The following is a 72,089-nucleotide window of genomic DNA, read 5'->3' as shown; positions in this document are numbered from 1 at the left end:
ATCAATCATGAAGGGATTGACAACCCCTTTATAGCGTTGGTGCAAGTTTGTTTGTTTTTGCGCAGGTACTTTGGAGACTTGCCTTGATACTCCTACTGGATTGATACCTTGGTTCTTAATCTGAGGGAAATACTTACTTCTACTGTGCTGCATCACCCTTTCCTCTTCAAGGGAAAAACCAACGCAAGCTCAAGAGGTAGCAAGAAGAATTTGTGGCGCCGTTGCAGGGGAGTATCAAGTCAAGAATAGTCTTCCTTCAACGTGTCAATTTCTGGCACCGGAGACAATTCTAAGTGAAGCTTATCCAAGTAACTGTCGCAAACTCATATCTTGCATTTACTTTTTTTTCCTCTCGTTTTCCTCTCCCCCACTTCTGAAAAACAAAAATTTTAAAAAATATTTTCCTTTTTCATTCGCCCTTTTCTTTTGCTTGCTTTGTGTCCGCTTGTGTGCTTGTCTGCTTGCCGAAGTCACCATGACTGAAAACACCAAACTTTGTGACTTCTCGAATACTAATAATAATGATTCTATTAGTACTTCGATTGCTCCCGCCACTAGTGCGGAATCATATGAAATCAATGCTGCTTTGCTGAATCTTGTGATGAAAGAGCAATTTTCTGGCCTTCCTAGTGAAGATGACGCATCCCATCTTAATACCTTCATTGAGTTATGCGATATGCAAAAGAAGAAAGATGTGGATAATGATGTGATTAAGTTGAAACTATTTTCGTTATCATTGCGAGATCAAGCAAAAACTTGGTTTTCATCTTTACCCAAAAATAGCATTGATTCTTGGAACAAGTGTAAAGATGCTTATATATCCAAGTATATTCCACCGGCTAAGATTATCTCTCTCCGTAATGATATCATGAATTTTAAGCAACTAGATCATGAACATGTTGCACAATCTTGGGAGAGAATGAAATTGATGATTAGAAATTGTCCCGCTCATGGCTTGAGTCTTTGGATGACTATACATATCTTGTATGCTGGTTGGAATTTTGCTTCTAGAAATATCTTGGAAATTACATTAGGAGAAGCCACACAACTCCTAGACAATATCATGACAAACTATTCTCAATGGCACACTGAAAGGTCACCTACTAGTAAAAAAGTGCATGCTATAGGAGAAATTAACTCTTTGAGTACTAAGATGGATGAGTTAATGAAATTGTTTGCTAGTAAAGGTGCTCCTTTAGATCCAAATGATATGCCCTTGTATTCCTTGATTGAGAGTAGCAATGAGAGCTTGGATGTTAATTTTGTTGGTAGGAATAATTTTGGCAACAACAATGCTTATAGAGGGAAGTTTATTCCTAGGCCTTTTCCTAGTAATCCCTCTAATAACTTTGGCAATTCCTACAACAATGCTCATGGGAATTACAATAAATTACCCTATGATCTTGAGAGTAATATTAAAGAGTTTATCAACTCGCAAAAGATTTTCAATGCGTCCATAGAAGAAAAACTCCTCAAAATTGATGACTTGGCTAGGACCGTTGATAGAATGTCTCTTGATATTGATGCTTTGAAATTGAGATGTGCTCCTCCCAAGATTAATATGGATGAAACTTTGAAAGTTATGCATGTTTCCATGAATGAGAGTAAAGAAACAACCGCCCAAATTCGTGCTAGACATGAATGGCTTAAAAAGGCGTGTTCTCGTGATGAGAATCACAAAGATCTTAAAGTGCTTGGTATGACTCCCATTGAATCCATGTTTTCTAATGTCAAACCTAATGATGATGGGGCTGGATATGAATCCACTTTGGTTGAGAAACGCCCCAATGATTCGAAGTCTATCTATCTTGATGCTAAAAGCATTGAAAGTGGAGTAGAGGATTTCAAAACTTTGAGTAGTAATGAAATTACTACTTTGGATTTCAAGGAATTCAATTATGATAGTTGCTCTTTGATTGAATGTATTTCCTTGATGCAATCCATGCTAAACTCTCCACACGCTTATAGCCGACATAAGGCCTTTACCGATCATATCGTCGATGCTATGATGAAATCTCTTGAAGAGAAACTTGAGTTGGAAGTTTCTATTCCTAGAAATTCATGATGTGTGGGAACCTACTATCAAAATCAAGATCAAAAACTACGAATGCAATGCTTTGTGTGATTTTGGTGCTAGTGTTTCCGCTATTCCAAAGTCTTTATGTGATGTTCTAGGCTTCAATGAGATTGATGAGTGCTCTCTTAATTTGCATCTTGCGGATTCTACTATTAAGAAACCTATGGGAAGGATCAATGATGTTCTTATTATTGTGAATAGGAACTATATACCCGTAGATTTCATTGTGCTTGATATTGATTGCAATCCGACATGTCCTATCATTCTTGGTAGAACTTTCCTAAGGACTATTGGTGCTGTCATCGATATGAAGGAAGGGAATATTAGATTTCAATTTCCATTAAAGAAGAGCATGGACCATTTTCGTAGAAATAAAATAAGATTGCCTTATGAATCCATGATGAGGGCTACTTATGGTTTGAGCACCAAAGACGACGATACTTGATTCTATCGCCTTATGCCTAACTAAGGGCGTTAAACAATAGCGCTTGTTGGGAGGCAACCGAATGAATTTATCTTTGCTTTGTGATTTCTGTTTTGTTGTGTCCACACCATCATAATTCTGTAATTATTGTGTTCTTTGTGTTATTTTTGTGTTTGTGCCAAGTAAAACCTTTATGAATAGTTTTGGTGATGGTTGTTTGATCTTGCTGGAAAAGACACAAACTTTACGCTCACGAACTTATTTTTAATTCCTATCCAGAAAGAGCTTTTGAGTTGATTCTTTTTGCTTCTGGTTGATATGCCAATTTCCCTAATTTTCATAATTTTTCAGAATTTTTGAGATACTAGAAGTATACAAAGTATACAGATTGCTACAGACTGGTTTGTTTTTGACAGATTCTGTTTTTGTTGTGTTGATTGCTTATTTCGATGAAACTATGGATAGTATTGGGGGGTAATAGCCATGGAAAAGTGAGAATGCAGTAATATAACACCAATATAAATAGAAATCAAGTTTGCTACAGTACCTAAAGAGGTGGTGGTTTGTTTTCTTATGCTAATGATATCACGAGTTTCTATTTAAGTTTTGTGTTGTGAAGTTTTCAAGTTTTGGATGATGTTCTCATGGACAATGGGATAAAGAGTGGAAAGAGCTCAAGATTGGGGATGCCCAAGGCAGCCCAATCTAAATTCAAGGACACCAGAAAGCCTAAGCTTGGGGATGCCCCGGGAAGGCATCCCCTCTTTCGTCTTCAATCCATCGGTAACGTTACTTGGAGCTATATTTTTATTCACCACATGATATGTGTTTTGCTTGGAGCGTCGTGTATTATAGGAGTATTTTGTTTTTGTTGTGTCACAATCATCGTTGCTGCACACCTTCTGAGAGAGACATGCACTCATCGTGAATTTTCTAGAATACTCATTGAGCTTCGCTTATATCTTTTGAGTTAGGCAATTTAGCTCGCATGTGCTTCACTTATATCTTTTGAGCTAGATAACTTTGCTCTAGTGCTTCACTTAGATCTTTTTAGAGCATGACAGTGTCATATTTTGGAGAAATAAGAACTCTCGATCTTCACTTATATCTTTTTGAGAGTGCTCTCTCTGAGTAACTTGGTAATTGGCGTGTGCTATGAAAGTAGTCCTAAATATGATAGGCATCCAAAGAGGATATAATAAAAACTTCCGTATTCATGTGCATTGATTATAAAGAGAAGTTTGATTCCTCTCAATTAGTTTTGAGACATGGATTTGGTAATATTAGAGTTATGTTAGTAGGGTGTCATTAATCTAGAAATACTTGTGTTGAAGTTAGTGATTCCCGTAGCATGCACGTATGGTGAACCGCTATGTTAGGAACCGCTATGGACATTGATTTATTGATTGTCATCCTTTGTGTGGCGGTCGGGCGCGATGGTTAACACCTACCAACCCTTCCCCTAGGAGTGTGCGTTTAGCACTTTGTTTTGATTACTAATAACACTTTCGCAATAAGTATATGAGTTCTTCTTGACTAATGTGAGTCCATGGTATAGATGCACTTTCACCTGCCACCATTGCTAGCCTCTTGAGTGCCGCGCAACTTTCGCCGGTGCACAAACCCACCATATACCTTCCTCAAAACAACCACCATACCTACCTATTATGGCATTTTCATAGCCATTCCGAGATATATTGCCATGCAACTCCCACCGTTCCGTCTCATAACTTGTGCCGTCACTTTCATATTGCCATTGCATGATCATAAGATAGCTAGCGAGATGTTTCAATGTCATACGCTAAGCTAGATCGTTGCACATCCCGGTACACTCCCGGAGGCATTTCCTATAGAGTCATCATTGCTCTAAGTGTTGAGTTGTGAGTAAATAAAAGTGTGATGATCATCATTATTAGAGCATTGTCCCATGTGAGGAAAAATGGAAAGAGGCCAAAGTTGCCCACCAGAAAAAATGAAAACATGCCAAAGAGCCCAAACAAAAAAATGAGAGAAAAAGAGAGAAGGGACAATGCTACTATCTTTTTCCACACTTGTGCTTCATAATAGCACCATGTTCTTCATGATAGAGAGTCTCTTGTTTTGACACTTCCATATACTAGTGGGAATTTTCATTATATAACTTGGCTTGTATATTCCAATGATGGGCTTCCTCAAAATTGCCCTAGGTCTTCGTGAGCAAGCAAGTTGGGTGCACATCCACTAGTTCTCCTTTTGAGCTTTCACACACTTATAGCTCTAAGTGCATCCATTGCATGGAAATCCTACTCATTCACATTGATATCCATTGATGGGCATCTCCATAGCCCTTTGATACCGTGACGCCCTTGGTTTAATCATACGCTAATCATACACGCAAATGCGTACGATCAAAACCAAGGACTCACGGGAAGATATCACAACACAACTCTAGACACAAATAAAATAATACAAGCTTCATATTACAAGCCAGGGGCCTCGAGGGCTAGAATACAGAAGCTCGATAAGCACACGAGTTAGCGGAAGCAACAATATCTGAGTACATACATAACATGGGGTGCCTCAGAGAAGGCTAGAACAAAAGAAAACACGATCTAACGAGGCGAGGCCTCCTGCCTGGGAACCATCTAAACTACTCCTGGTCTTCAGCGACTGATAACCCACAAGTATAGGGGATCGCAACAGTTTTCGAGGGTAGAGTATTCAACCCAAATTTATTGATTCGACTCAAGGGGAAGCGAAAGAATATTCTCAACTATTAGCAGTTGAGTTGTCAATTCAACCACACCTGAAAGACTTAGTATCTGCAGGCAAGTATCAGTAAGTAACAACAGTAGCAACAGAGTAACAGTAGCAGCAGTGACAACAGTAGCAGCAAAGTAACATAGCAAGGACCAGTAGTAAAATACTCGTAGGCATTGGATCGGTGATGGATGATTATGCCGGATGTGATTCATCATGTAACAGTTATAACATGGAGAGATATGTAACTAGCTCCCGTTCGTCAATCTAATGTAGGCATGTATTCCGTATGTAGTCATACGTGCTTAGGGAAAAGAACTTGCATGACATCTATTGTCCATCCCTCCCGTGGAAGCGGGGTCCTAATGGAAACTACGGGATATTAAGGTTCTCCTTTTAATCAAGAACCGGACCAATGCATTAACACTTGGTGAATACATGAACTCCTCATACTATGGTCATCTCCGGGAGTGGATCCGGCTATTGTCACTCCTTGGTTGCCGGGTCATAACACATAGTAGGTGACTACAACTTGCAAGATATGATCTAAAACACACATATATTAGCGACAACATAATAGGTCTAGATCTGAAATCATGGCACTCGGGCCCTAGTGACAAGCATTAAGCATGGCAAAGAAGTAGCAACATCAATCTCAGAACATAGTGGATACTAGGGATCAATCCCCGTCAAAACTAACTCGATTACATGATAGATCTCATCCAACTCATCACCGTCCAGCAAGCCCACAATGAGATTACTCACGAACGGTGAAGAGCATCATGGAATTGGCGATGAAGGAAGGTTGATGATGATGATGGCGACGATTTCCCCTCTCCGGAGCCCAGAACGGACTCCAGATCTGCCCTCCAGATGAAGAACAAGAGGTGGCGGCACCTCCGTATCGTAAAACGCGATGAATCCTTCTCCTTAATTTTTTTTCGGATGAAACGGACTATATAGAGCTGGATTGAGAGGAGGTGGAGCTTAGTGAGCCCCACAAGCCTGCCAGACGCGGCAAGGCGGGCCCCGCGCATGGTGGGCTTCTGGGCTCACGGCTCCACTCCCTCCGCTGATTCTTGCGCCAGTATTTTTCATAAATCCCAGAAAAATTCTCTGTAAATTTTTAGGTCATTCCGAGAACTTTTATTTCTGTGCAAAAACAACACCATGGCAATTCTGGTGAAAACAACTTTCGTCCGGGTTAGTTACATTCAAATCGTGCATATTAGAGTCCAAAACAAGGGCAAAAGAGTTTGCAAAAGTAGATACGACGGAGACCTATCAGCGGCCTCCACGAAGAAATCACCATCGAGGTGGCATGCATCAGCAGGAAACTCCATCTCCTGGGCTCCATCATCTGGTCGCAGTAACGGATCAAGGGGACAAGGGGGAAGCAAAGCAACGGTGAGTACTCATCCAAAGTACCCGCATGTCTTACATCAGAACTATTCTAAGTATGCATTAGTATCAAAGAAGGGGGTGGTTATATGTGGACTGACTGCAGCAATGCGAGTAAAGAGAGAGAAGGCCTAGTCATATCAAAGACTAGCATCTTCAGGTTCTTGCAGCAATAGACGAGAGTAGAACAGGTGTAACACATTAATAGTCATATTGTTGCAGCAGTATTAAAGTGAGGTCACACCCAGAGATCCTCCCTCGACTGCATGCGAGGAAGCAATCCCGGGGCAACTAATTCCAGTTAAGTAAAAGTTGTAGTTGTATAAGATCAGGGCACAACTCCAAGTCGTCCTGTAACCGTGGACACGGCTATTCGAATAGATAAGTTCTTCCCTGCAGGGGTGCTCAACATATTCCTCGACGCGCTCGATAACACTCTGGCCGGACACACTTTTCTGGGTCCTGCCCGGCCTCGGAATATCGACACGTCGCAGCCCCACCTGAGCTCAGCAGAGAGGCCAACCCACCGGTCTAACTCCTAAGCATAGAGGGTTCATAGGCCCACTTCCCCTCCGTGCTCCTGCATGATGCGAGGGTGGCCGACGTCAGTCCTAGCACCCCTTAATACAAGAGCGATGCATCTCGGGACCACTCGGGTGCGCGCCGCTACATCGTTGACGTCTGAAGAGCTTCTGCTGATACTGCGACGTCGAGTACCCATAATTCTTCCCACGCAGACAGTTAGTGCGTAATAAGGCCTTCCGACCAACCCAGATCAAATACCCAAATCCATTATCATTTTTAATTAGGCCATCGTCACAATCTCGCGGGAATCCACCCGTCTTAACAACAAATCACGAGTGATCCCAGTAACATGGTCGAGTAACTGGGTGGTTGTAACATCGGGGGGAATCCGAGGTATCACGCTCGTTGGGTTCCGAACGATGTATCCGTCAAGGTGGGCTTAGAGGAATCACCCTCTCGGTCCCACACTTGAGGGGTTGCACGACAGAGGCATCGTCGGAAATGGTGAAAGAGAAATCACCCTCGATAACCACGACCGACAAGCTATATTACAAAGATATCATCAGGAGTACTTAGCGAGGTGTCATCCTCGGTACCCGATAGTATCTCTGTAGCGTCGTACAACTAAGGGGGGTGTATGTGTTGTGTCGGGTCTGGCTCATCGATCAGGGATCGAGATTTGAAAACAAAGCGGGGCAACTGGACTATGGGGTCAGAAGGGATGACTGTTCCACCTATACTAAGCAGATTAAAGGTACAGTGCTGAAAGTAGCAGTTCATCAAAAATAGGCTATGCATGAGATATAGCAGCTAACTACAACAGTAGAAAATTCTAATGCAAGCAGGAGGGAGAAAGACATAGGCGATATAGGAATGATCAAGGGGGTTTTCTTGCCTTGCTACTCTGCGGCAAAAGGCTGGTCGGCAGGGTGGTAGATGTACCCGACTAGAGCATCACTCTCGGTGTCTACCGGTAAGAAGAGGGGGAAGAAACAATAAATAATAGCAACACATGCGATCACGATGCATGACATGGCAATATGCAGGCTAGGCATGAGCTAACGCAGATCATCCGTCATAGACGGGTCGGAAGACTATCTGACGATATTTTCCGGGTCTCTCGCTACTACAGGTCAGACAAAAAATGATGGAGAATTTCCATGTTTGCTATGCTAGGTACGCGTGACACACAAATGGACTGTGTATCCGGGTTCGTCTCGTTCTGCTCATCAACTTTCATGTTGAAAATATTTTGATCTGACTTACGGATTAATTAATATTAATTTTTAAAATTATATTAATAATTAGGAATTAAGAAACATATTTAATTAATTTAATTGAATGCTATTATGACATCATCATGATGTCACGCTGACATCAGCAGTTGACTGGTCAATTCACCAGTGGGTCCCATGCATCATAGACTCAATTTTTAATTAAGATTAAATAGTAATTAATCAGATTAATTTAGTGGGGGACCCACGTGTCATACTCTAATTATTCTAATTACCTATTTAATTAATTAACTAATTAGTTAAATAATATATCTATTTATTTATTTAATAAAAACATATTTTTATTTTTTATATTTTCATTTTCATTTTTTTAAACGAGGGTGTGGGGCCTCCCTATCATAGAGAGCGGGGTGGGTGGGCCCCACCGGTAAGTGACATCGGCCACATACAATTTACACACACATAATAAACATAACATATTTTCATTTCTCTTATACATGCATATATACGCAATACATACAAAAATACATACATGCATCTCATACACACATACATACACATATACACCTTTTTATTTTCCTTTTTTTCTTTTCTTTTTCTCACATCTCAGCTCCAACCTCTCTGGCATATCTCTGTTCATCTCTCTTATCTCAACAGAGAGAGAGGGGGCTATCTACACCTACACCTACATGATCTCAACGACGTCGAACGGAGCGCCGATTGCCGGAATGGAACCGGGACGACACAAGGAAGGAAACAGTGGGAGGAGCCCGAAAAGGGGCTCACCGGCGTTGACGAGAGGGCCCGGTGTAGCCGGAGTTCTTAGGAGGTGCGGAGGAGACGGTGTCGGATCTGGTGTGGAGGAGAATGAGGTGGTGGCGGTGGCGGTTCCGGCGAGGTTGTTGACGAAGGGGGCCGGCCGGTTGGTGGAGCGGAGCAACGGGGACGGCGCCTCGGTTGAGGACGGCGGGGAGAGGGGGACCTCCCTGCTCGATCCCTCCTGGACCGAGCGGGGGGCGGGGGGAGGGAGCCCGATGGGGAGGGGCTCGGGCGGTTCGCACAGGGCGTCGACCGATGGGGGAGAGATAGGCGCCGGGGAGGGGTGGAGAGGCAGGGCGAGGTGGATCGGCAGGAGGGCGACGGGCTCCTCGCGACGGGAGTGGGAGCGAGCCGCCAGGAAAGAGAGGAGGGGCCGACCGAGGGATGAGCTGGAGGCAGGTGGCTCGTGGGGAGGGAGGCCGACGTGAGGAGGTACAGGTGGGGCGACGGCTTCGGTCTCGGTGGTGCAGGGCTCGGTCTCCAGGAGGAGACGAGGTGGGGTGGGGCTCTCGCCGTGGGAGAGATCGAGAGAGAGGGAGGGAGATGCGGTAGGTGGGGGTTGGTGGGGCAGCGGGGCTCTCATGGGGGGATGGGTGGCGGCGGACATGGAGTGGGGAGGGCGAGTGGGTCGGGTAGGGTTGGCCTAGTGGGGGGCATTATACCCCCACGTGATGGGCTGACTCGGGGGGTCGCCGGCTGGGCCGATTTTGGCCCAGTTGGGCTAGGGGGTTTTCTGTTTTTTTAATATTATTTTATTATTAGCTTTAGTTACTTTCTTTCCTTCATTTATTTTTCATAAAGCTTCTGTTTTAAATATATAGAGATTACCAATAATTTTAAAAGTGCCCGATTCACTTTTATAATTCGTTAAGGAATTTTCATAACTCCCATGACATTTTTATTTTCACAACCGAAATCTTTTCTCGTTTGACTTTATCTTTAAGCTTCGAATTTTGATTTGGTTTCAAATAACACGAGATCATTGATATAATCCACGGTGTCGTGTCATCATTAGCGCGGGATCACTGTCTCTTAATTACATGCATTATTGTAGCAAAAGCTGAGGATATCACAATTCTCCCCTACTAACAAGAATTATCATCCCGAGAATTAAGAGGTAGAAGGAAAGAGATCGGGGTATTCATCACGAAGATGATCCTCGCATTCCCAACTGGCTTCAGCTTCAGAATGATTTGACCACTGCACTTTAAGGAACTTGGTGACTTTGCGACAAGTCTTACATTGAGCTTGGTCGAGAATGCGGACCGGATGGTCTTCATAAGAGAGGTCTTGTTGCAGCTCAAGCATATCAGGATCCACTGCTCGAATAGGATCCTTGAAGCAGCGGCGGAGCTGAGAAACATGGAAGACATCGTGATCCTGGGAAAGGTTCGCCGGCAGTTCCAATTGGTAAGCCACTCTTCCACGCCTTTCGAGAATAGTAAAAGGACCAATATAGCGAGGAGCTAACTTGCCCTTGATCACAAAACGGTGTGCGCCTCTTATTGGTGTGACACGAAGGCAAGCCTTTCTGCCAGGTTGATAGACCATATCTTGATGATGACAGTCATACTGACTCTTCTGACGAGGATGAGCAACCTTTAGATTCGCATGAATAATGCGGACTTGACCTTTAGTATGTTGGATAATATCCGGACTGAAGAGTGATCGGTACATTAAACGGTGGCCCTGGAATGCCATACGAAGCCATGTGCAAAGGATACTTTGGAGTCAAAAGATGTACAGGAGAGTCAGGTTTCAATCCTATGGAACTTTTGGTTATGGGTCCACCATGTGGGCCGAGAGTAGGAAGAGGGGTGACATATTATACGGTCTTTGTAGAAAGACTTTTCAGAGGATAACTTGTCAGTTATGTTGCAACAACATCGGTACCAAGGGCAGGGGACGAATAGAATCATTTTCCTGCTCGTTGAAACGAGGCGGACCAATAGGCAAAGTTCTTGTCCATCGGCGGCAACCGGAATGTTATCCACAATAGTAACACGGTCTTACTGACAGAGTTGTATACCAAGGTTTCTACCTAAACAGGGAATTAACACTGCTTAGATAAGTTATGCCACAAGAAAGGTCAAACAGGCCAATGGGAAAGAGAACGTGTTCACACACCCAGGTATTAAAGTATACCTTTCCCGAGGAAAACATAGAGTATCGTATACATGATAGGTCATCAAGTACATAACCATTTAGACAAAGAGGCAAGAAGAATCATGTTGTTTACCCATACCATACGGTTTGGGATAATTGATCAGGAACAATTTAGCATTGTGCTTCCAATGTTCCTGTTGAAATTTGAAGTACCACATTCGTGCTTCGGGATAGCATTGACATGGTCATCCGATATAGATCGGACCTTGGGCATACAAAAGGATCCATGAGGAACAACTTATGAAATAAGTCATATAGTTCCCGCATGGAAGATGGCGAATCTTTCATATGGAAGAATTTATAACAATAGGTCCTTCGGCCTGGCGTGCCAGACAAGACATCATCGTACCAGGTTACTTAAGACCAAAGTTATAATTTATCGGAAAATGTTCCAACCATCATATTTGCCCGAGATTCAGATCTGATTGGTGTTAGGATACCTCAGGCTCAAGATACCTGAGAAGAAAAGATGATGATGCAAGAGTCACAGGATATGAACTACACAAGCAATCCTTGAATCATGAGTTCGACTTTAAGACATATGAACACAATGTCAAGACATTCGTGCCCATATGGAATTCTTACGTCAAAAGGCAACTGAGTTCTCATTCGGGAACCATCATCGGGGATAACAAGGTTCCATGTGTAAATCTGGATTAGCTCTTATGAAGGAACTTCTTTTCCCTTGATCAAATCAGTCAGTGGCTTGGCGTGCTAAGAGAAGTTACATGAAGTGAAGATAACAAATCTTCAAAACATATAACACTTCGCATATGCGTGAATGATTTGGTATTTCCCAAGAGGAAGCGAAACAAAACTTTCACATATTCACGGCGGAAAGAGTGCACGTGAACTTTGGGAAATACACTTCTTCTACCCAACATATTCTTCATGAGCTAGACACAAGGATAATTCTTTCAAGAGCTTCATCGTGGAACATGAAGAAGTTGAGGGCGTGACTGATGGGCTCAGCAATAATCCCTCAAGACTTTGACAGGGATGAATTCCCAAAATTTATAATATCAAGGAGATAGCATTTGTCAAGTCAAAGGGTATAATGTCGTATGCTCAAGGGAACAACATCAATTAAATATCGCTCGAAGGGTGCACTCGGAAATACGAACGGAGTAGCACAACCAATGTCAAAAATGATGAGTCAACACCCAACACGCTAAGAATGAAACAATAAGTTGTTAACCTCAAGGCAATAGGGTTGCCAGAAGTATTGGGATCACTCATGAGAGTTCACTTGTTGGTATTCCGGTTTGAAACAACACGGGACCAAGAAATGTATGGTGATGGCGAGAAGTATCACTATATCAATAATTCTTAATAGGTGCAATGATGCTCACCACATTATTGACATAAAAGATGGTAATACTCCAAGGTAGCACATAACATAAGTTGAATTAGCAAGGAACTCAAGGGACAACACAAAACACGAACACGTTTGTGTTGGAGGGAAGACAACAAGGTTGCCGATGAAAACACAAACCATCGAGGGGCAAGGATGGTATTTTCTCATCATGCATTCAATTGATACCCTGCAAGAGCACAGAATGTTGATGATGATCACGACACACTTGTCGAGAAGCTTCACGAAGATGTAATAGTTCAGCGACGACATCAAGCAAGGCAATGATGTAGCAAGAGGTTGTTGGAACCACACATAAGACTACTAGCTTAGAATTGAGATTGCCTTTCAAAACAACCAATATGATGTGGAAAGGTCGATGTGAGCTTAACGCACAGTTGGAAATGTGTTCCAGAGATGAAGGACATAAATAGCATGGTCAAGCTTCAACATGACGATGATGATGTAGCTTAACAGCTTGGAATGACATGATCGAGTATAGACTCGTAAACAAGGAAGATTACTAAAAGTTGTTGAATCGCAATGCGTACTCGATTTAGTTGTGGATGTACTTACATGCCCAATGACTCAAAACACGAGGAAACTGGAATCAGTGAAAAGTCATAGTTGATGAGGAGCCCACATGAACTTATATAGGTCCGTGATATCCTCGAGCTACAAGGGACAATACTCAGAGATAGATCAACATTAAGGCTCGTACCGATGTATTGATCTGAAGAAGACAAGTACTTTAACTCATCTACATATGGGATCAAAGAAGAACAATCATGGTCGGAACCATGATTGCAAAGGACAAGATCATAGATACCAGATTAAACCACAGAAGGAAAGATTACTCATACGAGAAGCTTCTATGGTAAGATCAACGTCATTTCCATGGGCATGAACACAAAGTTCAAGGTCGACTCCCACTTCATCAATGCATCACCTGCCATTTACTCATCGCCTTTGAAGAGGTTGTATCTTGGAAAGATTATCTGGCAAAACACCAGAAGAGCAAGACTCATGAAAACTCTTTGGGGCACATTGATTTACAAAGGCATATGTTCAACCCGTCGGGGCATCTTAGGAACATATACCACAAACTTCAAGAGTAATTAACACATGCTTGAAGAGCATGGCTGACAAAAGATTAGAATAGAACTTATCAAAGGGAGAAGACACAATTTACCAATGGCACCATGTGTGAGGGGAAGCAATCACAAGAAGTTTCAAAAGCAAAGGATGTCGTTGGATAATAACCCAGAATGAGTCTGGTAGTCCACAAAGGACCTGATGTGAGTATCGGTACTCAATCAGAGGAAGGTAGGTGATGACCCACAAGTATAGGGGATCAACCGTAGTCCTTTCGATAAGTAAGAGTGTCGAACCCAACGAGGAGCATAAGGATCTGACAAGTGGTTTTCAGCAAGGAAATATCTGCACGCACTAAAATTGTCGGTAACAAGTGATTGTGTAGTGAGATGATTCGTAGCAAGCAACAAGTAACAAAAGTAGCAACGGTACAGAAAAGCGGCCCAATCCCTTTTGTAGCAAGGGACAAGCCTGGACAAAGTCTTATAGGAGCAAAAACGCTCCCGAGGACACACGGGAATTTCTGTCATGCTAGTTTCATCATGTTCATATGATTCGCGTTCGTTACTTTGATAGTTTGATATGTGGGTGGACCGGCGCTTGGGTACTGCTCTTACTTGGACAAGCATCCCACTTATGATTAACCCCTCTCGCAAGCATCCGCAACTACGAAAGAAGAATTAAGACAAAGTCTAACCATAACATTAAACTAGTGGATCCAAATCAGCCCCTTACGAAGCAACGCATAAACTAGGGTTTAAGCTTCTGTCACTCTAGAAACCCATCATCTACTTACTACTTCCCAATGCCTTCCTCTAGGCCCAAATAATGGTGAAGTGTTATGTAGTCAATGTTCACATAACACACTAGAGGAAAATCAACATACAACATATCAAATTACCGAACGAATACCAAATTCACATGACCACTATTAGCATGACTTATCCCATGTCCCCAGGAATAAAAGTAACTACTCACAAAGCATAATCATATTCATGACCAGAGAGGTAATGAGTAGCATCAAGGATCTGAACATAAACTCTTTGTTACGACCAAGATGCGGTCCTTTCCAATCCGGGGGTCGAGGCCCCCGAATAGGAAAGCAGCGCATCTAAGCGTTTCGCAAGCAGATGACATAGCACAAATAATAATACAAGTAGACAATTCGGGATTCAACTGTCTTCTTATTAATAACTCAGAGTACATCACAGATACAATCAAGGTAGTTCCACTATGGACTACAAAACATGGAAATGCTATGCTACCCTGCCTGCAGGCCCACGATCACGACCACGCCTCAGTCCTCTGGATAGTTCACGTAGAGGCCGTCTGTCTCCTCGTCGTATTGCCACGCCAGCTGGGTGCCGTCGGGATCATCTGTCTCTGGGGTACCTGTACCTGCTGGGAGTTTTCGGAGGAATCCGTGAGCCACGGGGACTCAGCAATCTAAGACCTTGGTGCCAGAACTAGTCATGTTATTGGGTAGGGTAAGGGAGAAGTGTATCAGGCTGCAGCATCCTATGCTTGATTAAGTGGCTAACTTACGCAAAATAGAAGTGAAGGTGGTCTACGCTAACGGTCGGGTTTACTTGATCAGTAAGTGAGCCTGAACACCTACCTACGGCATTCATAACCCCACCGTGTTCCCGAACGAAGAGAGATCTTTGAAGGGACAGTCACGGTTACGCACACAGTTGGCAGTTTTATTAGTTTATGTTTAAGTTCTCTAATACCGGATGTTAACAAAATATTCCAAGTTCCCACATAACCGTGGGCACGGCTTTCCGAAAGATTAAACCCTGCAGGGGTGCTCCAACTAGTCCATCATAAACGAACATAGGCCGCAAAGGCATCCTCTACCACGAATCTCGTGATCTCGTCGGATTCCTTAGAGGAAAACCTCAACTCTGGGGAAAACCAAAGCTTCACTGGGGTTCCTATACGCAAGATATACCGCTAAGGTAAGACAAGGCTAGCAGGACCTCCCGTCGTGTCGACGACCCTGATAAGAGCCGCGTATCTCAGTCTTAGGACATGACAGATGAGCTAGACGTCGGGATGGCTAAACCTCTGGGTGACCAGTGGGGCCCCGGACAGCGCTGAGCTGGGGCCAACACTCATGAGGAGCACTGGCCCGGGTTGTTGATTAAATTCCTCGGGGTAGCTATTCCCTATGCAGATTATTATGTGATTAGCAGATTAAAACCAAAGTTGGGTCCTGCCAGACAAGCCTTAGCACTACGTGATTTATCAAGGGGGTCCCCATGACAACCCCGAACGTGTTAGGAGCGATCATTATGGAATCAAACACCGGTAACCGGTAACTAAGGCGGCAATAACGGAACAAGGCACCCGGGAAAAGGCTAGGCCTCCCGTCATTTACCAAGTATATAGGTGCATTAATTAAATAACAGAATTTAATATAGTGATATCAAGCTCATGTTATCACATGAGTCAAAAACACCTGCAACTAGCAATGCTAACATTAGTAGCTGAGCAAGCCTACTTAGCCACACAAGTTTTGCTAGGAAGGAGAACGGTGTTTGGGCTCATGGCATTTCAAGAGGCAATTTAATTCAGTGGTAGGCAGCGAGAAATATGACATGGAAAGGAAACTAACATAACGAGTCTAGAGATGGAATCAAGGTCATATCATCTTGCGTGTGATATCCTCAGCTTGGAATGGTTCTGGTTCGTCCTGCACGTACTCTCCTGACTCCACGTATTCGTTCTCCGATCCCGTTGCTACCCAACATGAGAATAACAGCCAATGAACAGAAGCACCACAAGATGCAACAATCACATGATGCATGAGATGAAAATTGAGCATGCACCATTATTTCTATCACCAGCACAAGCAAAATAAACTACTGCAAGTTTCTGGACATAACTGTACACTAAGCTATTTTGACATGCATGCGAATGACATGAAGAGATGCGGCTCGTGAAAATGGTGCAAAACCATATAAAGAACATTGCAAACGGAGCTACGGATCAACGGGAATCAACGAAGCAAGATATGAAGCTCTACGTGGAAGAATTAACACCACACACTCAAATGGCAGAAATCTGGTATTCCCAGGTTGCCAAGACATGTAACAACCCAACATGAATGGATTGGAGCAAGGAAGAACACCACAACATGAACTAAGCACACACATTGACCAAAATGACAAATCTATATAATCTGCCATAATCTGCATCTTAGCTCTTTGGGAGCTACATGCAACATAGCTACAGGTCTCCTAACATGACAAATAATATATGTGGCTGTTGCCAACCAAGAAAACTACAAGCACCAGCAAGAATCACAGCAAAAAGAATTAAACTCTAGAAGATACAAGGCCACAAACTTTCTCAAAACCATCAGATCTCAGGGACTTCGTGAAAATTCCTGCACCTGAGTTTCTGTCTTTGTTCTGAAGCGTTTTGACAGCAACCAAAACACAACCTACTGGACTCCAAATGATTTGAAAATTGACAGGGAGCTTCAAAAACATATCAGGTTCAAAATCCTAGCAGTGAACTAAGGCTAGATCTCAACAGAATGACCAGCACATCCTCATCTATAAGAGAAGAAAATGTTTCCAGGATCCCAGACTTAGTGAAATTTCAGATTTCACTAATCTGGGATTTTTCAGCCACATGCCCACTTTGTCTAGGCATAGTTTGCACACACATAACACCAAGTGATAATTGACACCACTATGGTGTAGAGCAAAACCCCTACTACTATCACACAAAAACTCATGTCCTTGGGCTCCACCTATTCCATGGAATCAAAGATCAAACTTGCAACAAAACTGAATATGTCAACTCCATAAAGTATCCTAATGGCAAAACAAACTTCACCACTGGATTCCTTGGGAGATTCTACCCCAAAACCATCTATAATATGTGGACACTTACTTGGAACAAATGACCACAAATTAAGGAAGAGGAAACTACTCCAACTCATGCCTAATGAATAGGGCATCATTTCATGTAGTTCCTACTAAGACCACAACTACAAAGGTTGTGTTCATGTGCACAATGACAAAGTGACATGGGGGTTTGAACCCCATGTTTGTGTCATGCACATCAACATCACAAGCACATCTACCAAACTATCCCCACACACAAACACCATGCCCTCTCACATATAGACATGTGAAGGTGCATAGTTTTGCAAAGGTGGGGAAGTTCCACACACACACACATATAATCTACATCATTCACAACAACATCATTCACAACAACAACAACATCATTCACACAAACATGCAAGGCATCTATATATGAACATGGTCATGGAAGAATATTACCACATACACTCCCATTAGGTGCCACATGAGCCAAGCCCATGTGTGTGGTTCACACATACACACACCACAACTCATGCAACTAAAACTACTAGCACAAGCCACCCAACTTAGATATAACCCATCTAACATACACACCAAGTAGCACATGCTCTTCTAGGATGTGTGCCTACCCCACATACACACAACCTACACTATGCCCATGAATCCACAAGCACACATATCACAAGGTTCAACTCCTTACATGGGCAACTACACACAACCAGCAAGCTAGTGTGCAAAATATGCTGTTGAGAGGGCAGTGTAAATCAGCCTCATGGTCTGTTGCACACCACAGCAACAAAACTGAAAGCAGGATGCACAATACAGGAATTAATTGCACTGCAAGAAGGAAAAAGAATAAAAGGAGGAGGTAGGGGTCGAACCCTGAACCTCTGGTACACAAACTGCACATCTCCCACTCTGCTACCGACCAGTTGCTCGACAGGAACAGAGAGGCTAACGGTATGAGCTGCCTCTGCTACGCAAAAATACTGTGCCGAAAAATCCACACAAAAGGGGGAGGCTTCCACTGGGATCGATCCCTGCACCTCACGCTATCAAACAGAACAACCAACCACTGCGCTACAACACGGCTTCTGACAGAGGAGGGTCGCGATCAAGGTAAACTACTGCTGCAGACAGTCGCGACCACGATAGCTGACAGACGCGCCGGCGACAGAGAGATGGCCGGAGCTGATCCTGCTGCTGTTGCACGCCTGCTACTACCCGACGGCTACGCGGGGAGGGAGCCGTGCTACTCTGCAACGCCGAAACCAACACGACATGCTACTCGATCTGCTGCTGCTGCTGATCGGCAGAGACTCGCGACAGGAAGATCGCCGGCGCAGCTCTGCTGCAGCAACTGCTATCGCGCTACAAGGGAGGAAAAGCCTCAGGCTTCGAGGTGGTAACTCCTACTGCTACTGAAGACAACGAGCACGACACACCTACAACACGAGCACCACACAACATAAACTAGCGCTACCTGATAGACACAGAAACGCAAGAACACAGCCGGACTACCTACTGCGAACCACCCGACGGAGAAGGGGGAAGGGGAGTTTTGCTCACCTTGGGAAGGAAGGAAAAGCGTCGACCCGAAGGAGAAGGAGCCGGATCGAAGGGGAAGTAGAGGTGTTGCAACCCTGATGCGGAACCGAGGAAGAGGCCGAAGATCACCGGGACCTTGCTATTGACGAGGTCGTGCTCGTCGGTGTAGTCGTCCTCCGGAGCTCCTAGAGCCGGGAATGGAGCGCGGGCACCCTACCCGAGCCCCCGGACATGGTCGCGGCGAAGTTCGACGGAGAGGCGGGGTAGAAAGGGTGGAGCTCTCTGCCTCTCTCTACTACTGGACCTCTACAGAGACTTACCGGGGAAGAAAGAAGAGATGGAGATGGGGATGGGGAGAGGTGGCGGCGGCGGCTGAGGGAATGGTGGGAACCCTAGGCGAGGGGCACGGACGCCAACGCGTTTTAAAGGGGGGGTCCTCGATGTTGCTGCTCACGGCGCTATCACGCCCTCTCTGGTGGATGACGGAAAGGTGCAGAGAGGGGGAGAGACGGCGTTAGATGGAAGATAGGAGGGACGCCACGCGTGGGCTTGGCGCAGGGAGAAGAGAGATGGGCCGGCCATTTGGGAGGGAGCCCACAGGGGCGACACATAAGAGAAAAGAAAAACTCTGGTGTCTTCCCTATTTACAGGAAAAGCCTCAGGAGATAAAATACACAGGAGATCCCACTGGGGATAAAAATACAACAAAAATACCACTAGCCAAGGAAAAATACAACCTATTTGAATAAAATAACATAGATGTATTTGGGGCAACTAAATATTTCGAAACAGCATTATGTTTGGCTGTTTTGGGAATATTTGCACCTGTTGGAAACACTTATAAAACATCATTTGCAATGCACAAAAATCACCACAATCAAGATCTTAAACAGGGACATTTTTAAACTACACCTAAGAGGCAAGAAAATATATGGCTTTAGATAATAGGAGGAAGATAGCTCTGAACTCTAAGCAAACCACAATGCACTTCCTACTATCATGTACATCACCTCATCCACACATCCAACACTAACGTGAAATCACAAGTCACATAACCACAAGATTACAAACACCACATGGAATCATATGACCACATTGCAACAACACCTAACACTTGAAATGATATGATATGCATGCAAGCAAGCGAAGAAATAAAAGGACACATGAAATCATACAAGCATAGGACACTCTCATATCAATGACAAGGTGGTCCCACATGAAGTAGGTCCAAATAGGGTAGGTTTTACACTTGGGGCATTACACTCTTCCACCAAATAATCCAACTAGCATCAACTACAAAGAGTAATCAACACTACTAGCAACCTTACAAGTACCAATCGGAGTCACGAGACGGATATTGGTTACAAGTGATGAACTAGGGTTTGGAGAAGAGATGGTGCTGATGAAGATGTTGATGGTGACGAGTCCCCTCCGATGAGAGGAGTGTTGGTGATGACGATGGCAACGATTTCCCCCTCAAGGAGGGAAGTTTCCCCGGCAGGATCGTCCTGCCGGAGCTCTAGATTGGTTCTGCTCAAGTTCCGCCTCGTGGCGGCGGCGAAACCACAAAAAAGCTCCTCTCTGATTTTTTTTCCTAGCGAAACCCTCCATATAGCAAAAGAGGGGGCTAGTGGGCCAGTGGGCTGCCCACAAGCCCCCATGGCGCGGCCTGGGGGGTGGTCGCGTCATGCAGGCTTGTGGGCACCCCCTGGTGCCCCTCTGGCACTTCTTCGACCCAGTATTTTTGATAAATTGGGAAAAAAATCCCCATTGATTTTCACGGCGTTTGGAGTTGCGCAGAATAGGTATCTCAACTTTGCTCCACTTTCAGGTCAGAATTCCAGTTGCCGGTATTCTCCCTCTTCATGTAAACCTTGCAAAATAAGAGAGAAAAGGCATAAGAATAGTGCCTTGAAGTGAAATAACAGCCAAAGAAGCGATAAATATCAACATGAAAACATGATGCAAAATGGACGTATCAACTCCCCCAAGCTTAGACCTCCCTTGTCCTCAAGCGAAAGCCGAGCTCAATAAATATTTCCACATGTTTAGGGAGAGAGGTGTCGACAAAACAAGATACGAACATGCATGCATCATGATCATGCTCAGAACAACAATACCACATATAATCTCTCATGCTAAAGTGAGAATTCCTTCACAAAGTAAAGCATGGATCAAGAACCTTAACGAGAAGTAACAACCGATAGCCTTTAGTCATTGAAGCAATTGCAATTTGTCACAACATCAGAAAGAGTCAATAAGAGCTTGTAAAGCAAATCCACATACTCAATCTTTCTTTCGTTCTCTACAATTGCTACAACTCACATGGTACTCATGAGATCAAAGTTTCAGTTGGACACAGAGAAAGATAGGGGCTTACAGTTTTGCCTCCCAACTGCTTACCTCAAGGGTAATGTCAACAATAATAATTCATGAATGCCTACCTCCAAGTTGACATATGAATATAGATCTTTCCCAAGAATATGACGGTAGCCAAGACAAAGGAAAAATAAGGAATTGGTGAAGATCACCATAACTCTTTTAGGGACAAAAAGTAAAGGTACAAGATAGGCCCTTCGCAGAGGGAAGCAGAGGTTGTCATGCGCTTTTGAGGTTTTGATGCGTGTCCTCTTAGTGCGGAGGAACGTCAGTTTATATTGCCCCCTGTGATAAAGAACTTTATTATGCAGTTTGTCGCTTTTATGTCTTCCTCATCACAGGTTCGTATAAAGCTTATTTTCCACACACTAATAGATCATACATATTAGAGAGAAATCTTTATTGCTTGCACCGATGACAACTTACTTGAGGGATCTTATTCAATCCAAAGGTAGGTATGGTGGACACTCATGGCAAAACAGGGTTGATGGTTTATGGTTGCACAAGTAGTATCTCTACTTAGTGCGGGAGTTTTGGCTAATATGAGGTGGAAGCAATCGTCTCATGCTAAGGGATCTATAATCATATAACGTTGTTCAGAGCCAAGCAAACACAATTCATTATGTTGTCTTCCTTGTCCAACATCTACTTCTAGGCATGCAATAGTTTGGTGAGTGTTCACAATCATATATGGTGTCAGAGATCATATATTTATATGTGAACCTCTCCTTTTTTATCACTTCCTATTAATTGCAACAATGACCAAGGTCTACGTTTTCCTACCCTCAACAAGTTTCAATCCTCATTCTTTTTATATGTGAAGCCATCACTTCCCATAAGATCATTACATGATCTTTCATGCTTTTCTTCTATTCTCACTCTTTTGATCATGGCAAGAGGCAAAGACACTCAACTAAGACACTCTTTATTATATGGCTCACGAGCAAGAATACATCGGGGGTGACACAAAGCAAAACTCAAGACTAAAACATTAAGACTTTTAAACTACTAGAGAAAAAGAAAACTGAAAAGGAAAACTAAAACAAAGGTAAAGGCAAAAGATGTGATGGTGATACGATACCGGGGCAACTCCCCCAAGCTTGGCACTAGCCAAGGGGATTGCCCATACCAATGTTGAGTTGTCTTCCTTTGGTGGTGATGGTGGAGTTGTTGTTGTTGAAGAGGTCTTGAGTTTGTATAATTTCCACTTGAGCATAAAATTATGCTCCCTCAGATCATCGTTTTCGTCTTCAAGCTTCAACACCCTTTGGCATAATTCCTGCTTACTCTCCTGCAAGAAACGAGAAGGGATAAACAAGGTCTTAGGCTTCTTCCTTGAGTCAGGGAGGCTCGACTTCTTGAACTCCACATGAGTGTGTCCAAGTTGAGGTAGAGGAGCCTCCTCTTCATCGGAACTTGTTTGTTCCTTCCCCTTTGTATTATAATCTTCTTCCTCATCAGTTGTCAAGCCATAAGGATCCAAGTCCCCGTAGACCTTGGGTTAGCAAGGTAATCAGCTACATAGCTCTCCCCTCTGAATCCTGAGAAGACATCTTGACCTAGATCTGCGGCAGAAAACAGGCTCGAAACGAAAAACAAAGGAAATCTACGTGATGCAAGCATCAGACCAAACGGGAGTATATATAATGATTTTTTCCAGACCGGAAGGAGTGCCCCGCATGAAAACGGAGTCCAGGAGGCGCACGAGGTGGCCACAAGCCCTCACGACGCGGCCAGGGGGTGGGCCTGCGCCATGCACGCTTGTCGCCTCCCCGCGCACTTTCCGGACTACTTCCAATTTTTGTATTTTTTCAAATATTCCAAAACGGAGAAAATTTCCTACTGGAAAAGTTTTGGACTCTGTTTTCTTACCGAATCACATACCTCTTTGTTTTCGGAGTCTGAAACAGGCTGATAAATATCCCTTAAGTATTCTTCTGGAGTTATGGTATTGATGACATTGCTTTCAACATTTATGGGGGTAGCTGAGATATAATGCTTGATTCTCTGCCCATTTACCACTCTCGGACAATTACCTTCCGTGTTGTTGATCTTGATAGCACCGGAACGATATACTTCCTCAACAACATAGGGACATTCCCATTTAGAGAGAAGCTTGCCTGGAAAGAATCTTAAACGAGAGTTATATAGCAAGACATAATCACCTACATTGAACTCACGCTTTTGTATCCTCTTATCATGCCACCTCTTAACCTTCTCTTTGAACATCTTGACATTCTCATATGCCTGAGTTCTCCACTCATCAAGCGAGCTAATATGAAATAACCTCTTCTCACCGGCAAGTTTGAAATCAAAGTTGAGCTCTTTGATTGCCCAATAATCTTTATGCTCTAGCTCAAGAGGTAAATGACATGCTTTACCGTACACCATTTTGTACGGAGACATGCCCATGGGATTCTTATAGGCAGTTCTATAAGCCCACAGTGCATCATCGAGCTTCGTAGACCAATTCTTTCTAGACCTGTTGACAGTCTTTTGCAGAATCAGTTTAATCTCTCAATTACTTAGCTCTACTTGACCACTGGACTGAGGGTGATAGGGAGACGCAATTCTATGGTTGACATCATACTTAGCAAGCGTTTTACGGAAAGCACCATGAATGAAGTGTGAACCACCGTCGGTCATTAGATATCTAGGGACTCCAAATCTAGGGAAGATAACTTCTTTCAGCATCTTGATAGAGGTGTTGTGATCAACACTACTAGTGGGGATAGCTTCTACCCACTTAGTGACGTAATCAATAGCAACTAAGATGTGAGTATACCCATTGGATTTTGGAAAAGGTCCCATATAATCAAAGCCCCAGACATCAAATGGTTCAATCACAAGTGAATAGTTCATAGGCATTTCCTGACGTTTGCTAATATTACCTATTCTTTGACATTCGTCACAAGACAAGACAAACTTACGAGCATCCTTGAAGAGAGTGGGCCAATAGAAACATGATTGCAATACCTTGTGTGCAGTTCTATCTCCCGCATGGTGTCCTTCGTAGGCCTCAGAGTGACACTTCTGTAGGATTTGTCCCTGCTCATGTTCAGGTACACAACGTCTAATAACACCATCTACTCCTTCCTTATAAAGGTGAGGATCATCCCAAAAGTAGTGTCTCAAGTCAAAGAAGAATTTCTTCTTTTGCTGGTACGTGAAACTGGGTGGTATGTATTTAGCAACGATATTGTTCGCAAAGTCAGCATACCAGGGTGCACTACGTGAAGCATTGATGACATTCAATTTCTCATCGGGAAAGCTATCATCAATAGGTTGTGGGTCACCAAGAACGTTCTCCAACCTAGACAAGTTATCTGCTACTGGGTTATCAGCACCCTTTCTGTCGACAACGTGCAAATCAAATTCTTGTAGCAAGAGAACCAATCTGATAAGTCTAGGTTTAGCGTCCTTCTTCTCCATGAGGTACTTAATAGCAGCATGATCAGTGTGAATAATGAATTTGGAATCAACTATGTAAGACCTAAACTTTTCACATGGAAACAGGACTGCTAAAAATTATTTCTCCGTAGTAGCATAGTTTCTCTGGGCACTGTCTAGTGTTTTACTAGTGTAGTGAACAACATTCAACTTCTTATCGACTCTTTGTCCTAGAACAGCACCAACATCATAATCACTAGCGTCACACATGATCTCAAAAGGTAAGTTCCAATCAGGTGGTTGAACAATAGGTGCAGTTATCAAAGCCCTCTTAAGTATTTCGAAGGCTTCCTCACAATCATCGTCAAAGACAAAAGGAATATCCCTTTGCAAGAGATTGGTAAGAGGCCTAGAAATCTTAGAGAAATCCTTAATGAACCTTCTATAGAAACCAGCATGACCAAGGAAACTTCTTATACCTTTGATATCTGTGGGGTATGGCATTTTCTCGATTGCATCAACCTTAGCCTTATTGACTTCAATACCTCTTTCAGAAATTTTATGTCCTAAGACGATGCCTTCATTAACCAAAAAGTGGCACTTCTCCCAATTCAAGACAAGATTGGTGTCTTTACATCTCTGTAAGACTCGATCAAGGTTGTTGAGGCAATCATCAAAGGAAGACCCGTAAACGGAGAAGTCATCCATGAAAACCTCAACAATCTTTTCACAAAAGTCAGAGAATATAGCCATCATACATCTTTGAAAGGTGGTAGGTGCATTACATAAGCCAAAATGCATACGTCTATAAGCAAAGGTACCGAAAGGACAGGTGAAAGTGGTTTTCTCCTGATCAGATTGTGCAACTGGTATTTGGGAGAAACCAGAATAACCGTCTAGAAAGCAAAAGTGTGTGTGTTTGGACAGCCTTTCTAGCATTTGGTCGATAAAAGGCAGAGGGTAATGATCTTTCCTAGTGGACTTATTCAACTTCCTAAAATAAATCACCATCCTATAGCCAGTAATAATCCTCTCTGGGATCAACTCATCCTTATCATTAGGGACAACGGTAATGCCTCCCTTCTTAGGAACGCAATGCACCGGACTCACCCAATAGCTATGAGAAACAGGATAGATAATACCCGCTTCCAGGAGCTTTAGTATTTCTTTTCTTACTACCTCTTTTCATATTAGGATTTAATCTCCTTTGATGACCAGCAACTGGTTTGAAATCAGGATCAGTTTTAATCTTGTGCTGGCATAGGGTAGGGCTAATGCTCTTAAGATCGTCAAGAGTATATCCAATAGCAACACGGTGCTTTCCCAGAGTTTTTAGTAACTTATTTTCTTCATGCTCTGAGAGGCTAGCACTAATTATAACATGATATATCTCTTTTTCATCAAGATAGGCATACTTAAGAGTATCAGGCAACTATTTAAGCTCGAATACAGGATCACCCTTTGGTGGGGGTGGATCCCCAAGCAGTTCAACACGCAAGTTATTCTTAAGGATAGGATATTGTTCTAAGATAGCTCTATCTATCTCATCCCTTTCATCCATATGCATATCATTTTCATGCTTAAGCAAATATTGCTCTAATGGATCAGTAGGGGGCACGGCAATAGAAGCTAAGGCAATAGTTTCATCCCTTCTAGGCAACTCCTTTTCATGAGGTTGTCTACCAAACTTAGAGAAACTGAACTCATGTGACACACCTTCAAAGCCAATAGTGACAGTTTGCTTCTCACAATCAACATGAGCATTGACGGTATTGAGATAAGGTCTACCAAATATGATGGGACAAAAGTTATCTTGTGCGGTAGCAAGAACGAGGAAATCAGCAGGATACTTCGTTTTACCACACAAGACTTCAACATCCCTAACAATTCCCACAGGGCAGATAGTATCTCTATTGGCAAGCTGAATAGTGACATCAATAGGCTCTCTCTCAATTGGTGCAATCTCATTTTTGATTTCATCATATAAGGATTGAGGTATTGCACTAACACTAGCACGCACGTCACATAAACCATGATAACAATGATCTCCTATCTTAATAGAAACCACAGGCATGCCAACAACACGCCTATGTTTGTGTCTAACGTGAGGTTTAGCAATTCTAGCAGCATCTTCACAGAAGTGAATACTATGTCCCTCAACTTCTTCAGACAGAAGATCTTTGATAATAGCAATACTAGTTCAACTCTAATTTGCCCAGGGGGTGTAGGTGTTCTAATATAGCCTCTACGTATCACAGTTGAAGCTTTAGAATGATCCCTTATCCTAATAGGGAAAGGTGGTTTCTCAATGTAAGCACTTGGAACCACAAGATCATTATAGGCAATGACTTTCTCTTCAACTGGAGTGGGTTTAACTACATTGACTTCTAACGGAGGAAGATATTTAAACCACTTCTCTTTGGGGAGATCAATATGAGGAGAAAAAGATTCACACAATGAAGCTACTATCTCAGAGTCAAGTCCATACTTAGCGCTAAAATCACTAAAGGTATATGTCTCAACAAAGGATTTAACGCAATCAAACGTGAAATTCATACCTGACTCCTTACCTTCTTCAAGATCCCAATCTTCAGAGTTGCGCTTAATTCTCTCCAATAAATTCCATTTGAAGTCAATATCTCTCTTCATAAAAGAACCGGTACAAGAAGTGTCAAGCATGGTGCGATCATCATGAGAAAGCCGAGCATAGAAGTTCTGAATGATAATTTCTCTCGAGAGCTCATGATTGGGGCATGAATATAGCATTGATTTAAGCCTCCCCCAAGCTTGAGCGATGCTTTCTCTGTCACAAGGCAAAAAATTGTAAATATAGTTTCGATCACGATGTACTAAATGCATAGGATAAAACTTTTGATGAAATTCCAATTTCAACCGATTGTAGTCCCATGATCCAGTATCATCACATAGCCTATACCATGTAAACTCCTTATCCTTCAAAGATAAAGGAAAGACCTTCTCCTTGACCTCATTCTCGGGCACACCTACAAGCTTAAATAAACCACAAACCTCATCTACATAGATCAGATGCAAGTTTGGATGTGATGTTCCATCTCCTGTAAAAGGATTAGTCAGCAGTTTCTCAAGCATACCCGAAGGAAATTCAAAGCGAATATTTTCAATAGGTGCAGCAGGTTGAGGGGCAACTCTTTGTGCTTCCGTTCGAGGTGAAGATACCCTGAACAAGCCCCTCAAAGGATTAGTATCCATATTACAAGTGACAATAAATTTCAGCACACTATATGAATGTTTCCTTACCAAGTTCCACTTACCAAAGGCGCTTCACTCCCCGGCAACGGTGCCAGAAAAGAGTCTTGATGACCCACAAGTATAGGGGATCAATCGTAGTCCTTTTGATAAGTAAGAGTGTCGAACCCAACGAGGAGCAGAAGGATCTGACAAGTGGTTTTCAGCAAGGAAATATATGCAAGCACTGAAATTGTCGCTAACAAGTGATTGTGTAGTGAGATGATTCATAGCAAGCAACAAGTAACAAAAGTAGCAATGGTGCAGCAAAGTGGCCCAATCCCTTTTGTAGCAAGGTACAAGCCTGGACAAAGTTTTATAGGAGGAAAAACGCTCCCGAGGACACACGGGAATTTCAGTCATGCTAGTTTCATCATGTTCATATGATTCGCGTTCGTTACTTTGATAGTTTGTGTGTGGGTGGACCGGCGCTTGGGTACTGCCCTTACTTGGACAAGCATCCCACTTATGATTAACCCCTCTCGGAAGCATCCGCAACTACGAAAGAAGAATTAAGACAAAGTCTAACCATAGCATTAAGCTAGTGGATCCAAATCAGCCTCTTACGAAGCAACGTATAAACTAGGGTTTAAGCTTCTGTCACTCTAGCAACCCATCATCTACTTACTACTTGCCAATGCCTTCCTATAGGCCCAAATAATGGTGAAGTGTTATGTAGTCGACGTTCACATAACACCACTAGAGGAAAAACAACATACAACATATCAAATTACCGAACGAATACCAAATTCACATGACTACTATTAGCATGACTTATCCCATGTCCTCAGGAACAAAAGTAACTACTCACAAAGCATAATCATATTCATGACCAGAGAGGTAATGAGCAGCATCAAGGATCTGAACATAAACTCTTCCAACAAATAATCCAACTAGCATCAACTACAAAGAGTAATCAACACTACTAGCAACCTTACAAGTACCAACCGGAGTCGCGAGACTGAGATTGGTTACAAGTGATGGACTAGGGTTTGGAGATGAGATGGTGCTGATGAAGATGTTGATGGTGACGAGTCCCGTCCGATGAGAGGAGTGTTGGTTATGACGATGGCGACGATTTCCCCCTCCGGGAGGGAAGTTTCCCCGGCAGGATCGCCTTGCCGGAGCTCTAGATTGGTTCTGCTCAAGTTCCGCCTCGTGGCGGCGGCGAAACCACGAAAAAGCTTCTCTCTGATTTTTTCCTGGACGAAACCCTCCATATAGCAAAAGAGGGGGGCCAGTGGGCTGCCCACAAGCCCCCACGGAGCGGCCTGGGGGGTGGCCGCGCCGTGCAGGCTTGTGGGCACCTGTCACACCCTGTTTTTCATCACAAGTATTTTATGTTGCAAAAATCAGAGCTTGTTAAAAAAAATTCAAATAATGTTGTGAGTGCAATGTCAGCCCTTGTATGAGTGAATGCTTGCTTGCTTGATGACTCAAACCCATGAAAAACTTATTATTTTGCTCTCTTCAAAAACCCTTTTTCCTTTATATCAAGATCACCTTCATCATGTTGGGATACACTACTAGCTCATGAAGCCAAGTGGCACTTCCAACCAAAGTTGGTGATCTGATCCAGATATTATTTTCATTCATTAAAAACATTAATTGGTGATTTAAAATATTATTTTCCTATTTTATATTTATGTCTGTTTCTAAGGCCAGGGATGATATTCCCACAAGGAAAATTGCTTTCCTGCCTTAGAAAATTCTGAGTAAATTCATGGAAGCTCAGAAGGACATATATTTTCCATATATAAGAATTTCAACCCTATTTTATATTAATATTATTTGACTAATACCCTGAAAACCATTTCTGTCTGTTTTAGCTTTTTGAGATGTTTCCAAAGGAAATGATCTCAATAAATTCCCATAAAATTACAGGAGCCCTCCCAAGCCATATTAGGTGCTCACATAAAATCTCACCTTGATCCAAGGTGGGGAAGTGCACCTAATGAGCCCAAAACCCTCTCTGTCCAGAGAAGAGTTGGAACAACTCTACATTGCAAAGTCTCTCCAATGGAGCTGAAACTTTGCAGAGGTGTTTGACACCCCAAATGAGGACTCCACACCAAAGATGGGATTTGTGAGACTCTGTTTGGCCACACTTCCTTTGTAAAGGACAGTACTGGTCATTTTGAAGCATTTTCAAGTTTACAAAGGTAAACTTGTTCAATGGAGCTCAAATTTGGTGAAACCCCATGTTTTTACCCCAAGACCAAACCTGTTAAGTTTCAGTTCCAGTGTTGGAGTGGAAGCACCCCAAATCACTGTCGAACACCTACTGACAGGAAGGTAAAAACCCTCCTAGCCACTGTTTTACCCAATGGCAAAGCCCCAAACTTGGTGAGTTAGAGCCCCAGAACACCCCGAGCACCCAGTCAACCAGCCCCTCCCCAACCCTAAGCACTAGTGAAAAGATCTTTAGTTTGAGCCGCACGCCAGTACTGGCAACACTGGTGTTCCTTGCCTCCTTTGACCAGCTCGTGCTACCACTAACACACAACGGCTAGGCACACTCCCAGCAACACTCAGGACATGGAGGACACGTCCCAAGTGCCCCAGAGCGCGCCAGCATGCCGTGGCATGCCAAAACTACGCTCTGGGCGCGCTACAGAGAGCCTCCAGCAAGGGGACGTCGCCCTGGCCAGTTCCAACCCCCCAGTAATGTCCAAACGCTCCCCCGACACCCACTCTGTGCAAAGCTACCATCAAGGGGCCCCTCTCCTCGCGCAAGAGCTCAGGTGACGCATGCCCGCGTGCGCCCAATGCGGCCGAGCATGCACGGTCGCTGCGGCTCGACCCCACTCGCTTTCCCTCTACGGCTGATGCACCATGAGGTCCTAAACCACATCCCGAACCCGTGGTTTCGCGGCCAGCACCTCACTGTTCTCGCACGCGCGCCACGGTGAGTCACCGGCGCGCCCGAGTCGGCTCACCACCGCTGGCCTATAAATAGGTCCCCCCGGCACCCCAGCACCCCCAGGCAGCTTCAGCACAACCACTAGACTCCCCCTAGCCGCCCAATCGAGCTCGCAGAGCCCCGGTGCTCGAGATCGACCGAGGCCCCTCCGCCTCGGAGCTCCGGTCGATCTTCGGCTACACGTCGGCTCCTGCGCCGCCCGACCTCCCATTGCACTCCCCTTGACGCCAGGATCATTTCCCCCAACTTCCCCGAGCGAGTCCGTGCCCCTAGCCACTAGCTCGACGCCAACCCGAAACCTTTCCGCCACGACCACCTCGTCGCCGGCGACCCAGACCACCTCCGATGACGTCCCGACCACGAGAAGGTAGGCGAAGGAACGAGGGACCCATTCCCGCTCCTAGATTGGCCTGAGGGCAACGGTAGCCTCGCCGGCGTCCGTTTCCACCTCTCTGGCTGGAGGAAGGAGAAGGACCCGACAGGTGGAGCCCACCTGTCGATGTCCTGGGGCAGCCAGCGCGTGCAACCGCTGACACTGACCCCAGGGGCCCGCAAGTCAGGTTTGAACCTGGCCCGCGCGCGCCTGGTGGCCGGTTTGCTGGCTGGGCCGACTGAGTCTCCCCCCTGGCCTTTTTCTTTTATTTTTTAACCTGCAGCTTAAATGATTTTTATAAAAATATTTAGCCAGTAGAAAAATATGATTCTTCCACCAACAATTTTCGAAAAATGTGTAGTAATTGATTGTGCAGAGTTTGACATTTATCAAAAACAGAACCTGTTTTGGTATAATAAAATGATATAAAAAGCATTTGTTTGCTCCTGTTTGCTTTTAAATAAATATGCTTAGCTAATAAAAACCATAGGAAACATTTTCCAAAATAATAAACTAAATTTATTCAAGCTTTGCAACATTTTTAAAAAGCACCTTGTGATCTGTTTTGGTGTGAGCTATTATTTATTTATTCCTTTCTCGACGGTAGAGTTACCGAGTGACGGAGGATCCGGAGCGGAAGACCTCGAAAACCCCGGATACCTAGCTGACCAAGGCAAGCAGCCCTTTGACCATGACTTGAGCACAAACATTGTTGCATGCTAGTATAGTTGGTATTTTCCCGCTGCATGTGATCACGATATCGGTTCATCATTGTGGTGATGGCACCGGAGGCTTCTTCAAGGCCCTTGCATGTTGATGATGTTATTTATGTGGCTCCTCGGAGCACAAACATGATGAGCTTGACCCTACCACTTATAAGGATCATGCTACTGTCATGTTCACTAGTAGAGTAAGATCATTGCATTGAGCTTGACCCTACCCCTTGAGCGCCATGTTATACTATGTTGACAAGTAAAGATAGAGCATGTTATCATGAGCATGATGATGAGTTAAATAAAGAGTTTATGAAAACCCCGTCGGGTGCCACTAATGCCCGAGGGTGATGATGAGTTGGTGGCCACTTTTGGAGAAGTGGTGCACCGGGTATTTTGCGTGTGTGGTTTCGGAAATGGGATTAGATTTATGATGTGTCGACCGTCCCAACCTTACCAGTACGACCACGATACCCCTTTATGGGACGGGGCTTTGTTGATTACTCTGGTCAGTACTAGCAAAGAGCCACATTACTAGTGGCGGGAGTGATCGATGTCACTCTCGTGATGGGGTCGTGCCAGGTAGGACGACTATGCCATTATTATGAGTTCCAGGTACACCGTTGGTCCCCGCATGGTTGATACTGTCCAGAGTCGGTGCTCGTAAGACGTACAACATGTGGGCTGGGTACCAATCGAGTGGACCTCTTTGTCTAGTATCGTCAGGGGAAAGATGATGATCAGGTACTGACCTCGGGTATATGTGATATACCGTGAGTCGTGGATGACACGGAAGTTTCCCGTTTCTCATGGGTCCCGCGTACTACCTCTGCAGAGTGTCAAACTATTCGAATAGCCGTGTCCACGGTCAAGGACAGTTGGGTGGTGCTGCTTAAACTACGTCCAGCGTTTCCGCATAAACCAAGTGTGTGTGTGTGAGTTCGGTGAATGGTGTTAATAACCAGAGTTACTTGAGGAATTGATATGACCAAGTTCGGTGACTTGGCATATAGGGTGAACCCGGTGTGTTCAACCCTTAGCAGATATGTTAATATTTGTAACCTGTTCTTCAAGAGTAGTTCTTTAACTTGTTGCATATACCTGATCATTCAACCAAATTGCATTTCACCATAGATACATGTTACTATTATTCTTCACTATCAATGTTCATATCATGGGCTGTTTGCGAGTACATTCAAAGTACTCATTGGCTTGCCACTGGTTATATTATTGACCAGACATGGAAGGACCGGAGTTTGGCGACGAGTACGCCGTCGGAGACGAACCTGCGATCTAGGACGCTTGCAAGTCAGAATGCCTGTCGGTGTAGGCTTGATGGCATGGGCACCGCTTAGCCCTTACGAGTTTCCGCTACTCGATGTATCTGTTCAATTTGGCTTTAGGCCTCGTTCTTGAACCTGACCTTCTGGTCGTTTGATGTAATAATTTCGGTACTTGGATGTAAGACTCTATTATTCAGTATCTGTGTTCAGTGAACATTGATCCTTGGGGTCACTGGGCACGGTGAACTCGACTTGCTAGTCGGGGTCCCCACAGCACCCCCTGGTGCCCCTCTGGCACTTCTTAGGCCAAGTATTTTTGATAAATTGGGAAAAAATCCCCGTTGATTTTCATGGCGTTTGGAGTTGCGCAGAATAGGTATCTCAACGTTGCTCCACTTTCACGCCAGAATTCCAGTTGTCGATATTCTCCCTCTTCATGTAAACCATGCAAAATAAGAGAGAAAAGGCATAAGAATAGTACCGTGAAGTGAAATAACAGCCAAAGAAGCGATAAATATCAACATGAAAACATGATGCAAAATGGACGTATGAGTAGGATGCAATGCGTCGGGTTATAGAACATCTGGAAAAAAAATACAGATACTTAATTTCCAAAGGAATTAGGATTTCTAGGTTGGTGTATCATAATCAGATGCTCCGATCAAAATACAAGTAATTACAAAGGACTTAGAAGGACAATCAACCATAGTTGATTTGTCGAGAACCAGCTCTGCCAGGAAGGACGTTTGAGTCGAAAGATAATTTATGAGTCACAACAGATGATTGTGTGAATTCACACCAAGGTAGAATCAATAAGATCATAGGAAAATCGCAAAGAATTTAATGTATGCGGCTAAACATATGGATTTAACCATAACACAAGCAGGTGAGAAAGGTCAAAAGCAATATGCTACTAGGGATTCCGAAAGATCGAATAGCAATTCGAAGAACTCTCGAAACCCATGACAACTGATGACGGACAGATCTCTGACAAGATAATTCATTGCATCTCGTAAAACAAGAGCAATTGGAAAAGAAAGTATGAACAACATTTGTATGTAGTCATCCATAGTGGTAGACGGAGGAAGAGAAGTCGCAAGAGCGATGGGCAAAAGTTCTCGATAGAAACATCGGAAAGTATCATCGGGGTCTTCTGATGGATCAAGCCATCGTCTGGAATGCCGGTACCTCCGGAAGGAAATATTTACGAGAACCTAATGTTAGATTAAGTAAAATATTTATCCCGAAAGAGAAGACGGAGCGGATCCAAGAGTATAGGAAAGGAGTAAAAGATACTAATACCACCCAATTGAGATGTGGGCTCGTAAGCCACAACATTAGTGTCAGTAAAGTTTTTCAAACACTAGACTCAACTTCGGCCAAGGAGTTGGAAAGGGGGCTACCTACAGGCAGTCGGCTCTGATACAACATGTGACGCCCTTGGTTTAATCGTATGCTAATCATACACGCAAATGCGTACGATCAAACCCAAGGACTCACGGGAAGATATCACAACACAACTCTAGACACAAATAAAATAATACAAACTTCATATTACAAGCCAGGGGCCTCGAGGGCTAGAATACAGAAGCTCTATAAGCACACGAGTCAGCGGAAGCAACAATATTTGAGTACAAACATAACATGGGGTGCCTTAGAGAAGGCTAGCACAAAAGAAAACACGATCGAACGAGGCGAGGCCTCCTGCCTGGGAACCTCCTAAACTACTCCTGGTCTTCAGCGGCCTCCACGAAGAAATCACCATCGGGGTGGCAGGCGTCGGCGGGAAACTCCATCTCCTGGGCTCCATCATCTGGTCGCACCAACGGATCAAGGGGACAAGGGGGAAGCAAAGCAACGGTGAGTACTCATCCAAAGTACTCGCAAGTCTTACATCAGATCTATTCTAAGTATGCATCAGTATCAAAGAAGGGGGTGGTTATAAGTGGACTGACTGCGGCAATGCGAGACAGGAGAGAGAAGGGCTAGTCCTATCGAAGACTAGCATCTTCAGGGTCTTGCAACAATAGATGAGAGTAGAACAGGTGTAACACATTAATAGTCATATTGTTGCAGCAGTATTAAAGTGAGGACACGCCAAGAGATCCTCCCTCGACTCCGTGCGAGGAAGCAATCCCGGGGCAACTAATTCCAGTTAAGTAACAGTTGTAGTTGTATAAGATCAGGGCACAACTCCAAGTTGTCGTGTAACCGTGGACACGGCTATTCAAATAGATAAGTTCTTCCCTGGAGGGGTGCACAACATATTCCCCGACGCGCTCGATAACACTCTGGCCGGACACACTTTTCTGGGTCCTGCCCGGCCTCGGAATATCGACACGTCGCAGCCCCACCTAAGCTCGGCACAGGGTTCATGGGCCCACTTCCCCTCCGCGCTCCTCACGATGCGAGGGCGGCCGACGTCAGTCCTAGCACCCCTTAATATAAGAGCGATGCATCTCGGGACCACTCGGGCTCGCGCCGCTACATCGCCGACATCTGAAGAGCTTCGGCTGATACCGCGACGTCGAGTACCCATAATTCTTCCCACGCAGACGGTTAGTGCGTAATAAGGCCTTCCGACCAACCCAGATCAAATACCCAAATCCATTATCATTTTTATTTAGGCCATCGACACAATGTCGCGGGTATCCACCCGCCTTAACAACTAATCACCAATGATCCTAGTAACATGGTCGAGTAACTGTGTGGTTGTAACATCGGGGGGAATCCGAGGTATCACCGTCACTGGGTTCCGAACAATGTATCCGTCAAGGTGGGCTTAGAGGAATCACCCTCGGGGGTACCACACTTGAGGGGTTGCACGACAGAGGCATCGTCGGGAATGGTGAAAGAGGAATCACCCTCGATAACCACGACCGACTAGCTATATTACAGAGATATCATCAGGAGTACTTAGAGAGGTGTCACCCTCGGTACCCGATAGTATCTCTGTAGCGTCGTACAACTAAGGGGGGTGTATGTGTTGTGTCGGGTCTGGCTCATCGATCAGGGATCGAGATTTGAAAACAAAGCAGGGCAACTGGACTATGGGGTCAGAAGGGATGACTGCTCCACCTATACTAAGAAGATTAATAAAGGTATAGTGTTGAAAGTAGTAGTTCATCAAAAATAGGCTATGCATCACATATAGGAGCTAACTACAGCAGTAGCAAAATTCTAATGAAGCAGGAGGGAGAAAGACATAGGCGATATAGGAATGATCAAGGGGGTTTGCTTGCCTTGCTGCTCTGCGGCAAAAGGCTGGTCCGAAGGGTCGTAGATGTACCCAGCAGCAGCATCACTCTCGGGGTCTACCGGTAAGAAGAGGGGGAAGAAGCAATAAATACTATCAACAAATGCGATCACGATGCATGACATGGCAATATGCAGGCTAGGCATCAGCTAACGCAGATCATCCGTCATAGACGGGTCGGAAGAATATCTGACGATATTTTCTCGGTCTCTGGCTACTACCGGTCAGACGGAAAACGATGGAAAAGTTCCATGTTTGCTATGCTAGGGACGCGTGACACACGAATGGACCGTGTATCCGGGTTCGTCTCGTTCTGCTGATCAACTTTCATGTTGAAAATATTTTGATCTGACTTACGGATTAATTAATATTAATTTTTCAAGTTTTATTAATAATTAGGAATTAAGAACCAGATTTAATTAATTTAATTAAATGCTCTTATGACATCAGCATGATGTCATGTTGACATCAGCAGTTGACTGGTGAACTGACCAGTGGGTCCCATGCGTCATAGACTCAGTTTTTAATTAAGATTAAATAGCAATTAATCACATTAATTTAGTGGGGGGCCCACGTGTCATACTCTAATTATTCTAATTACCTATTTAATTAATTAACTAATTAATTAAATAATATATCTATTTATTTATTTCAGAAAAACATATTTTTATTTTAATATTTTAATTTTCATTTTTCTTAAAAGAGGGTGTGGGGCCTCCCTGCCATAGACAGCGGGGTGGGTTGGCCCCACCGGTAAGTGACATAGGCCACATACAATTTACACACACATAATAAACATAACGTATTTTCATTTCTCTTATACATGCATATAACGCAATACATACGAAAATACATACATGCATCTCATACACACATACATACACATATACACCTTTTTATTTTCCTTTTTTTTCTTTTATTTTTCTCACATCTCAGCTCCAACCTCTCTAGCATATCTTTGTTCATCTCTCTCATCTCAAGACAGAGAGAGGGGGGATATCTACACCTACACCTACATGATCTCAACGACGCCGGAACGGAGCGCCGATTGCCGAAATGGAACCGGGACGGCGTAAGGAAGGAGACGGTGAGAGGAGCCCGAAAAGGGGCTCACCGGCGTTGACGAGAGGGTCCGGTGTAGCCGGAGTTCTCGGGAGGTGCGAAGGAGACGGCGTCGAATCTGGCGTGGAGGAGAACGAGGTGGTGGCGGTGGTGCAGGGCTCGGTCTCGAGGGGGGACGAGGTGGGGTGGGGCTCTCGCCGTGGGAGAGATCGAGAGAGAGAGAGAGAGGGAGATGCGGTAGGTGGGTGGTTGGTGGGGCAGCGGGGTTCTCATGGGAGGATGGGTGGTGGCGGAGATGGAGTGGGGAGGGCGAGCGGGCGGCTAGGGTTGGCCCGGTGGGGGGGCTTTATACCCCCACGTTATGGGCTCACTGGGGGTGGCCGGTGGGGCCGATTTTGGCCTAGTTGGGCCACTGGTTTTTCTGTGTTTTTTAATATTATTTTATTATTATCTTTAATTACTTTTTTTCCTTCATTTATTTTTCATAAAGCTTCTGTTTTAAATATATAGAGATTACCAATAATTTTAAAAGTGCCCGATTCACTTTTATAATTCGTTAAGGAATTTTAAGAACTCCCGTGACATTTTTATTTTCACAACCGAATTTTTTTCTCGTTTGACTTTATCTTTAAGCTTCGAATTTTGATTCTGTCTCAACTAACACGAGATCATTGATATAATCCACGATGACATGGCATCATTAGCGCGGGATCACTGTCGCTTAATTACATGCATTACTGTAGCAAAAGCTAAGGATCTCACAGATACGCCGAGTCGATGTGACCATCTCCTCCTTTTTGCCTCACAACCTCCACCACACTCTATTTCAGCTATAGTGCTATATCCATGGCTCACGCTCATATATTGCGTGAGAGTTGAAAAAGTTTTGAGAAAGTAATAGTGCAAAAACAATTACTTGGCCAATACCGGGGTTGTGCATGATTTAAATTCGTTGTATGGGGATGATGGAGCATAGCCAGACTATTTGATTTTGTAGGGATAACTTTCTTTGGCCTTGTTATTTCGAAAGTTCATGATTACCTTGCTAGTTTGCTTGAAGTATTATTGTTTTCATGTCAATAGCAAACTATTGTTTTGAATCTTACGGATCTGAACATTCATGTCACATGAAAGAAGTTGCAAAGGACAAATATGTTAGGTAGCATTCCACATCAAAAATTCAGTCTTTATCACTTCCCTACTCGAGGACGAGCGTGAGTTAAGCTTGGGGATGCTTGATACGTCTCCAACGTATCTATAATTTTTTATGGTTCCATGCTATTATCTTGTCAACTTTGGATGTTTTGTATGCATTTTATATCTTTTTTGGGACTAATCTATTAAATCAGTGACAAGTGCCAGTTCCTGTTTTTTCCGTGTTTTGACCCTTCTGAGTGAAAATATTAAACAGAGTCCAAACGGAATAAAATCTTCGGAATGATTTTTTCCGTAATAGAAGATACACGGGGAACATAAGAACCAAGGCAAAGGACCCCAGGGGAGGTCACAAGCCCCCTAGGCGCGGCCTGGGGGTCGCCTAGCACGCTTGTGGGCCCCCCATGGCTTCTTTGCCCTACTTCTTCCGCCTATAAATTTCCTAAAAATATGAAACCACGGGAGAGAGCCATGAAAATACTTTTCCGCCGCCGCAAGCTTCTGTCTCCGCAAGATCCCATCTGGGGCACGTTCTCGTGCCCTGCCGGAGGGGGGATTCGGACACGGAGGGTTTCTTCATCAACACCATTGCCTCTCCTATGATGCGTGGGTAGTTCACCACAGACCTTCGGGTCCATAGCTAGTAGCTAGATGGCTTCTTCTGTCTCTTGGATCTTCAATACAAAGTTCTCCATGATCTTCATGGAGATCTATCTGATGTAATCTTCTTTTGCAGTGTGTTTGTCGAGATCCGATGAATTGTGGATATATGATCAAATTACCTATGAATATTATTTGAGTCTCCTCTGATCTCTTATATGCATGATTTCGTATCCTTGTAATTATCTTCGAGTTGTGGGTTTGTTTAGCCAACTTGATCTATAATTCTTGCAATGGGAGAAGTGCTTGGTTTTGGTTTCATACCATGCGGTGTCCTCACCCAGTGACAGAAGGGGTAGCGAGGCACGCGTCGTGTTGTTGACATCAAGGGTAAAAAGATGGGGTTTATATCTATTGCATGAAGTCATCCCTCTACATCATGTTATCTTGCTTAAGGCGTTACTCTGTTTGTTATGAACTCAATACACTAGATGCATGCTGGATAGCGATCGATGTGTGGAGTAATAGTAGTAGATGCAGACAATATCGGTCTACTTGTCTCGGACGTGATGCCTATATGTATGATCATTGCCTTAGATATCATCATGACTTTGCATGATTCTATCAATTGCTCGGTGGTAATTCGTTCACCCACCGTAATACTTGCTATCATGAGAGAAGCCTCTAGTGAACACTATGGCCCCCGGGTCTACTTCACATCATATTTTCAGCTCTACACTTTCACTTTGTTGCACTTTCCGCTTTCAGATCTCACCTTGCAATCAATCGTGAAGGGATAGACAACCCCTTTATAGCATTGGGTGCAAGTTTGTTTGTTTTTGCATAGGTACTTCGGAGACTTGCCTTGATACTCCTACTGGATTGATACCTTGGTTCTCAAACTGAGGGAAATACTTATTGCTACTGTGTTGCATCACCCTTTCCTCTTCATGGGAAAAACCAACGCAAGCTCAAGAGGTAGCAGTCCACAAAGAAGCAGCCTTGTCTATCCCACCATGGCTTCCATCCACGAAGGATTAGCCTTACTCATGGTAGATCTTCATGAAGTAGGCGATCTCCTTGCCCTTACAAACATCTTGGTTCAACTCCACAACACGAAGTAGGAGGCTCCAAAGAGACACCTAACCAATCTAGGAGGCACCACCCTCCAAAAGGTAATAGATGGGGCAGATCAATGAACTCCTTGCTCTTGTGCTTCTAAACATAGTCTCCTCAACACAAATCTCTCTCACACAGAATATGCATGGGTAGGAGAGGTTGATATGGTGGAAAGCAGTTTGGGGAAGCTAGAGATCAAGATTGAAATGATACGATTGGAATACCTTGGTCTCAACACATGAGTAGGTGGTTCTCTCTCAGAAAATGGATCTGGAAATGAAGTGTGTGTTCTTAGTGCATCTCCCACGAATGAGAGGTGGGTGAAGGGGTATATATAGGTAGCAGCCAAAATCCAACCATTACACAAAAAAGAGCAAACTCGGTGACACCAAAGTGGACAACTCGGTGGTAACGATTAGCACTAAAGAGGTGAACTTTTGAATCTCGGTGAGACTGATATATAGAACTCGGTGGCACGGAAAAGGTGACTAGCGGTCAGATGGCCAAACTTGGTGGCACCGATACTCAAACTCGGAAATTCCTATTTTGTGTATCTTGGCAATAGAATATTGGTCACACTGAACTCAGTAGGACCGATGTCGTTTCGGTTGCACTGATTTGGTGGGAATGGCTAGGGTTTTGTCTTAGGTTCAAACTCGTTGCGTCCGATGTGGCAATGTTGGTGACACCGAATCTGTGAATGTGTAACTTGACAGAGTTGATATGTGGGAAAAATGTTTGAGTGTTTTGGTTGCTAACTTTGAGCATTTGAGCAATCAGTTCATTTTACTACCTCACCCCCTTTTAATAGTATTGGCTTTCTTATGGACTCAAAATTGATTTCTCGCAAATATAAAATGAAGAGTCTTCTAGCTTGAAGCTTGAGCCAATATTATTCCTTTCTTGCATCTAGGGGCATCTTCACATAAACCATAAGCCATAGCATCTTTTGAACTTTTCTGAAATATGCATGGAAAACACATTAGTCCAATGATGCATATGTTGTGATCAATTATCAAAACTACCCTAGGGAGAAATTGTGCTTTCAATCTCCCCCTTTTTGGTAACTGATGACAAAATATAGATCAAAGCTTCGACAAAAGATATAATCAATGATTAGCATCGACGCTTCGAGAAGTATGTGAAAAGAAAGAGCTCCCCCTAAATTTGTGCATTTTTAAAAATTTACGTTTGAGTTTGAATGCACAATCGATTAGGATCATGGGTTACTCTTCCATGTCACATAAATCTTGGTGGTGCGTAAAAGGATAGCAATGCACATGACACCAACAAGATAAGTGAGTGATCATCACAAGGATAGCTAAAAGATGATATCGTAGCATCACACGGGATAAAGCCTATGATCACACACAAAGAGAGGATAAAGTCATCCAAAAACCAAAGTTTTTAAAACCAAACGAGAGCAAATAATGTCAAAAAGCTCTCTCTCACACACACGAAGTCTATGATCTATACATTTCTCCCCCTTTGGCAACAAGTTACAAAAAAGTTCAAAAGTATAGAACTGCTCGTCTCTCTGGGTAGCTGATGATGGAGTCGATAGAACGACGTCTTCTAAGACGTCTACTGAAGTCCTTGGAGACGGAGGAGTTGATACTGGAGGAGCTTGAGCTGGAGCTGGTGCTAAAGGTGTTGAAGCTTGTGCTGAAGATGTCTGTCTTGTCTCCGGAGCAGGAATAGCAGTCGACCGGGGCCTGGTGTTGTACCTAGTAGTAGTGGGAGGAGGAGACTCATCCTCGTTGTCATCATCTTCATCTTCATCTTCATCCTTTGAGCGTGGAATCTCCACAGAGTCAACTTCATGTTGAAGCTGTCTGACAATGGTGGTCAACTCAGTTACCTTCATATGCATGTTGTGGAACTTTGTCTCCACAACTCTCTCAAGACTCTTTTGATATTGCATAATCTCCTGAATGTTCTTCTCCATGCCTCAGATAGTTCTCACTAGAAATGCCATTTTCTCAGCTTGAGTTCTGAGCTGTGGAACTGGAGGTGGCATGTTTTAAGCAGCTTCAGCCTCTGCTGCCATTCTTGTTGCAGCTGAGTTGGGAATATTGTCATCCATCACAACCTCATTATCTTCAAACTCAGGCTGAAGAGGCAGATGGGGACGATGAAGTTGATATGCATGCTTGCGTAGCTTGGCATTGATGAGCATCTGAATATAGGGTGCATATCCACATGATCTCTTCTGATCTGCAGGAGTCCTTCACATAGTCTCAACTATCAAGTCCATCACTCTAAATCTGGTATGGGTATCAAGTAGGTGCACCAGGTTGATTGAATATCCTCTGATCATCTTCTCATCTCTTGACTTATGCATGAGAGTGTATCATAGTATAGTGTTTGTCGTGGGAATACCAGCTTGCAGAAAATACACTGAACCAAGCTTGTGACTGGCCAAATACTCATGTGGAATGGTCTTGTACATATTGGCCATGGAGTTGTGATTCTGCTTAGCATCTGCATACATAACTACATATGCTTCTTCCTGCTTGGGAACACCAATGATAGCAGCCCATTCAGCAATTGTGGCTTCATATTTGTGTCCATCTGTCATCCAGACCATGGAGTCATCATAGAAATGAATTGTTGCATAGAATTGCATGATTAGCTCGTCATTCCATGGGGTCATCTCCTTCCCAAAAAAAACTTCTATGTTAATTAGCCTAAAGTTCTCTTGAACATGTGGAAAGAAATTCTCATTCTCCTTGATGTATGCCTAGTCGACATACCTCATATCACTGACAGCAGGACTCTTGTCATACAAGATAGTCTCATAAAAATCTTGTTGTTCCTTGGTGTGAAACCTTGGATCAACAACAGTTCTTCTTCTGACAGCATATGAATCAACAGCTCTCCACTTTCTTAAACCGACATCCTTCCTCTTCGTCATGTCTTCTGCTACAGGATGAGCATCATTATGGAGTGGTACGTATGGTCTGAGCTTCCTGAGAATTGGAGCATTCTCATCTTCTTCTTCCTGTGCAGCAGGGGCACTGGATGCAGGGCCTTTGCTCTTAGCAGCTACAGGTATATCTTTGGTCGTCTACCTGGAAGCTACAACCTTATTTGCTTTAACAGCAAGCTTAGGCGAAGACTTCATTGCATCACCCATCAGCTTCTTCTTCTTGGGAGGAATTGGGATCTCCTCAGGAGCTTCTTCCTCAACTTCTTCTAGGTCTTCAAACATAGAAGTCTTTCTTCCAACAAGATGGATAGTTCTCTTCCTGGGCCTCTTCACAGAAGCCTTCTTTGGAGGTGCTTCCTTGGCAATAGCTTTGCCCTTCTTGGCATAATCAGGTGCTCTCAAATCAGCAGCACCGACAGATATCTCCGTGACAACTTTCCATGGACGAGCCTTAGGAGGAGCTGAAGTCTCTTCAAGCACAAAGTCTGAATCCTCCTCATCAGAAATTAGCTTCCTCCTTTGCCTGGTGGTTGCCTTGGGCAAGCAATGGGAACTGGGAGAACTTGGGTCTGAAGCAGTCTTCTCCAGACTAGTGCCAGATTCCAAGTCAACACTCTTCTCTCTGAAGTCACTCTGACTGTCATCTGATCCTGACACACTAACAGACAAAAACAACAACAAACAGCAGAGCCTGTGAAGTGGATGTTGGAAAGATAGAATGGATAAGCATCACAAAATTCAGATATTTTTGAAAATTTGAAGTCTGAAACTCAGGGTATGATCTTCTACAGGATGTAAATCGGTGGCACCGAGTTGGCATTTTCACAGTCACCGAGAAAACAGACTCGCTTAACAGAAACTTGGCAGACATTTTTGGTGGCACCGAAAATAGCTGCTCGGTCTCATCGAGTTGTTTCTGAGGAACCCTAAAACAGGAATCGGTGGAACCGGTTTTACAAACTCGGTCTCACCGAGTTGCATTCTGCGGCAGATTAGATCCGAAATTTCCTACTTCTCCTAATCTACTGATTTTATCTGGAGGACATGAAGTTTGCACAAAGTGGAAAGAAGAATTAAAGATACAATGCGTGTGAGTCAGACGGGGAACGCAAAGGGGATCGAACCGTACCCTAGCTTGGTGGCGGTTCGGCTACGATGACAATGAAGGACCAGATCTCATCGACGACGGCGAGTCCCAGCGGCGGCGGTGCTCGGGGAGTCAAGGTGATGACCTGTGGTCTCGGAGGCAGCGAGGGTTTGAGGAACGAACCGTTTTGAAGATGTGAAATCAAAAGGTCCGGTCCGCATGTATATATACCCGTGCGCTGTCAATGTCACTGAGATGGCGAAATCGGTGTCACCGAGTTCCTCAACTGTGACTGAACAGGGAAACTCGGTGTAACTGAGTTGGCGATTCCGGTGGTTCCGAGATGAGAAAAGTTGATCAAGTTTGGAAAATCGGTGGCTCCGAGTATGTGGAGTTGGTCACACCGAGTTTTTCAAAGAGGTTTTGGAAGGCGGCCTTTGATGATACTGAACTCCGAGTGCACGTTCACATAGAGGGATCGACAAGTGCTTGTTCAAGTTTTGTGATGAAGCATGAATAGAACTTGAGATGAGATAGCCTAGATAGCTAAAGAAGGGTCTTAGGCATTCTTGTCCATCCAATTCGCAAAAGATAAAACAAAAGGCATATAACAACAATTGGATGTCCTCGAATGATTAAATTCATGCAGAGCAACATGCTCACACAATAAGAATGATGATACAAATATGGTGAACATGCACAAACATCCTAGCAGCTATCAAGCACTTGGGTGATGACAAGGTCATCTATATATGAGCATATTGACATTGGAGCCAAGCAAGAATACTTGATCATAGGTCATACTCATCGTTAAGCACAAGTGGGGTTACCACTTCTACATAAGCATTAATGTGTTCATATCCTTAGGAGATGCTTATACTCAAGTATTAGAGCAAAGCTCCCCCTTGATATGATATCCCCACAAAGAGGGATCAACTAACCTTGGGTTTTGTCGTGGAAGACTTCAAGTAGGTGAAGTAGTAGTGGATGCTCAAAGTTGATGAAGATCATCTTGAGTTGGGAGCAATCCTTGTTGTTTTCATACTCTTCTCACCTACATGGGTTAGTCCCAAAGCAAAAAGGAACATATGCAAGTATATCTATGGACATGGAATGAAGCACAAATGGGATGATGTCCAAAGATGCATTGATTACCTAGTCCCTTGCTTACCTTTGAGGGAATGTGTGACTCCTTGAACTAATGCATCAGGTTGAGGTTGATTGCATATATTTCTTTGCCAAAATGAATAAGAGTGAATTTCATTGGCAGAGTCACCCCTCAAGAACTTCTAGTTCTTCCTCTTGGGAATCCACCCCAAATTGATGGGAATCCTTGGAGTTGTTGTAGTACTTGTTGAGGTACAGCTAGTAGTATCCTTGGGAACCCACTTGACCTTGGCTTGGGTTTCTTCTTCAAATAGGTCAATGTCATCTTGAAGCTTTCCCTTTCCTTTGTGGTCTTGTGGTGGAAGGTCATCTTGTGATCTTGTTCCTTTGGAAGGAGTGGACTTCTCCTCTTGGGGAACAAGCTTTGGAGTGGGATATGGACCTTCTTCCCAAACATCTCCGTTGACGTTGAAATAGCCATCACCTTGTTTATTCCGATGTCCTCCTTGCTTGCGCACAACTTCCTCGAATTTCTTACTGCCGGCAAGACTCTTGAATACACCTCTCTCTATAATCCCTTTCAATAAATCATTTTCTTGCTCAATTGTAACTTGGCCAAGAGAATCGTTGGTGGAATCAATAAAGTTACTAGAAACAACATTGTTGGATTTAGCTTTAGCATTGTCGTTACTAGATGAAGAAACCTTCTTGCCTTTGTTACTAGTATTGTTAGGCTTAACTTGTGGAACAAAATTAGACAAGAGTAATTGTTTGGCTAGATAAGAAGAACACTTCTTTCGAAGTTCATCATTGATTGCTTTTAAGAACTCATGCTCTTGCTCCAAGTTGAGCTTCTCAAAGCATAGCTTCTCATGGGTTCTTGCAAGCTCTCTATGATCTTCTAGAGTAGTCTCATGAGCTAACTTAAGAGTTTTTAATTCTTGAGTAAGTCGTTCAATTTCTTTCTTACCATCATCATTCGATTTCTCTTGACTAGCATGATAATTAGCAAGTTCCTTTTTAGTGCAATCACTAGTTTTATCTAGAAGCAAGTCATTTTCTCCTAACAAGTCATCCTCATCACTATTGAAATCAAGATACTCGGGGTGTGATACCTTGGGGCCTTTAGGCATGAAGCAGTTTCCAACTCCCTCATTTGGTGAATCAAATAAGTCGTAGGAGTTGGAGGAAACAAGTGCAATGCCAGCAACACATTCATCTTGACTATAGTCGGAGTGGGAGTGATAGCTTCTCTCGGAGTGGTGATCAGATTCCGAGCCAGAAACCCATTCACCAACATGAGATTGATGTCTTGTTCTTGAACTGCTCTTCGTGTATTTGTCCTTCTCCGATTGCTTGCCTCTCCGTGAGTGTCTTCATTCATAGTGATCTTCTCTACTCCTTCTCTCTCTGCGAGGTCACTCATCTCTTGAGCTTCGTCTTCGAGGTGACTCTTCTCTTCTTTTGTAAGGATCCGAACACTCATTTGAGTAGTGTCTGGGTTTCCCACAATTGTAGCAGTTTTGGTCACGACTGGAAGAACGCTTATCATCATGTCTTGAACTTGAGATTCTATCTTTGCCTCTACTCTTGTAGAACTTGTTGAATTTTTTGACTATGAGGCTTATCTCTTCATCAATGACAAGATTGTATTTTGAAGTAGCGGGAGCATCGCATGAAGCTTTATAAGCACTGCTTGACATGTTGTGCAGCTCATATTTGTCTTTGAGTGACATCTCATGAGCAACAATCCTACCAATGACTTCAGTTGGCTTGATATCTTTGTAATTTGGCATCATTTGGATCAATGTGCACACTGTGTCATACTTGCCATCAAGAGCTCTTAGTATCTTCTTGATGATGAATATGCCGGTCATCTCTTCGCTTCCTAAGCCGGCAATCTCATTGGTGATGAGAGCGAGCCTACAGTACATTTCAGCGACTCCTTCACCATCCTTCATCTTCAACTTGTCAAGTTGACTTTGAAGCACATCCAACTTAGATTCTATGACAGAATCAGTACCTTCGTGCATATCTACCAAAGTATCCCAGATCTCTTTTGCATTCTCAAGACGACTGATTTTGTTGAATTCTTCGGGGCAAAGGCACTTGAAGATGATATCTGTAGCGACTTGCTACTGCAACAAAAGACCTTCCAACGGCGCCGGAAACAAGCGTGTTGAAGGGAGACTATTTACTCCTCAGCAACGGCACCAGGAATCCTTCTGCTACGGCTACGCCTTTAGGGACTTACTTGGAAAATATGCAAAGGATTCCCCCGTGGCCTTGGAGCCTTGCGTAGGTGTTCCCTCAAAGCGGAAAGGGTGATGTAGCACAGCAGTGGTAAGTATTTCCCTCAGTTTTGAGAACCAAGGTATCGATCCAGTGAAGGATTGTCGCAAGTACCTGCATAAACACAAAGTGCTTGCACCCAACGCTATGAAGGGGTTGTCAATCCCTTATAGATTGTTTGCAAAGTGAGAACTGAAAGCAAAAAAGAAACAAAGCAAAGTAAAAGCGAAAGTGGAAACGATAGTTGTGAATAGACCCAAGGGTCGTAGTGTTCACTAGTGGCTTCTCTCATGAAAGCAAGTAGATGATGGGTGAACGAATTACAGTCGAGCAATTGATAGAACCACGCAAAGTTGTGAAGTTATCTAAGGCAATGATTATATCTATAGGCATCACGTCCAAAACAAGTAGACCGATACTTTTTGCATCTACTACTATTACTCCACACATCAATCACTATCCAGCATGCATCTAGTGTATTAAGTCCAAAAGAACAGAGTAACGCCTTAAGCAAGATGACATGAAGTAGATGGACAATCTCATATCTACGATAAAAATCCCATCTTGTTACCCTTGATGGAAACAACATGATGCGTGCCTTGCTGCCCCTTCTCTCACTGGGAAAGGTCACCACACGGTATGAACCCAAAACCAAGCACTTCTCCCATTGCAAGAATCATAGATCTAGTTGGCCAAACAAAACCCAAGACTCGGAGAGAATTACAAGGATATCAAATCATGCATATAAGAAATCAGCAAAGACTCAAATATATATCATACATAATCTGATCACAAATCCACAATTCATCGGATCTTGACAAACACACCGCCAAAGAGGATTACATCGGATAGATCTCCATGACGATCATGGAGAACTTTGTATTGAAGATCCAAGAGAGAGAAGAATCCATCTAGCTACTAACTATGGACCCGTAGGTCTGAAGTGAACTACTCATGAGTCATTGGAGAGGTGATGATGTTGATGTAGAAGCCCTCCAACTCCAAATTCCCCTCCGGCAGGGCACCAGGAAGGGTCTCCAGATGAGATCTCGCGGAAACGGAAGCTTGCGGCGGCGGAAAAGTGTTTTAGTGGATGCCCTCATTTTTTTCTGGATTTTAGGGAATATATAGCCGAAAGAGCTAGGGCAGGGGGGCTCGAGGGAGGCCACAAGCCTGGTATCCGCCGCCCCCCTGATGGCGGCTACAGGGCTTGTGGGCCCACTGTGGCTCTCCTGCCTTGGCCCTCAAGTCCCCTAATCTTCTTCTGTTCTGGAAAATTTTATTTTGGGGATTTTATTCCGTTTGGACTCCGTTCCAAAATCAGATCTGAAAAGAGTCAAAAACACAGAAAAAACAGGATCTGGCACTTGGCACTAAATTAATAAGTTAGTCCCAAAAAAATATAAAAGGTACATAAAACATCCAAACTTGACAAGATAACAATATGAAACCATCAAAAATTATAGATACGTTTGAGACAAATCACGACCCGACTCAAAACGAGTCAAGCCTCTGTGTATCTGTGCCATCCCTGGATCAGTATGCTGACACACACAGTACATCAATGTATATATCAAAGTGCAATCACATGTAAATAACGTTAAATTTATATATACCTCAAAAATCTCAGCGGAAACAGTCAAAGGGAGTGGAGTCCCAATACACACCAACGACAAGTTGAGTGTAGACCGTAACCCTGAATCGTACTCTTACTCGTCGAAGAAAATATATGCAACATAAGACGTTGCAGCCGTGTAGGTCAGCATATTGAATATGCCGACAAGTCACAAAACTGAGAGTTGAAAAAGTATCATCTATACTATATGCATATATGGCAGGTGGGGCTGTAAGTTTTTAGCGGAAAGCAAAGTTTTCTCCTACAACAAGAGAGGGCTAAAAGCAAAAATATTACTACGTGGTTGGTTATTAATGAGATGGTTCCACCAACCAATTCTCATACCCAAGTTATCAATATTACCCACATCAATAATACATGGTGTTGAGAATTCCTGATAACTTGAGTTCCTTCGGCTCAAGTTGTCCATGACCATGGACACGGCTAATCGATTAGGTTTGAGTACTCTGCAGAGTTTTGCACACATTCCCCACAAGATTTGATCGCCTCCGTTGGAGTCCTCGCCCTTCACGGTGTTTGAGAACCGGATGATCAAAACATGGTATTTCAACGGGTTCCTCTGAGCCTCTATCGGTGCCCATCCAATCCTATCGCTCTTCTACATCTCGTAGCAGTGCCTGTCCAGAGTCACCACATTGTCCAACCAAGCCAGAGCCCATAATGACTTGTGGTTGTGCAGGTAATCCTTGGGTCTTGAAATATCCATCCATCTCTTTGAGCCTGGGTGAAGCTTTCGCAAGATGTCATGGCACGTCTCCATGTATCCCGGGTCCTCCGCTGGTTTATCCCAGGGAGCCCATCTGAACTGTCCTTGCATCATGAGGTCTCGAAAGTCTTGGAATATCCGGTCTTGATTATTATATTCTCACAACACTCGTGAATAACGCGCAACCATAACCCCGTCTACTAAAAGCATAGCAATATAAAATTCATCGTCCCGGGCCAAGTAACAAGGGTGATGGGTGCCTACCACATGATACTACATCAAGATCCAAATTTCCAAGTACCTACTTTGCATGCAATTGGGTGAAGAAGGTAGAGCTACAATGCATATAAAACATAGGTAAAACATGATCAACGTGACTTGCCTGGTAAGGTTGATGGAGATAGATATTGTTCACAAGAAATAACTTGATAGAACTATTCATCACTCTTCGATGAAATCTATATAATCAAACATAGCATTCATCTAAGCAATCATACTAGAAATCTTCCTAGCAATCAATATCACCACAACAAATAGAATTTAACCAATAAATCAAATCAATCGAGAATCCAAAATAAACTTTGAAGGGAAATATGGAGTCTTCTACTACAACAATCACAAAATAGTTTTTATTCTAATTAAACTTAACAGAAAATAAAACACTAAAATAGTAAAATAACAGGAAAAACATATATATAATTTACTAAGATAATAGAAAGTATTTCATAAAACTATATTATTTTGAAAGTATTTTCAAATAGGACATCAAACTAGCAACAAAATCAATTTGCAAGTTATTCCCAAACTAGAATTGATTTCATGCTATCAAATAAAATAAAATTTTGTTGTTGTTGAAAACCTACTGTTAACTAACAGAAAAAAATATAACTATTTATAAGTATAAAAGAAAAATAATTAAGACAATTATAGCCAAAGAAATTGTAACAATCCTAGAAAGAACTAAATGAGAAATTGTTTTACATAAAATAACGAGTTAAAGTATTCCTCAAATTCTGAAATTTTATATACTGATAAATACGATCACTACTGATCAGTAGCAAAAAGAATCAATTAAAAATCTATATTTAAACTTCAGATATACGCAAAACAAGATTTAAACCAAATCTTTTTAAATTCAAATTCAAATTTTTTAACATGGTCAAATTTCGTATCTACAGAAACTACATAACATTTGTGATCCAGAGCAAAAAGAATCACGTAATTCGGAGTTATAGACTAATAGATATGAATTTTATAAGTTTGCTCTTTTTTTGAAAAAAATTGTTACGGGATTTTTTTGAAGCTCACCGGATTTAGTCGCCGGAGTTGGAGAACACGACGGGAAGGTGGCTCTGGTGGTGGTGCGAGGTGGCGGGAGGGGTGCGGTCGGCAGAGGGGAGCCACGACAATCTCTTGGTGGCGGCGGAGTGGAGCCTCGGGCGTTGGAGGGCGCTGCAAGAGCTCCTCGAAGCTTCGGTCTGGCCGGTTCTCCGGCGAGGTGTGGGCAGCGGCGAGAGGCGAGGAGAGGCACAGTTCTTGGGGAAAATGGAAAGAGGAGGGTGTGCTGGTTCTTATAGGCTCCTCGGGTGGCAGGGGAGGGAAGGGGTTCGCGGGATCGGGGCAAGGGATCGGCGAGGAACCTTCCTAGAAGGAACCGTGCGTAGGGAAAAGGAAGGTGTCGTGAGGTAGGAGAAGAAGTGTATCGGGCCCGATTGGAATTTCCTAAAGGCCCATGATGCCTTTCAAATAAAAGCGATTTGTTTCCTTTTTATTATAATAGGAAAGTAAAACATAAAAAGGAAAATAAATATAACTCCGAATATAGAAGTATTATATATCAGAATTATTAGGAAAAAATCCCACAACGTGGACACTTTATTTTTCACAAAAGAAAAACTTTATAAAAAATATTTTTAAAAAATTCAACTTTTCTCCTAAAAAAATTTGGCACTCTTTTTCTACTAACTTTTTTTGGGGTGTCATGTCACCTCCTCTCTTTCTTGCTTGTCAAGAATATTGCCAGGAAACATTTGTGGATGAAATCTTGTGCCAAAAATAAATTCGAATCGAATACCGAAAGAAATTCAAATGCCATCATGATTCAAATTCTTTATAGTTGAAGAAGTCATGCTATCTTCTCTCACTTATTTTAAAAGGATGAATTTGAATTCACAGGAAAAGGGGAAAGTCATTTTATTCCCTCTCATTCAAAAGTTTTAAAATGTTTCAAATTTCACTCAAGTTTCAATCACTCAAGCAAACAAACAATCAATCTAATAATTATATTAACATTCCAAAATTTGGGATGTTACAAACCTACCACACTTAAAACGAATCTCGTCCTCGAGATTCGAAGGGGATAGAGAGGAAGGTTAGGGTTTGGGGGTCTTCTAGCAAATCCAATCTCCTACAAAGCGGGATACTACCACACTTAAAATGAGAGTTACTAGTCCCTCAAAATGTTTAACAATCCTCTGGGTCTTGGCATCTGACTCCTCACATTCTTCATACTAACTCCTTTGGTGATGCTCTTCCGTTATATTCGTAACGTTTTCATCAAAAACGAGGGTTCTTCTGTTGATATAAGCTCCTTCCATCACTGGGTCTTCTTAACTGACAAGTCTCATGACCATTCTAAATAACCTATCGATGATTCTCATGGTGGTCTACCATTTGTGGTTATCCTCCAGTGAGAAGGGTCTTGGTTTCATCCTCACCATAAAATTTCCAACGCGTGACAACAAATGCCATGTACATGGGGCTTTCATCGTACCATTCTAAGGCTTAAACAAAAGCTTCAAAGAACGTCGTCTCTCTCTATGGGTAAGTCTCTCAGATTTACCATTCCAAATAGCAAGAGAAATGATAAGAGTAAGTCGTCATGGTGGCCAAGCCAGGTCGCACTGAAATCATTACCTTGTATAAGGTTTAGTGAATCTCGTATTCTAACAATTGGGCGTCCTCAGAAGCATTGTAGAATTTCTCTTGTAAACGAACGAAGTTTGCATGGATCCATTGGTTCTGCAAGCTGAACAAAACATCAATTGTATTCTTCACCACTCTCAGGTTTTTGTATGCTCCTAAGAAAACGTTTGATGATACATCATAGCTTATCCCTTCATGCTTTTAGGATAACCTTCGTGAAAATCCTGAGATGCATCCTTGGTACCGGTTGTATTCCGTGAACTCATTTTCCTTTCAATTTGTCTGTTTACCAATAAAAGTGTTTGTTGCTCATATTAAATCTCTCCTCAAATTTCCAATTCCAACGTACATTATTCAACTGTTGTCACCCCCATAGTTTGATAAGATCCTGCATTTCCTTCAATTGTATTCAGTGGATTTGGCTCCTTGGTATGTATGGTACATTCCTACTCCTTGGATTCTGTGGGTTTACCGATTACTACCACACATAAAATGAAATATACTCATGCCTGCATAGACCATATTATCTCATATCCTCGAGAACGGTCAGAGGTATTCATTCATAGAGAAACAACTCATACAATTGAATATAGGAAATCATGGCACAATAAATTCCATGGATTCATGAAATTATTACAATATCTGAGTCTTCCATTACAAAATTCAACTCCATAATCTCATGAAAACAAGAGTGCTTCATGTTACACTTATTGCCATTGTCAAAACTTAACTACTCCATCTTTAGCTTTCTTCCCCTGTGGACAATTACTAGCATAATGTCCTGCTTCCTTGCAATGAAAAAATGACTTCCGACCTGTCTCGAGGCTTCTTGGTGTTTGTTTTTGCTCCATGGGTTTCCTGCTTCCTTGCTAGGCACATATTTGCATAGTCACCTAAAGTCTTGCATTTAAAACATGGGATATGACTCAGGTCCTTATCTGCAGGGATTTGGCTCTTCCTGGTGTACTTTCTCTTCTTTCTGGACTTCTTCATTCTGGCAAGTTCTTCTATTTCATGTGGATCAAACTCTACTTTTTCTATCGGGAAGTCTCCCAGATATTTATGGCTTTCCTTCGTGCAATCCTCTGAAAAATGTCCTTCTTCTCCACATGAGTAACAGGCATTGGAGAAAAAAATTGGTTAGGACTTGTCCATCGGGGTCTTCAATATTTTGCGTCATCACATGTTCTTCTAAAATCTTCTTGTTGAGTGTTTCCTTAATTGCTTCTTTCTGCTGCTTGACAACTTGTTGCACCTGGGGTTAAATGTAACACTGGGCTGAGTAGTGGGTGGTTCCTTCACACAAGAAACAAGTCACCTGACTAGTTGGGCATTCCTATGATGAGTGATTTCCTTCACAATGAGGGCATCCATCCTTGTGTTCTTCCTGGGTGTGTCCTATTTCTCGACAGATCTTGCATGCACAAGGCTTGTTCATCGGGTTATCATAGCACTTCTGAATGAGACGGGATCTTAACAAAGTCTTCTTGAATTCGTCCCAGGTTTCTGCTCCACTAAATCCTTGTATGGCATGATGCATTTTCCACCAAATAGCAGCACTTTGGATAAAGTACTGAAGAGCGTGCGCCACCTCATATTTCCTTGAAATCAAATTGCTCCTGAAGTGGTTCTCCATGTTCTAAATCCATATTTCAACTTCCAGCTGGGTCATTGGTCCAGAGATTACAAGTCCATCTTCATACGTCATCTATTGGGTCCAAGGTTTTGGGGATGAGATGGATAAGAGAGAGAGGGACAGAGGGAGATACACACAATACAAACAATATTTTTGAGAATAGGTTTTATTTGTGGCTGTCGGAAAACATACACAAATGACGACTCACAAATCATCGTATCTAACATGGGTATATAACATGGGATTGGACTTCTAATGGCCATATAAATATTGGAACACTTCAGGGTCTTCGAATTCTTCGGCTCTTCAGAGTCTTCAATTGGTGCAGCTTAAATTCTTCAAATGCATGGTGAAATCCTCTTTACTTTGAAGTGGGACTCAATTGATCCTTCATGTGGTCCAAGGGGAAAGGGTATTGTCTAACTATTTGAGATGAGAGAGAACATTTGATGAAATCAGAAGAGATGAGAAGTAAAGGATGTTCTTGGAAAATAAAATTTTAGAGAGATCCTTTCCTAAGGGATTTCCAGTTTATAGGGTTACGTCCCACAGTCAACGTGTGCTCTGATACCATATCTTTAGCGGCCCGACTCAAAACGAGTCAAGCCTCTGTGTATCTATGCCATCCCTGGATCAGTATGCTGGCACACACAATACATCAATTTATATATCAAAGTGCAATCACATGTAAATAACATTAAATTGATATATACCTCAAAAATCTCAGCGGAAACAGTCAAAGGGAGTGGAGTCCCCATACACACCAACGGCAAGTTCAGTGCAGACCGTAACCCTGAATAGTACTCTTACTCGTCGAAGAAAATATCTGCAACATAAGATGTTGCAGCCATGTAGGTCAGCATATTGAATATGCCGACAAGTCACAAAAGAGAGAGGTTAAAAAGTATCATCTATACTATATGCATATATGGCAGGTGGGGCTGTAAGTTTTTAGCGGAAAGCAAAGTTTTCTCCTACAACAAGAGAGGGCTAAAAGCAAAAATATTACTACATGGTTGGTTGTTAGTGAGATGGTTCCACCAACCAATTCTCATACCCAAGTTATCAATATTACCCACATTAATAATAAATGGTGTTGAGAATTCCTGATAACTTGAGTTCCTTCGGCTCAAGTTGCCCATGACCATGGACACGGCTATTCGATTAGGTTTGAGTACTCTGCAGAGTTTTGCACACGTTCCCCACAAGATTTGATCGCCTCCGTTGGAGTCCTCGCACTTCAGGGTGTTTGAGAACCGGATGATCAAAACATGGTCTTTCAACAGGTTCCTCAGAGCCTCTGTCGGTGCCCATCCAATCCTACCATTCTTCTACATCTCGTAGCACCGCCTGTCCAGAGTCACCACGTTGTCCAACCAAGCCAGAACCCATAATGACTTGTGGCTGTGCAGGTAAGCCTTGGGTCTTGAAATATCCATCCATCTCTTTGAGCCTGGGTGAAGCTTTCCGCAAGATGTCATGGCGCTTCTCCATGCATCCCGGGTCCTCCGCTGGTTTATCCGAGGGAGCCCATCTGAACCGTCCTTCACACAGAGGTATGTTGCATCATGAGGTCTCGAAAGTCTTGGAATATCCGGTCTTGATTATTATATTCTCACAACACTCGTGAATAACCCTCAACCATAACCCCGTTTACTAAAAGCATAGCAAAATAAAATTCATCGTCCCGGGCCAAGTAACAAGGGTGATGGGTGCCTACCACATGATACTACATCAAGATCCAAATTTCCAAGTACCTACTTTGCATGCAATTGGGTGAAGAAGGTAGAGCTACAATGCATATAAAACATAGGTAAAACATGATCAACGTGACTTGCTTGGTAAGGTTGATGGAGATAGATATCGTTCTCAAGAAATAACTTGATAGAACTATTCGTCACTCTCCGATGAAATCTATATAATCAAACATAGTATTCATATAAGCAATCATACTAGAAATCTTCCTACCAATCAATATCACCACAACAAATAGAATTTAACCAATAAATCAAATCAAACGAGAATCCAAAATAAACTTCGAAGGGAAACTATGGAGTCTTCTACTACAACAATCACAAAATAGTTTTTGTTCTAATTAAACTTAACAGAAAATAAAACACTAAAATAGTAATATAACATAAAAAACATAAATATAATTAACTAAGATATCAGAAAGTATTTCATAAAACTATATTATTTTGAAAGTATTTTCAAATAGGACATCAAACTAGCAATAAAATCAATTTAACAGTTATTACCGAACTAGAATTGATTTCATGGTATCAAATAAAATAAAATTTTGTTGTTGTTGAAAACCTACTGTTAACTAACAGAAAAACAAAATATAACTATTTATAAGTACAAAATAAAATAATTGAAACAATTATAGCCAAAGAAATTGTAACAATCCTAGGAAGAACTAAATGAGAAACTGTTTTACATAAAATAACGAGTTAAGGTATTCCTCAAATTCTGAAATTTTACCTACTGATAAATAAGATCACTACTGATCAGTAGCAAAAAGAATCAATTAAAAATCTATATTTAAACTCGAGATGTAAGCAAAGCAAGATTTAAACCAAATCTGTTTGAATTCAAATTTATATTTTTTTAACATGGTCAAATTTTATATCTACAGAAACTACATAAAAGTTGTGATCCAAAGCAAAAAGAATCACGTAATTTGGAGTTATAGACTAATAGATATGAATTTTATAAGTTTGCTCTTTTCCTGAAAAAAACTGTTATGGGATTTTTTTTGAAGCTCACCGGAGTTGGAGAAGACGACGGGAAGGTGGCTCTGGTGGTGGTCCGAGGTGGCGGAGGGGTGCGGTCGGCAGAGGGGTCCCGCGGTGATCTCTTGGTGGCGTTGGAGGGCGCGGCAAGAGCTCCTGCAAGCTTCGGTCCGGCCGGTTCTCCGGCGAGGTGTGGGCAGCGGCGAGAGGCAAGGAGAGGCACGGTTCTTGGGGAAAATGGAAAGAGGAGGGTGTGCTGGTTCTTATAGGCTCCTCGGGGTGGCAGGGGAGGGAAGGGGATCGCGGGATCGGGGCAAGGGATCGGCGAGGAAACTTCTTGGAAGGAACCGTGCGCAGGGAAAAGGAAGGTGTCGTGAGGTAGGAGAAGAAGTGTATCGGGCCTGATTGGAATTTCCTAATGGCCCATGATGCCTTCCCAAATAAAAGTGATTTTTTTCCTTTTTCTTATAATAGGAAAGTAAAATATAAAAAGGAAAATAAATATAACTCCAAATATATAAGTATTATATATCAAAATTATCAGGAAATAATATCCCACAACGTGGACACTTTCTTTTTCACAAAATAAAAACTTTATAAAAATATATTTTTTAAATCCAATAAAAATCCAACTTTTGTCTTAAAAAAATTTGGCACTCTTTTTCTACTGACTTTTTTTGGGGGGTGTCATGTCACCTCCTCTCTTTCTTGCTTGGCAAGAATATTGTCAGCAAAAATTTGTGGATGGAATCTTGTGCCAAAAATAAATTCGAATCGAATACCGAAAGAAATTCAACTGCCACCATGATTCAAATTCTTTATAGTTGAAGAAGTCATGCTATCTTCTCTTACTGATTTTAAAAGGATGAATTTGAATTCACAGGAAAAAGGGGAAAGTCATTTTATTCCCTCTCATTCAAAAGTTTTAAAATGTTTCAAATTTCACTCAAGTTTCAATCACTCAAACAAACAAACAATCAATCCAATATTTATATTAACATTCCAAAATTTGGGATGTTACAATATCGCATGCTTGAGTATTAAATTGCAACATCTTCAGTTCATCAGGTGTCGCATCACGATCTGGTTCATGCCCTTCTCCAAAGAAGTTACCTTGCACACCAACACGAATAACAGCCCAAACATGAGGATTAAAGCCAAAATGTGCATCTTCATTTTATGCTTCCAACTAGCAAAATTAGTGCCATCAAAGTAAGGACCCTTACGATGATAATTTCCCTCACTAGATGCTATACTCTCCTAGGTTGCTAAAATCATGAAATGGAGACCAAAGCTCTTATACCACCTGTAGGATCGAAAGTATGTCTAGAGGGGGTGATTAGACTACTTGACAAGATACATTTTTTGCATTTTACCAATTTTAGCTGAGAGGCAGCTACAGCAACTATAACAAGTCAAGTACGCCCTACACATGCAGTTCTAATAGTATAGCAGGGAAAGTAAAACATGCAAGTGTAAAGTAGAGGAGTAAGGTAGGGAGATCAAACGCATGAGGTTGACACGGACATTTTTGGCATGGTTCCTCTAGGAGGCGCTATCGTGCGTCCATGTTAGTAGAGACTTCAACCCACGGAGGGAAACGGCTGCGAGAGTCCACGGAGGGCTCCACCCATGGAGGGTCCACAAAGAAGCGGCCTTGTCTATCCCACCATGACTTTCATCCACGGACAACTAGACTTACTCACGGTAGATCTTCGCGAAGTAGGCGATCTCCTTGCCCTTACAAACATCTGGGTTCAACTCCGCAACATGAAGTAGCAGGATCCCAAGCGACACCTAACCAATCTAGGAGGCACCACCCTCCAAAAGGTAATAGATGGGGTAGATCAATGTACTTCTTGCTCTTGTGCTTCTAAAAATAGTCTCCTCAACACAAATCTCTCTGACACAGAATATGCATGGGTAGGAGAGGTTGATTTGGTGGAAAGCAGTTTGGGGAGGCTAGAGATCAAGATTCAAATGATAGTATTGGAATATCTTGGTATCAACACATGAGCAGGTGGTTCTCTCTCAGAAAATGGACCTAGAAATGAAGTGCGTGTTCTCAGTGCTTCTCCCATGAATGAGAGGTATATATAGGCAGCATCCAAAATGCAACCGTTACACACAAAAGAGCAAACTCGGTGACACCGAAGTAGACAACTTGGTGGTACTGATTAGAACTAAAGTGGTGAAATTTTGAATCTCGTTGAAACTGATGTATAGAAGTCACTGGCACCGAAAAGGTGACTAACGGTCAGATGGCCAAACTCGGTGGCACCGATACTCAAACTCGGAAATTTCGATTTTGGGTATCTTGGCAATAGAATGTTGGTCACACTGAACTCGGTAGCACCAATGCAGTTTTGGTTGCACCGATTTGGTGGGAATGGCTAGGGTTTTGTCTTAGGTTCAAACTCGGTGGGTCCGATGTGGCAATGTTGGTGACACCAAATTTGTGAATGTGGAACTTGACAGAGTGGATATGTGGGGGGAAAATGACTGAGTGTTTTGGTGGCTAACTTTGAGCATTTGAGCAATCAGTTCATTTTACTACCTGACCCTGTTTTAATAATATTGGCTTTCCTATGGGCTCAAAAGTGATTTCTCACTAATATAAAATGAAGAGTCTTCTAGCTTGAAGCTTGAGCCAATATTATTCCTTTCTTGCATCCAGGGGCATCTCCACATAAACCTTAAGCCATAGCATCTTTTGAACTTTTCCGAGATATGCTTGGAGAACACATTAGTCCAATGATGCATATGTTGTGATCAATTATCAAAACCACCCTAGGGAGCATTATGGTTTCTTATAGCCATACATGCTTATGGACACGAACTTGCATGACATCTTTTATCCTACCCTCCCGTGGCAGTGGGGTCCTAATGGAAACTAAGGGATATTAAGGCCTCCTTTTAATAGAAAACCGGACGAAAGCATTAGCACTTAGTGAATACATTAACTCCTCAAACTACGGTAATCATCGGAAAGAATCCTTGTTATTGTCACCCTAGGGGATGTGGATCATAACTCCTAATAGGTGTCTACAACTTGCAAGATAGGATCAAGAACACATATATATTCATGAAAACATAATAGGTTCAGATCTGAAATCATGGCACTCGGGCCCTAGTGACAAGCATTAAGCATAGCGAAGTCATAACAACATCAATCTTAGAACATAATGGATACTAGGGATCAAACCCTAACAAAACTAACTCGATTACATGATAGATCTCATCCAACCCATCACCATCACTGGAAAAAATAGCGCACTATACCGCCGCTAATAGCACGCTATAGCGTATACAGAATTGACTCGCTAAATTGATGAGTGTATAATGTCTCGCTAATAGCATGCTATAGTGTGCTATAGCACGCTAATAGCATATTTTCAGGGACGACGCTATTTTATGTAGCGCGCTATTTTTTTCATTGATCACCACCCAGCAAGCCTACGATGGAATTACTCATGAATGGTGGAGAGCATCATGAAATTGGTGATGAAGGATGGTTGGTGATGACGACGGCGTCGATTTCCCCTCTCCGGAGCCTAAATCAGACTCCAGATCTGCCCTCCCGAGGAAGAACAGGAGGTGGCGGCGCCTCCGTATCGTAAAACGCGATGAGCTCTTTTCTTTGATTTTTTTTCTCACCGAATAGGAATATATAGGAGTGAAAACGAGGCCGATGGAGCCACAGGGGCCCCACAAGCCAGGGGCGGGCCCTAGGGGGCGCCCTGCAGGCTTGTGGCCCGGTGGTGGCCCCTCTCCAGTTGATTCTTTCGCCAATAATTTTTATTAATTAGAGAATTATTCTCCGTAAATTTTCAAGTCAATCCAAGAACTTTTATTTCTGTACAAAAATAACACCAAGGCAATTCTGCTGAAAACAGTGTTAGTCCGGGTTAGTTCCATTCAAATCATGCAAATTAGAGTCCAAAACAAGGGCAAAAGAGTTTGGAAAAGTAGATATGTTGGAGACGTATCACGGTGACTTTGGAGAACTATGTCAATCACTATCTTATCTAGAAGATCAACTCCCACTCGATTCAAGCCATTGTAGCACCGAGACAATATGAGCACATGCTCAACGATTGACCTTTTCTCCCTTACTTTGGAGGCAAAGAATCTTGTGGGAAATTTCATACCTCTCAACACAGGCACGAGCCTAAAATCCTAATTTCATCTCTTTGGAACATCTCATATGTTCCATAATGTTCAAAACGTCTTGGGTGCCTCAACTCTAAGTTTCTAAGCATTACTCACTGAACTATCTCTTTGTCATAAAAACGTGTATGTCAGATGTTTGCAATATCCACAAACGACGTTTAGGGGGTAGCACACCGAGCGGTGCATTAAGGACATAAGACTTCTGTGCAGCAATGAGGACAATCCTCAGTTTACGGACTCAGTCCGTATAATTTCTACTATCATCTTTCAACTAAGTTTTCTCTAGGAACATATCAAAAACGGTAGAGCTACAGCGCAAGCTACAACATAATTTGCAAATACATTTTGACTATGTTCATGATAATAAGTTCAGTTAATCATATTACATAAGAAGTCCCACTCAAATTGAAATCCCTCTAGTCATTTGAGTGATACATGATCCAAATTCACCAACTCAAGTCCGATCATCACGTGAGTTGAGTTGGTTTCACTGGTGAACATCTCTATGTTAATCATATCTACTATATGACTCATGTTCGACATTTCGATCTCTTGTGTTCCGAGGCCATGTATGTACATGCTAGGCTCTTCAAGTTTAACCCGAGTGTTCTGCGTGTTCAAAACTGTCTTGCACCCATTGTATGTGAACATAGAGTCTAATACACCCGATCATCATATGGTGTCTCGAAACGACGAACTGTTGCAACAGTTCACACTCGGGGAGAACACTTTTTAACTAGTGAACTGTTGCAACAGTTCCCGATCATCGTATGTGAACTAGTGAAGTTCTCTCAACAGTGATAACATAATTGGATCATATAACTAGCCCTCAACATGCAACAAAGAGTCACTAACAGCGAGAACAAACGAAGATATTATTGTCGGGTTCGAAACCACCACAAAGTTATTCTTTTTGATAGATCTATTCAAGAGTCCGTAGTAAAATAACATGAAGTTATTCTTTCCGTTCGATCCATCATAGAGTTCGTACTAGAATAACACCTTAAAACACATATCAACCAAGACCCTAATGTCACCTAGATACTCCATTGTCACCTCAAGTATCTGTGGGCATGATTATACGATATGCATCGCACAATCTCAGAATCATCTATTCAACCAACACATAGAACTTCAAAGAGGGCCCCGAAGTTTCTACCGAAGAGTCAAAACGTGTGCCAACCCATATGCATAGGTTCCCAATGTCACGAAACCCGCAAGTTGATCACCAAAACATACATCAAGTACTGACATGAATATCCCATTGTGACCACAGATGGACACGTGCATGACATACATCAAGTGTTCTTAAAGACTCAGTCTGATAAGATAACTCCAAAGGGAAAACTCAATTCATTACAAGAAGGGAGAGGGGGAAGAACATCATAAGATCCAACTATAGTAGCAAAGCCCATGGTACATCGAGATCATGACATCTCAAGAATATGAGAGAGAGAGATCAAACACTTAGCTACTGGTACATACCCTCAACCTCGAGGGTGAACTACTCCCTCCTCGTCTTGGAGATCGCCGGGATGATGAAGATGGCCACCGGAGATGGATTCCCCCTCCGGCAAGGTGCCGGAACGGGCTCCAGATTGTTTTTTGGTAGCTACAAAGGCTTGCGATGGCGGAACTCCAAATCTAGGTCTCTTTTTGGGGGTTTCTGAATTTATAGAAATTTATGGCGGTGGAATTACGTCGGTTGAGCCCACGAGGAGGTCACAAGCCAGGTAGGTGCGGCCTAGGGGGTCGCGCCTCCTGGGCTTGTGACTCCCTCGTGGCTCTTCTGGCCTTCTTCCAAAGCTTCGGGGGTCTCTTTTGGTCCAAAAAAAATCATCGCGAAAATTTTATTCCATTTGGACACCGTTTGATATTCTTCTCTGAAAAAGGTCAAGAACTCGGAAAAAACAGAAACTGGCACTTGGCACTGAGTTAATAGGTTAGTCCCCAAAAAGATATAAAATAGCATATTCATGCATATAAAACATCCAAAGTTGACAAGATAATAGCATGGAACCATCAAAAATTATAGATACGTTGGAGACGTATCATGGACTCCCGAAACCCATTCGCCATTCCCGGTACACTACCGGAAATTCGCAAAACCATTCCGGAGCCCAAATACCCTCTTCCTATATATCAATCTTTGTCTCCGGACCATTCTGGAACTCCTCGTAACGTCCGGGATCTCATTCAGGACTCCAAACAACCTTCGGTCACCAACATACATAACTCAACTATACTGAAACGTCACTGAACCTTAAGTGTGCAGACCCTGCACGTTCGACAACTATGTAGACATGACCGAGACACTCTCCGGTCAATAACCAATACTGGGACCTGGATGGCCATATTGGATCCTACATATTCTACAAGATCTTTACCGGTCGAACCCCTATGTCAAGGATTCAGTTAATCCCGTATACTATTACCTTTGTCCATCATTATGTTACTTGCCCGAGATTCGATCGTCGGTATCTCTATACCTAGTTCAATCTCGTGGCAAGTTTCTTTACTCGTTACGTAATACAAAATCCCGTGACTAACTCTTAAGTCACATTGCTTGCAAGGCTTGTTGTGATGTTGCATTACCGAGTGGGCCCCGAGATACCTCTCCGTCACACGGAGTGAGAAATCCTAGTCTTGATCCATGCCAACCCAATAGACACCTTCGGAGATACCTGTAGAGCACATTTATAGTCACCGACTTATGTTGTGACGTTTGATACACACAAGGTATCCCTCTGGTGTCCAGGTGTTGCATGATATCATGGTCATAGGAACATATACTTTGACATGCAGAAAACAATAGCAATAAACTGACACAATCATATGCTACATTCATAGTTTGGGTCTTTTCCATTGCAACATTCTCCTAATGATGTGATCCCGTTATCAAATGACAACTCTTTTCTATGGTCAGGAAAGCTTCACCATCTTTGATCAACGAGCTAGTCCATTAGATCCTCAGTAGGGATAGCATGTTGTCTATGTATCCACACAATACAGTTCTAGCATGGATGTGGGGACCCCGACTTACGAGTCGAGATCGCCGAATGAATGTGCTCAGAGATCCGAGAGATCAATGATCGCCGAACACACAGAAACTGAATAACAAGAGTCTTACATCCATACATATCGTTTGATACAATAAATGACCATTGTGGTCAAGTCTTACATCTTTAGGGCCTTGAGGGCCATCACACCAAACTGGAGCAATAGCAGAAATATTGGTCAAGAGCGTGAACCCATGCCATCAGTCTTAACCTACAGGCATTCTCACTAGGAAGCGTCCTAGCTCACAAGAACGTCACCGAGTTACTCTTCACCATATCATGGTCTCTCATACCTGGTCAATGAAAAAACTGTTGGAATTATGCCCTAGAGGCAATGATAAATAAGTTATTATTATAATTCCTGTATAAAGATAATCGTTTATTATCCATGTTATAATTGTATTGAATGAAGACTTAGATACATGTGTGGATACATAGACAAAACACTGTCCCTAGCAAGCCTCTAGTTGTCTAGCAAGTTGATCAAGGATAGTCAAGGTCTTCTGACTATGTACAAGGTGTTGTTGATTGATAACTGGATCACATCATTGAGTGAATCATGTGATGGACTAGACCCAAACTAATGAACGTAGCATGTTGATCGTGTCATTTTGTTGCTACTGTTTTCTGCGTGTCAAGTATTTATTCCTATGACCAAGAGATCATATAACTCACTGGCACTGGAGGAATGCCTTGTGTGTATAAAATGTCACAATGTAACTGGGTGACTATAAAGATGCTCTACAGGTATCTCCGAAGGTGTCCGTTGAGTTAGTATGGATCAAGACTGGGATTTGTCACTCCGTGTGCGGAGAGGTATCTCGGGGCCCACTCGGTAATACAACATCACACACAAGCCTTGAAAGCAATGTGACTTAGTGTAAGTCACGGGATCTTGTATTACGGAACGAGTAAAGAGACTTTCCGGTAAACGAGATTGAAATAGGTATGCGGATACTGATGATCGAATCTCGGGCAAGTAACATACCGAAGGACAAAGGGAATGGCATACGGGATTATATGAATCCTTGGCGCTGAGGTTCAATCGATAAGATCTTCGTAGAATATGTAGGATCCAATATGGGCATCCAGGTCCCGCTATTGGATATTGACCGAGGATTCCCTCGTGTCATGTCTACATAGTTCTCGAATCCACACAGTGTGCACACTTAAGGTTCGGCGATGTTTTGTGCGTATTTGAGTTGTATGGTTGGTTACCGAATGTTTTTCGGAGTCCTGGATGGGATCACGGACGTTGCGAGGGTTTCCAGAATGGTCCGGAAACGAAGATTGATATATAGGATGACCTCATTTGATTACCAGAAAGTTTTCGGACATTACAGGGAATGTACCGGGAGTGACGAATGGGTTCTGGATGTTCACCGGGGGGGCAACCTACCTGGGGGAAGCCCATAGGCCTTAGGGGTGCCGCACCAGCCCTTAGTGGGCTGGTGGGATAGTCCAAGAGGCCCTATGTGCAGGAGATAAAGAAATCAAAGGAAAAAAGAAAAAAAGGAGGTGGGAAGGAAGGGAAGGACTCCACCTTCCAATCCTAGTTGGACTAGGATTGGAGGTGGACTCCTCCACCCTTGGTTCGGCTGACCCCTTGGGGCTTTCTTGAGCCTCAAGGCAGGTCCCTCCCCCTCCCTCCTATATACACTGGGGTATTAGGGCTGATTTGAGACAACTATGCCACGGAAGCCCAACCACATACTTCCACGGTTTTTCCTCTAGATCGTATTTCTGCGGAGCTCGGGCGGAGCCCTGCTGGGAAGATCACCACCAACCTCCGGAGCGTTGTCACGCTGCCGGAGAACTCATCTACCTCTCCGCCTCTCTTGCTGGATCAAGAAGGCCGAGATCATCGTCGCGCTGTACGTGTGCTGAACGTGGAGGTGTCGTCCGTTTGGCGCTAGACCAGATCGTGGGACGAAGAGTACGACTACGGTGATTTGAATCATGCAAGCTTTTCCACTACATCGTCCGCATTTCTTAATGCTTACCGTTGAGCGATCTACAAGGGTACGTAGATCGGAAATCCCCTCTCGTAGATGGACATCACCATGATAGGTATTTCGTGTGCGTAGGAAATTTTTTGTTTCCCGTACCACGTTCTACAACAGTGGTATCATGAGCTAGGTTCATGCGTAGATGTCATCTCGAGTAGAACACAAAAGTTTTTGTGGGCGGTGATGTGCGATTTTCTGCCCTCCTTAGTATTTTCTTGATTCCGCGGTATTGTTGGATCGAAGCGGCTCGGACCGGCTTTACTCGTACGCTTACGAGAGACTGGTTTCATCGCTACGAGCAACCCCGTTGCTCAAAGATGACTGGCGAGTGTCGGTTTCTCCAACTTTAGTTGAATTGGATTTGACCGAGGAGGTCCTTGGAGAAAGGTTAAATAGCAATTCATACATCCCCGTTGTGGAGTTTGCGTAAGTAAGATGCAATCCTACTAGATACCCATGGCAACCACGTAAAACGTGCAACAACAATTAGAGGACCTCTAACTTGCTTTTGCAGGGTATGCATGTGATGTGATATGACCAGTGACGTGATGTGATATATTGGATGTATGAGATGATCATGTTGTAATAGTTAATATCGACTTGCACGTCGATGGTACGGCAACCGGCAGGAGCCATAGGGTTTTCTTTAAACTAATGTTTGTGCTTGCAGATGCGTTGACTATATTGCTAGGACGTAGCTTTAGTAGTAATAGCACGAGTAGCACGACAACCCCGATGGCGACACGTTGATGGAGATCATGGTGTGGCACCGGTGACAAGAAGATCGTGCCGGTGCTTTGGTGATGGAGATCAAGAAGCACATGATGATGGTCATATCATGTCACTTATGAATTGCATGTGATGTTAATCCTTTCATGCACCTTATTTTGCTTAGAACGACGGTAGCATTATGAGGTGATCTCTCACTAAAATTTCAAGACGAAATTGTGTTCTCCCGACTATGCACCGTTGCTACAGTTCGTCGTTTTGAGACACCACGTGATGATCGGGTGTGATAGACTCAACGTTCACATACAACGGGTGCAAAACAGTTGCACACGCAGAACACTCGGGTTAAGCTTGACGAGCCTAGCATGTGCATACATGGCCTCGGAACACAAGAGATCGAAAGGTCGATCATGAATCATATAGTTGATATGATTAGCATAGGGATGCTTACCACTGAAACTATCCTCAACTCACGTGATGATCGGACTTGAGCTAGTGGAATTGGATCATGAACCACTGAAATGACTAGAGAGATGTACATTTTTGAGTGGGAGTTTAGCAAGTAATTTGATTACTTAAAATCTAATTATCTTGAACATAGTCTAAGTCCACTTTGAATATATTTGTGTTGTAGATCAATGGCTCACGCGACAGTCACCCTGAATTTTAATACGTTCCTAGAGAAAGCTTAGTTGAAAGATGATGGAAGCAACTTTGTAGACTGGGCTCGTAATCTTAAGTTGCTCCTGTAAGCTGGGAAGCAGGATTATGTCCTTAATGCAGCGCTAGGAGATGAACCACCCGCCGCGGCTGACAAAGATGCTAAGAATGCTTGGTTAGCACGCAAGGAGGACTACTCAGTAGTTCAATGTGCAGTCTTGTATGGCTTAGAGCCGGGACTTCAACATCGCTTTGAGCATCATGGAGCATATGAGATGTTCCAGGAGTTGAAGTTTATCTTTCAGAAGAACGCCCGGATCGAGAGGTATGAGACCTCCGATAAATTCTATGCTTGAAAGATGGAGGAGAACTCGTCTGTCAGTGAACATGTGCTCAAAATGTCTGGGTACTCAAACCGTCTAGCTGAGCTGGGGATTAAACTCCCGCAAGAGGCTATCACTGACAGAATTCTTCAATCACTGCCACCAAGCTATAAGAGCTTTGTGTTGAACTATAACATGCAAGGGATGAACAAGTCACCCGGCGAGTTATTCGCGATGCTAAAAGTCGCAGAGTCAGAACTCCGTAAAGAGCATCAAGTGTTGATGGTGAATAAGACCACTGGTTTCAAGAGAAACGGCAAAGGAAAGAAGGGTAATTCAAAGAAGAGCGGCAAGCTTGTTGCCAATCCGACGAAGAAGCCCAAAGCTGGACCTAAGCCTAAAACAGAGTGCTATTATTGCAAGGGTATGGGTCACTCGAAGCGCAACTGCCCCAAGTGTCTGGCTGATAAGAAGGCGGCCATGGAAAAATCTGGTATATTCGATATACATGTTATTGATGTGTACTTAACCAGCTCTCGTAGTAGTGCCTGGGTATTCGATACCGGTTCTGTTTCTCACATTTGCAACTCAAAACAGGAACTACGGAATAAGCGAAGGCTGGCGAAGGATGAAGTGACGATGCGCGTGGGAAACGGTTCCAAGGTTGATGCGATCGCCGTCGGCACAGTCTCACTTCAGTTACCATCGGGATTAGTTATGAAATTAAATAATTGTTATTTAGTGCATGTGTTAAGCATGAACATTATATCTGGATCTTGTTTATTGCGAGACGGTTACTCGTTTAAGTCAGAGAATAATGGTTGTCCTATTTCTATGAGTAATATCTTTTATGGTCATGCACCCAATGTGAGAGGATTGTTCATACTAAATCTTGATAGCAATGATACACATGTACATAACATTGATACCAAAAGATGTAGGGTTAATAATGATAGCGCCATGTTTTTATGGCACTGCCGCTTAGGTCATATTAGTGTAAAGCGCATGAAGAAACTCCATCCAGATGGGCTTTTGGAGTCACTTGATTTTGAATCACTTGACATTTGCGAACCATGCCTCATGGGCAAGATGACTAAGACTCCGTTCTCTGAAATAATGGAGCGTGCAAGTGACTTGTTGGAGATTATACATACCGATGTATGTGGTCCGATGAATGTGGAGGCACGCGGCGGATATCGTTATTTTCTCACGTTCACTGACGATTTGAGTAGATATGGTTATGTCTACTTGATGAAGCACAAGTCTAAAACGTTTGAAAAGTTCAAGCAATTTTAGAGTGAAGTAGAAAATCATCGTAACAAGAAGATCAAGTTCCTACATTCCGATCGGGGGGGGTGAGTATGTGAGTTTCGAGTTTGGTACACACTTGAGACAATGCGGGATTGTTTCACAGTTGACACCGCCTGGAACACCACAGTGTAATGGTGTGTCCGAACGTCGTAATCGTACTTTACTAGAGATGGTGCGATCTATGATGTCCCTTACCGATTTGCCATTGTCGTTTTGGGGCTATGCATTGGAGACAGCTGCATTCACTTTAAATAGGGCACCATCGAAACCTGTTGAGACAACACCATATCAGCTATGGTATGGCAAAAGACCAAAATTGTCGTTTCCTAAAGTTTGGGGATGTGATGCTTATGTCAAAAAGCTTTAGCCTGAAAAGCTGGAACCCAAAGCGGAAAAGTGCGTCTTCATAGGTTACCCAAAAGAGACACTTGGGTATACCTTATATCTCAAATTCGAGGGCAAAGTGTTTGTTGCTAAGAACGGAGCTTTTCTCGAGAAGGAGTTTCTCTCGAGAGAATTGAGTGGGAGGAAGATAGAACTTGATGAGGTTGTCGAACCTCTCATCCCTCTGGATGGTGGCGCAGGGAAGGGGAAACCCCTGTCGTTGCGACGCCGGTTGAGGAGGAAGTTAATGATGATGATCATGAAACTCCGGATCAAGTTCCTGTCGAACCTCGCGGGTCGACGAGACCGCGTACTGCTCCCGAGTGGTACGGTAATCCCGTCTTATCAAATATGTTGTTGGAAAACAATGAGCCTGCGAATTATGAAGAAGCAATGGTGGGCCCGGATTCCAACAAATGGCTGGAGGCCATGAAATCCGAGATAGGATCTATGTATGAAAACAAAGTGTGTACTTTGGAAGTACTACCTAAAGGCCGCAAGGCTATTCAGAACAAATGGATCTTTAATAAAGGACGGACGCTGACGGTAATGTAACCGTTTATAAAGCTCGACTTGTGGCAAAGGGTTTTTCACAAGTTCAAGGAATTGACTACGATGAGACATTCTCACCCGTAGTGATGCTTAAGTCCGTCCAAATCATGTTAGTGATAGCTGCATTTTTTGATTATGAAATCTGGCAGATGGATGTCAAAACGGTGTTCCTTAACGGTTTCCTTAAGGAAGATTTGTATATGATGCAACCCGAAGGTTTTGTCGATCCTAAAAATGCTAATAAAGCGTGCAAGCTCCAGCGATCCATTTATGGACTGGTGCAAGCATCTCGAAGTTGGAATAAACGCTTTGATGAGGTGATCAAAGCATTTGGGTTTATACAGGTGGTTGGAGAATCCTGTATTTACAAGAAAGTGAGTGGGAGCTCTGTGGCGTTCCTAATACTATATGTGGATGACATATTACTGATTGGAAACGGTGTGGAGCTTTTGGAGAGCATAAAGGATTACTTGAATAAAAGTTTCTCTATGAAGGACCTAGGAGAAGCTGCTTACATTCTAGGCATAAAGATCTATAGGGATAGATCAAAACGCCTGATAGGACTTTCGCAAAGCACGTACCTTGGTAAAGTTTTGAAGAGGTTCAAAATGTAACAGTCCAGGAAGGGGTTCTTGCCAGTTTTACAAGGTACGAGATTGAGTAAGACTCAGTGCCCAGCAACTGATAAAGATAGAGAGTATATGAGTACCGTCCCCTATGCTTCAGCCATAGGTTCTATCATGTATGCAATGTTGTGCACTAGACGAGACGTTAGCCTGTCCATAAGTATGGCAGGCAGGTTCTAGAGTAATCCAGGAGTGGATCACTGGACGGCGGTCAAGAATATCCTGAAGTACCTGAAAAGGACTAAGGAGATGTTTCTCGTATATGGAGGTGAAAAAGAGCTCGCCGTAAAAGGTTACGTCGATGCAAGCTTTGACACACATCCAGACGACTCTAAGTCGCAGACCGGATACGTATTTATTCTTAATGGGGGTGCGGTAAGCCGGTGCAGTTCCAAGCAAAGCGTCGTAGCTGATTCTACATGTGAAGCGGAGTACATGGCCGCCGTGGAGGCAGCTAAGGAG

Source organism: Hordeum vulgare, chromosome 6H, assembly GCF_904849725.1.
Source record: "Hordeum vulgare subsp. vulgare chromosome 6H, MorexV3_pseudomolecules_assembly, whole genome shotgun sequence".
Lineage (NCBI taxonomy): Eukaryota > Viridiplantae > Streptophyta > Magnoliopsida > Poales > Poaceae > Hordeum > Hordeum vulgare.
Note: the sequence above shows the minus strand (reverse complement) of the source record.